General features: G+C 46.4%; 2 protein-coding genes and 2 non-coding genes across 6 annotated transcripts in view; 2 read left to right on the forward strand and 2 right to left on the reverse strand.

Moving 5' to 3' along the window:
* Positions 1–24441: 24441 nt before the first annotated feature.
* NR4A2 (nuclear receptor subfamily 4 group A member 2) lies at positions 24442–30493 on the reverse strand. Of its 2 annotated transcripts, none has more exons than XM_056350508.1 (8): positions 30363–30493; positions 29556–29678; positions 28515–29380; positions 27613–27742; positions 27437–27525; positions 26733–26935; positions 26113–26291; positions 24442–26010 (listed from the first exon to the last, which is right to left on the reverse strand). In XM_056350508.1, exons 3-8 carry the CDS (start codon positions 29376–29378, stop codon positions 25754–25756), a joined length of 1722 nt encoding a protein of 573 aa, XP_056206483.1. In that variant the 5' UTR covers positions 29379–29380; positions 29556–29678; positions 30363–30493; the 3' UTR covers positions 24442–25753. The 2 variants fall into 2 exon arrangements, with proteins under 2 accessions (XP_056206483.1, XP_056206482.1); XM_056350507.1 differs by having other exon boundaries at positions 27362–27525.
* Positions 30494–49839: 19346 nt separating this feature from the next.
* On the forward strand, positions 49840–49911 carry TRNAA-CGC (transfer RNA alanine (anticodon CGC)). The gene has a single exon. It is a non-coding gene; the product is annotated as a tRNA-Ala (tRNA).
* Positions 49912–50129: 218 nt separating this feature from the next.
* Positions 50130–50200, reverse strand: TRNAG-GCC (transfer RNA glycine (anticodon GCC)). Its single transcript has one exon. It is a non-coding gene; the product is annotated as a tRNA-Gly (tRNA).
* Positions 50201–58553: 8353 nt separating this feature from the next.
* GPD2 (glycerol-3-phosphate dehydrogenase 2) overlaps positions 58554–71037 on the forward strand; it is a 64313-nt gene continuing 51829 nt past the window's right edge. Inside the window, exon 1 of one of the 2 annotated variants that reach the window (XM_056349649.1) lies at positions 58554–58982. The gene's annotated coding sequence lies outside the window, so the exon portion shown is untranslated. Of the gene's footprint in view, positions 58983–65051; positions 65202–71037 lie in introns of those variants that run through there. The other variant, XM_056349650.1, reaches the window with a different exon arrangement.

The raw sequence follows: 71037 nt of genomic DNA on the forward strand, positions 1-71037 counted from the left end.
GATATCCACAGCTCTGCCCAGTGTCTCTAAACAAGGATGAACGCCTCCAGAACTGACTCGCTGCTGAGGGTGAGTTCTAGGTCTGAAATGGAAGAATTTCCTCTTCCTAGGATTTTTAAAACTTGGGTTGCTTGTATTCAGCAAACAAAAAATTTTGGTCAAGTAAAGGAAATCAGATTGCAAGGTAGGCATTCCCAAGAAAGTAATGGCTGGATTCCTTAAAAATAAATTCTTAAGCAACTGGGCTCTTGATTTACTGAAATTAATGTGCCTCATATCTTTCTAATTGTTCTTCTAGTACCTCCCTACTTTTAGTAGCACATATTTTTTGTTAATTGATTACAATCAAATTTCTTCAATTTGTCCCACATTCCTCAAAGTCTGCTAATCTAGAGACTAATCCTTTTGAGCTACTACCTTTCATATAAACCCCCAGGTGGATTTCAAATATGATATGATTACTAGACCCTAGATATTCACCAGTTTCCATCATATTTATCATACTTGCTTCATTTCCTAGGAGAAAGGGTCTGATTCATTAAAAATTATATGCCCCATTTAAGCAGGTTTTCTGCATACTTTACTCAGGAAAAAATGCTGAATGCATTTTTTTCCACATAAAAGTATGTCTTTTTTGTGATTTATCAACCTCTTATACCCTGTCTATAAGTGGATGCCTCTCTGTCATGTACCCTAGTGGTACATAACTCCTGAAAAGGGTTATAACAAGCATTTCCAACTTCCAGCTCAGAAACCACAACTGTTTCAGACAGAACAAATGTCACGTGGTTTTACTGTTTATGATATTTTTGTGGTTTTACTCAGGCACCATGATTCACAACTTGAATTCCCTGGAACAGTTAAATTCACACTGAGTTTCACTTCAGTTTTGAAAGACTGATATCCAAGTATTTGTGGGTCAGACGCGATTCAAATAATACTAAGGTGGGTGGGGTTTTTTGTAGAAGCACAGATTTTCGCATTACTGTAATTTATCTGTCTTTATTACTTTGGAGATTTAAGTGAGCCATGCCACAGTTAAGCACAGGAACTTTTAATAACATCTAGGATGAAATTCACTCTTGGGCCCAGAGCTCAAACAAGGTTCTCTGGTCCACCTGAAGGCTTCAAGATGGAGTTTACATAGTCAGGCACCTTTGCACAACCTCCTTATATTATGACAAATTTCATAGCTGAGGGAAAAAAGCCTTTTCAATACTTACCTCATGAAACTGTTTCTTCCTTTTATTTCCTTTTGGTTGGAGAGGGGGAGAATATGGGATGGGGAAAGGGCATTAGAAAGAGGTAAGATAGGCAGCAAGAGGCAGATAGCTCTAAGGAAGATGACAACCAAAAAAAGAAGGGTGTTCTCTATCAGCACAGTGTTGGTTTGGAAATCTTGAAGCTAATACTGAAACTAACTTCCGTATCTTTTAAATGAGAGAAGATCTGAGACAGAAAGCTTGGTTTATAATGAACACCTCTCATAAATGACTACCAGAAAGCTTGCAAAAGTCCTTATTAACATTTCTAGAGTACAAGTGAGTTCTGAACCCTCAATATACATGACAGTATAATTATTATTTAACAACACTTTGCAGCGGTCACCATTAACAAAAACACCCCAGTATTTATCAAGTCCTGCTGATATTCAACCCATAGGAAAATGAAGGTGGTATCATCAGATACCACAGGAGCACTGTCAGAACTGACAATGACTGCCTCGTAAGCAGCGGCCAAGTACTGAGCGCTTCCATAACAGAAGCCAATACTAACTCCAAAGAACCACCACTGATCTCACATATAGGAGTTACCACATCCCTTTATGGTTAGTATATCCAGGCATGAAGAAACATAGAAGTATAAAGAGACATTCTCCTGTAGTTCAAACTGAAAAAGTCTGAAACGTCCCCAGAATTCTGAAGCATGCACTGTCTACATGTTCACATAAAAGATGCCTCTAGTAAAATATCAGAAGGATAAAAATTGCAGAGACAAAGGGCAATTTCCAATATCACTGTTCACACAGATCTCAACAGATACTCCACAGACACAGCAAGAAGCTCCCACTGACCAAGTTTTGAGTTTCTTGTCAAAAAGACAGGAGTCTTGGAGCTGTGAAATTCATGGAGAGAAAAGGTTTTCCAATAGTCTCTGTGGCTGTCACGAATTTATTCACATTAGTCTTCTGCTATATTAATCAATAAGGTTCTGCAAAATCACTTTGCCTGCCATAGCAGGGAGTCTTGAAAGGCAACTTCCTAAGAGCAGTTAAGATCTGGTACAAGGTGAGACAATCCTTGGGCTTCTCCAAGCGGTGCTATACACAGTGACACAGCCTGTGAGTGCTGGTTTCCTTCCTACTCCACGGTCTTGTTGATCTCACCTTTGTACAAGTGGTTACTGATAGAAGTTGTGCTTTCCAGTCTCTTCCTTGCTGTGCCTGTATCTCATTTGGCAAAGGAGATAAGCACAAGGACTTCTGCTGCTCATAGCATTTTGACAGAGCTTCAAACCAAGGTAGCTAAAGCAAACCCTTCCTTTCAGCACTCCCCAGAGTAAGATTCTGCCTCAGACTTCTGCCTTTTTCCTTAAGGAGAGAAACTGTCTTTTTGCTGTAATCTGAAGGAATAAGATTTATCCTGAAACACGGGTAGTTCATATTTCACAAAACCAACATAGTTAATACATGCAAAAGTGTAATTCTTATATTAAACAACAAAAAGATTATGAAACTAAGTAAAGCACTGCATCATTTAATCTTGCCAATGTTTAAAATGCTAAGTGTTATGCAATTGCTTGCCATGATCCAGACCCCAGCTTAAGAAAGCAGCAGAGATTCTGTTAATGCCCTAGAACACTACCATCGTACAACACACTTCCATCAGGGAAAAACACCAAAAAAACCAAGACCTTTGCTTGCACTGCAAGGGGCATTTATTCTGTAACACACTTTCATGATGCCCTGATCTGTTATATGATATAACTAATGACTGAACCATACAGTGTCATGGATGCTTTTGCAGAAGATGGTCACTTGCTAGCCTCTGCTAAGATGTAGTAATGGTAACATCAAAGATTCTGCAGTCCCAGTCCCTGTGGACGTCATTGAGTTTTACATGCAGAATTAGATAATGCCCCACAGACAAGAAATGCACATACCAATAGGGAAATAGTCCCTTATGTAGCCATACAAAAAACTGTCACAGAAACATGCTCAGGATGTGACTGAGCTAAAATACAAGTGGTCTGTGTAAGAACAGGGTATCAAGTTGTTCTTTAACTTTCAGCTTTTGGGTTCCACTTTGAACTCAGTAATTATACAACACAAAAAGTAGGCAGTTAGCACAGAGAACAGATTTAGCTGCTGACAAAACGCTACTATTCACAAAGTTCAACCAGTCAGAACTTCAGTTATTCAGAAGTCCTCTGCTTGCAGTATTATGGGTATGTTTTCCAATAGCGTGTATTACTCAGGCTAGCAAAACCAAAACATAGCCATGACGAACTACACAAAACTTTTCCACTGTATCTAACAAAACTGCAAAAAAGGGAAATTTAGATTCTATACGGAATAAACAGAGAAAAAACAACATTGCAATCAAAGTTTATCTGTTATTTGTCTTATATTAAATCAGAACCAGCTCAAAGCTAATTTTTTTCTCCATTTTGAAAAAACTTCCTCACAACTTCATCTCAATATGCCTTTTGATACTGCTTAACATTTTCTTCTAATTATTTAGAAGAAAACTGACTCGCTCAGGTTTTGGGAAGCTTCACATCCTAACCCATACAGTCGGCCATACCACCTAATTATGCTTACAACATCAACCTGAAATCTGCAAAAGAGTTATGCCAATGATAGCACAGAAAAACACATGCTAGGCATAAACATCTTCAACATGAAAGTCCCACTATGAGCTCTCATTTCTGCTTACAAATAGCATATAGTTTTTGGGGTTTCTTTTTATGATATAGGATCCAGTCAAATTTTGTTAAAAGCACAAATGAAATTATTTTGCAGAATTTCCTACCTCTCAACTTAAAATGCCCTTTTTGTGCGTGTTTTCCATTTGGTTTATTATCCAGACCACTAATGTCCTTATAGAAATATTTTACAATTTTGTAATCATTCCCTGTGTCCCTACAATGCCATTTTATCTATTTACCAAGCATCTCATACTAGAATACATCTTTATGCAGACACCATTTCATTCAGCACCTACCTTACCAGTCATGTTTGCACTTGTTTTGTATTACTTTGCATGCACAACTTTGCATTTTTGTGCTTTGTATTAGACCCTCAAAACATTTGATTGTGTTTAAATGAAAGAGAGAAGCCACTTACATATTTGTGATAAGTTTCCCTCCCTTATGCGGAACATGAGCTTCATCCCAGCCCGATCATGGAAGCAAGATTAAATTGTCCAAAGTGTTACTGGGAGAAGTTCCTCTGATATGGAATAAAACTCTGGAAGGCACGGGTAGGAGGAGCAAGAAGAGCTTTAAAGATTAGAAGGCCTCATAGAGTTTGGAAGGGACACATTTTGAATCTATCACACTCCGACATTAGAGGTAGCTTTATGTTTTGCTTTAAGAACAGTACAGACCCCAGTGAATTATACAATGGAATATGTCTCTTCAATGTAATCAAAGTTGACCTAACAGATTTGTCTTTCTGGCTATACAATCTACTGAAAAACTTTACCGTAAGGAAATCAGAAGTTGATTCTAATGGCAAAGAGAAAAATAACCTTTTAAATATACAGCAGGCCTAAAGAAAGCAGTTCCTATCAATTATACGTACCACAATGAAAAGCACCATCAGGAAACTAGTAGCTCTTCTCTTCATGACTTCTGAGGAACATGTGCTCTACAGGACTTGGATGTGGTTTAGAGCCAGCAGAGCCAAGATTGAGGCTGGCAGGGAGAGAATACGCCATTGCCTGCAAGAGGTGATGCGCTCAGAGCTGCGGCTCCCAGACCTGAGACCGAGGCCCAAGAATTAACTAAATACCCCAGTACAGCATTTGTGTAACACACATGACTTACCCTTTAGTATCTACCTTCAGGTTTTCTGAACAGCCCATAGGAAAAGGGTGGCTCTGAACTCAGAGCATCTGAGGAACTGCAGGGAGAAACCAGATTCTTTTCACTGTCTGTGTTGCTCATGTGCTTCAAATAAGTACTTGTGATGGGGCAGACAGACAACAAAGGCAGACAACAGCAATGCTTCCGATGCTGCACTTGGAAAACCACAGCACTTAACCTAAACATTACAGGGGATGCTGAATAAGTACATCCAATTAAAAAAAAAAAAAAAAAGTATTTATTAGGCTTGGGAAAAGTACTCCTTCCTCATTAGAGGACCAAAAGGAATAGACTTCAAGCTTGCATTATAAATGTATTTCAAGGGCATATCTCCAGGTCTATGCAAAAAGATATGGTTCTAAATTTGTATAATAATAAATAGATTTCATTAAATCCCTCAATATAAAAACATGTACATGATTCTTTTCCCAAAAATGTTTTCATCATAACCTAAGTCAAGTTTACCTGTTGCTAACTAATCTCAGTTTTAGAATTGCTGTTTACTAAAGAACGTAATGCTAATATCTACAAAGTTAAGAGCAAAGAGTAAACTTCCAGAAGTAGATGCAGAAATTGAAATTTATATTGCCAAGCAACTGAGCAGTGGAACCTAAATCAAAAGGCAGAGCCACTGCTAGTCTCATGAACATGCACAATAAAGCCAGTCAGATTCCATTTGTTAAACATGTTATTCAATTAATTTTGCCGTCTTTACTGAATAATTTACTTGATGAATCAATTCTTCTGGTAAATAACCACTTCTACATCCCATTGACTTCTGTGTGGGCAAAACTGATTTTTCTTTTGGCACTAATCGTGTTTTTCAGAGCCAGTAGACAAGAAGGCAGGGTGGGTTAGCAGGTAAACTGAGGGAAAGCAATAAAGAGCATCTGGTGTCAATGAATCCATAGGTAACCAAGGCAGCACCCTCCTCTGCAGGAAAGGATTTAAGCCAAGCTCAGCAAATCAACAGGGCCACAGGATAACCCTGTTAGCTTTCAGCTGCTGGTAACCCATGTTCATTCAAACCAGCAATATGGATGATGACGCACTTGTATATTTTTCCCTAGTCTGGTTAGCTACCAAGATCCCCCTTGGCTATTAAATACAATATGGGAACTCTTAAGGACATTCTTTTATTTAGATAGTTACGTGACTAGTGGAAAACATTATAACATTTTTAAAAATGAGGTTTTCCTGTAAGCACCATCAATTTCCTTAAAATGTTTGCTGTGAAACCTTTATCTCAGAGAAAAGCTAAACATAAGGATACAGAGAAGAGATATTTCTGCATCTATTTGAAGAAATCTCATCCATAAAGAAACAAATTGCCATGGTAATTATCACTATCTTACTTGTAATTGTAAGAATAACCCTGCATGGTTTATACATATGGACCGTTCTCATTCCGTTTGCTTTAATTCTCCCTAGAAAGAAGTGATCTTTTATGGAGCAGAAGTATTAAATGTGTTCTGGCAACCAGGAGGCAGTGGTTTATTGAGGTGCTCTGCCACAAAGCAAGCCCTGTCTGCACATTTTGAAGTGTTCCTGGTTGTGCTTCAAAGGAGTATTACTGGAGACTAAAACACCAAATCTTCTAGGAACACTTACCTCAATATTCACCAGCAAACTTGAGAATTACCTGCCTGTTCACTAGGACAGTGTTGTCGAAAGAGTAACAGACTTGATCTGCATTATAGCAGTGTTAGTTTACATTAGACTCCCTCTCAAAAATAATTAGTAAAAACCAAGAAAGGGTCTGTATTATCAACATGATGAATTACTTAAATATCAAGAGGGTGAGTAGATCTACTGTGGTTTGGGTTGTAGGGTTTGGGGGGGGGGGTTGTTTTGTTTTTTTTAAACAGTGTCAGAGCACCATGTAAAACTAAAAATCACATTTGCATTATATAGCTATGCATGGATTAATATTTAGTTCCCCTAGTCATGGCAGATAATCTATTCTGAAAGGCCAAAGAGTGAGAGAACTCACATTCCTAGTCCAATTAGTCAGTGGAAATAAATAAACAAATTCTTCTAAACAATCACCAGCTACCTATCGGGAATAAAACTATCTGCCCGTTCACCCAGTCTTCAAACACAGCAGGTGATACCCACAAGCCAAGTCACAACTTTAGTGTAGTTAAGTAATGTTTGTGTATTTATTCCCCGAATGTTTGCTAAACATTTGTAGGCTGGAGCTGGTTGGATTTCCAAGAAGGAATTTCATACAATTAGTCAAACTGCAAGAGTCAGCCGCAGGCTGGCAGAGCTCTGCATGGATCTGTGAGGCTGCGGGTTCGCCCCAGCCCGAGCCTCCTCCGATGGGGAGCACAGCATGGTGACTGTCCCCCAAACAGCACTCTAGGGAGGTTCATAAATCATAGGCAAACAACATGCACTTAATTTGTGCTTGAAGCCAGGGAATTAAGGCAGCTTATGAAACTACAACCCTACAGCTACCTCTTAAGAGCTTGAATCAAGACATGATAGAGTCTTGACAAACCAATGAAAGACTATGGGTAAGTCAGTCGTTTCACTTTCTGAATATATGGCTACATATTTTAAAAGCTACTCATCCAGATTACATACAACTTTCTTGGGGGATGGTATTTCTAAATATGTGAAATTTCAGAGAGCACATTTCTATTTCCAAACAGGATTAAGCAGGAGAGCGATTACCATAGGAATGAGTAGCTAAAAATAAATCCATCCGCTCTTGATGGAGGAGAAAAGGAGAATCCAGGCCGCAGTGAGGACCACCTCCTCGCCTTGTGACCAGGGCTTGTCCAAAGGGTACAGCATATCACCTGCTAAGGGGGTCAGAATATGGGGCTAGGAAAAACAATTTCAGTATGTTCTTAGAGAAGAGCTGAGCAATGAGAAAGTGCTTGTAACAATTTGGAACTACTACGAGACTCCTCTGTGACATTCTCAAATTTCAAGCCCTGCAATAGAGAACTGGCATAAGAACAGCTTAATCTTAGTGTCTGTATGCCTAAACTGTATTTATGTGTACGCTTAAACTGTATTTATTAATCTTGAGGATTAGTAAATTAATTAAAATTATCTAATAAACTATTAATCCCTTCAAATAGAGAAAAATCAGACTCCAAAACTTCCATTTTAATTTATTCACTACTGGCACAAGATCCTACTGAAGCTAAAGGCTGCTCACTTGAGGATTAAGCATATAGTTCCAAACATAACCATATATCTTCAAATGTAACCAAAACAGTGAAATAATCTCATAGAAAAAATAAACCATAACTTTCACATTACTAGTTGCATCCCAGCTTTGCTCTCATTGATTCTGGGAAATGTTTTATTACTCATTTCAGGATGAGCGTTGGCCCATAGCTTTGAACATAATGCATTTCAGAGAAAAAACAAGTTTACCTTGCCTAAGAAAAAAATTTGCAAGTAAGCTAGAGACAAACTCGCCCTAGTCATTCATTAAGCAACTGAAAGCTTTTCACATTTCCCTTGCTGGAATGAACATTTCCATTAAATATTTTTCAAAGATGATAGGGCCATGTGTGCGATTTCTGAGCCCACAGCTGCGATACAGACAGCACGTGTATATGGGCTCACGTTATCCATGACAACACACAGAACAGCAAACAAGCTTATGTGCTCGCTGTGAGGCAGCACAAATGCAGATCGTAAGGCAGGCAGGTAAGTGATTGCACCTGAGAAGCTCGCAGTCGATTCCTGGCTATTCTGTACGTGCCAAGGGATTCCACTGCTCCTGCTGGCAGCAAGGCTCTGGGCAGAGGGCTGTCCTCGCCTGCCCTGCATGCGCCTCCGACTCTCACAGACTCTCATTTAGCTGTGTCTGCTCTTGGCCTTTAGCTTTATTAACACAAACTGAAACTGTTCCCCCTTAAGATTGATAGTTTCTGTTCTCCTCGATGAGGATTGAACTGCCCACACCCCAAGGAGCCCGTGTACACACGTACCTGCGGGTCTAAGGAGCCGCACATGCCCTTTAGCATCCGAAAGACACATTCAGCAGAGTCGCCGATTAAGTCAGCAGAATCACTCGCTGCTTTCCCAGAAGAACTAGCCCCAGTTGTCAGGATAAAGTATCATTTTTATCACAAGGCAAGTGCTACCACTGTATTAAAATCAGGTCTAACAAAACAAGGTCAAACCCAATACAGTGAGAAATATTACGGCCAGCATATAATTTCTATACCTTAACTTCCACTGCAGTGTTTTAAACAGATCGGGCATGGACCTTAGATTAAAACCCACAAAAATAACAAATAGCCTCATTTTGTAATTTATATGTTTTTCTACTGAGATAAAGGAGGTGGCCTGGCCATAAATTTACCAGTCCTAGTAGTGCAAGAGTACTTCAACTTACTGCTTCAATAGTTCTAACACTGAAAATACTGTACAAGATTCTTGCCTATGAAATCCTATACCATAGCCATGTCTGTGCAGAGAGTGTTACCTGGCTTCTCATCCCAAAAATCAAAGCACTCAGAAGTATATTTTGTAATTTCTGTTTGATTATTTTTGACTCATAGATGTTAATAGCAACTGCCCTCTAGAAACCTGGAATTAGAAAACTCTCATTAGTTAGATTTTTCTCCTTCTGCAGGGAACTGCAATTGTTACTGTAATATTATTTACAAGTAATGAAAAAAGACATGGATTTCACACTGCATCAAAACAGAAAGATTGTTGCAAGGAGTACTACAAATAGATACTGGGCTGGAGAAAAGTGTAGGGTGGTGCTGGCAGCAAGGGTGGAATTTTGGTTTACAGGAGAGCTTCCATGGGGACGCAGAGGCATGAAATGGGGTTTTCACCTGCCTGATACACGTCCCAGGGAACCTTCAATGCAGGTGCCTCGGGGTGAAGGCTCTCAAAACCAGTGCAAAACCAAATCAGGAAACAGGCAATAGGAACGCTAGCCATGCTTGCCTCCAGTAACTGCCAGCGCTCACCAGCTGCAAGAAACCTTGGCTTGTCTGCAGCTGCTGCTGCCACAGATGTCAGAGCCATCCCCCAGTGCTCCCAGTGCCACCACTACCCGTCCCAGGTTGTCCTGACCACTGCAGGCCTCCGTCTGTTAGTGATGGGGGAGTCTTGCCCTAAAGTCATACTCTTCTTGCCTTGCCCATGGGTATTGGGACCAGGAGATCTATTAGAACAACACCACAACTGTCTGATCTTACACTAAGAGCTGCTCAGCCCTGACTGCTCGCCAAGTGCAAGGAATACACAAAATTGAAATATCCTATGCTGTGCACTCATCCTGCCTTTTACTCCTGATACACATACACGTACGAGGACAACAGAAGCAAACTTTTTAAAAAGTTTTTTCTCAGATTTTTGGCCTCAAGTTGACAAAGAAAAAAAAAAAGCCCTTATTCCTATTAATAAATGCAATTAAACTTCAAGAATGTTAATTGTAGCCCTGACTTAGTCCTTCATAATCTGTTATTTTTCTCCAAAGGCAGCTACAGGACTAAGCTGTTCATGAGAATCTGTGCACAACACTTCTACGGCAGGCATGTAAGATCTAACAAATTGTATCATCCATGTCCTTTGTATCCTCACATACCATAATCATTTTGAAAGCTTCAACACATGTCTTCGAATGGTGTCACTCTCTATAATGAGACAGGCAAATCAGATTGGTGTGAGAGAGTCTTAATTGCATTACATCATCTGAGTTGCAAATGTCTGTCTAGTTACTGTCCAGGTAGGGCAAAAGAAGAGAAAAATCCATTTTCTCTGACCCCAAAACAAAACAGACTTCCATTACTCATGGGCATACTGTACTATACGCTTCTCAGGCACACTGCAACAGTGGGTAAACACCAATGGAGATGCATCACTTTTCCCCCTATTAATGCTCTAGGAACCCTGGCTTCCAATGTTTTGCAGTCCTCAAGGTATATTTCGTATATTGTTTTTAAAGCTTATTATAGACTCTGAGGAGGAAAACTTAGATCAAATACAGTTTGACAGGTAAAGGGCATTGTGAAGACTCCGTAAGCGTACCTGCTACAGGGGGAATGTGCTCACGATGTAGAAAACCCTTTCTATGCCATGCAGAAAGATGTCCCCTGCACACATGTTTCCAAACACTCCTTACTACTGATAAGGAAAAATTATGATTTTACTTATGTGAAGTACAAGCACTACTTTACTCTTTTTGTGCTTTCTTCCTCACTGTCACCTTGCCACTGCACAGATCAGCTGCAGAAACTGCAAACGAAGGAAGAGGCAAAAGCCAGTGTCACAGATATCCTCTTCATATTTGAAATAATGCACGTAAAAACAAATCCTTTTGTATAAAAATCAATACACTTCATAGCAGCTATGAGAAAGCCTCGAAACGTGGACATTTTTAAAAGTCCTTCTGTTTGTTCATCAACCCAGCCAAGATGAAAAGCTTACATTTGCAGGACTGGTGAGCATTTTTATGCATGTAACCTCAGAATATCTTAATGGTAGAGGACTCCTTATACTGAAAACCAGTTATATCTCTAACATGTCTAGATGCAGGTACCCAGAGTCTCTCTACTCACTTCTGAAAAAAATTGTCTCTGTCAACTTCTTTTAAAAGTTGCATTTTGATGTAGGTAATGTTTTTTGTACTTAACTCCCAAAAAACAGTACAAGGCTTTCTGACATAATAGTCGCAGGAAGAAAAATGCTGAAACATAGTATATTATGGACTTCTCTTTTTAGATATGTGAGATTATAAAGTACATAAACCTAGTGCTGTAATAATTTCTACAATCCCATCTAAAAATATCAAAATTTTCTGCTCAATCTTTGCAATGCTCATGTTTATGTTCCAATTTTTCCGATAGATTTAGTGACAACTGTTTTTTAACAAAACAGCCGGGCTTTCTTACTGAGATATTACACAATACATTTATTATTCAAAAAGTGGATGAAAACAGTACTGAAGATAACTCGGTGGTTAAATTTGTGTCATATATTAATTTTACATAACGAAACTCAGTTGAGTTGAAGTATGCCCCCAAAGAAATATCTAACAGGAGGAAGACAGCCACAGCTATTCCTTTGGTGTCCGTGGGCTGGGCACACGTGCTTCAGCTCTCAGCTGAGCCCCCCCCACCGACACCACACCTCTGACCCTCTGCAAGGACACAGCCACGTTCTCACACGGTGTCATAGCTACCAAGGTCTCCTTGCACACCCTGCAGCATTATCATCAGGGAAATCTGTTGCAAGGAAGATCTGAGAACAACTGACAGCAGATTTACTGTAAATCCCACAGATTCAGTACCAGACACCTTCAGAAGACTGCCCAGAAAAAGCAGCTAAAACTGGGCATAACCTAATACACCGACAAAGAGGAGCAATGTGGGTGGTTAACTTTAACTAGGTAATGGGGTTTGATCAAGAGCCCACCAATGAAGAACTTCAAGTAGAATAGACAGTTTTTCAAACCTGAAAAATCGCATCTTGTCTTTGCCTCGGAGGAAACCTACCCATCTTCTAATTGCAGCTTTCCAAGACAACAAAGCCTATCCATCTTTTAATTACAGATGGTTTAAGTAAACATACTCTTCCCACTCCAGCTCTTATCTTCCCAAATGATTCCCAAACTGTGGGATGACTTCCTCGTTACAGCTCCTTTATCCCCAGACAGGGAGACATTGCTTAAACCAGCATTAGTCCTGTTCCCGAGTTCTTCTGTTGGAAGCAGATCAGCCTCCTACGCTGTCTATTACATCAGTTCATATAAGCAACAGAAGGAAAGACATTTAATTTACCCCACTCAGACAAGGACCACTTCTTCAGACCTTCTAAAACAACGAGGAGTAGCCCAGACCTTGCTGACAGGCTGAGACGCGTTGCAGTCGAACGTTCCTCATGCAGTGAGCAGACACGTGGCGTTACTCAAACATCTCGCTGCAGGCCGAAAGAAACAGAGAAAAGATGTGGTTAGGCAAAGGGGCTGAAGGCAGACCAGTTGCATCCTGCATGTTAGTTGTGTTGGTTCTTCTGAACAGTCACATGCAAATCAAAAAATTAAAAATGGGAAACAGAAATAGGGAGTACATAATTACATAGCACTACCCGAGAAGATAACAAACGCAGGGTTACCGCTCAGCACGTAAGGTCTCTGCTCAGGCCTTAGTGGTTCTTACACTGATGACCTCTGGCTTAGCAGAAACAGGGCAAACCGCAGGTGATCTTCCCGAGATGTCCGACTTCAGCAATGCCTTACAAAGGCACTCCATGCTAAAACACCCCAGTTTCCTAGGTTCCAAACACTTTGAACACACGGTAACTAAATGGACAGTTCTCCTCTTAGTTCGTTAGCATGAGGCATGTGATCTTAAAGAGGTTAAACTGCAATACACTTAATTCACTGGAACCCGGGGCTCAAACACTGCCATGTGTCTGCTTTCCAAAGTCATCAGAACATCAGGGCTCTCGGCCAGTGTTGATGTGTATCTGCTTTGCTGTCACCCACAGCTTCATGGAGGGAAGCCTTGCCATGAACAGCCACCTGGGCTGCAGAGGGATCTAGCTGGTGCAGTGGAGAAGGGAGCACCAGTTCAGTGGGCACCCCTCCCCGGGCGGAATGGCTGCCCCCCCTCTCTGCCTGCCTGCCTGCAAGATCTCCAACACGCCGCAGCCTGGCGTGTCCCCAGCCTGCTCCCTGGACTGGGGCAAGGTGGTTGCTCTTGCAACGAACTTAACATCTCTAGAAGAAATCATTAAGGTAGGTTTGTGTAGGTTTGTCCTCTGTGGAATTTATTTTTTTTGAGTCTCCCTTAATATTTTGAGTTCACTTGTGCCCCAGTCCAGAGGCATTCAGAGTTCAGCTCAAAACCAAAGAAAAACTAGCTGGATTTCATAAAGACTTACTGCTGATGCTTATGTTGATGAGGATTTTTTTTCCCTTTTCTAGCTTTCTTTTCTCTACAAAGTTGATACTTCGCAATGCTTTAACCCAGGAAAATGTAAAGGCTTTTTTAGAGATATTTGATGGATTGTTTTTTTCCCCACACACTGCTGTCTGGTAGGAAAATGTAATCTTTCCTTCAGAAAGTATGCACATCTACAAGTAATGCAGAGAAATGCCGAATGGTAAACTTAAATCCAGATATACTCTCCCAAAACCTGATATTAAGCTATTGTTATTACACTGTTCAAGGAATCGAATGACTACTAACCATAATTTAGCTAAGATCAAGTGTAAAATCTGTTTAATAATATCAGATACATCCTCTATCTAGGAGATTATATCCTGCATTTGCAGGGCATTGACTCAATAATCTAATAGGTCTTTTCCATCTCTGACTTCTATTAGCCTATGAATTATAACAAAAGGACCATTAGGCAGACCATAATTGTGGAAACAGCCTTTGACACATGAGACTAACTACTGCCATGGTACAGGAAAAAAACCTAAAATTAAAACATGGACAGACAATTGAAAGTAAAGCTTTCCCTTTATCCAAGTGTTAACTCACTTGATTAAAATCATGAAAAAACCTCAGTAAGTCACACAGAAGGCACTTTTTCTCCCCATCTTGTTAGGTAAAACCACCTTGTTTTGACAGCACGGCAAATGCTGTTTTGTCACTGAAGGAGGGACCAGGACTGCAGGTTATGTGGGATATTTTCCTAAACTGCTGGGTCTGCCCAACCAAACTTGCCCTACAGTCCGGACCAACGCTGGCAGACTGCCTGGGTTCTGCTGAGGAAAGTCACGTGTCTTGGCTTTCAATGAGCTTTACCTGGGGAAGAAGAAGAAAAAAGAAAAAAGAAAAGAAAAAAAAGCGCACACCAAAAAAACCAAAAAAGGCACAAAGCATACAGCCAAGGCTCGCCGTCGGTGAGAGAGTTGTAAAATGCAGCCATCCTCTCACAGCTCGGTCTGTCACACATTCCTGCAAAGAAGGTCATCAGCTTTGCCAACACCTTAGAGAAAAAGATGAGTTAACAAATGGAGTCACACATTTTAATACATTTACAGGGAATGTAAACTTCACAAGAGCCCAGCAGTGGGGCCACCTGCAAAGATCATCAGCAAAAAATTCAGATTTCAGCTCCCTTCTGCAAGGGCTCATTTAGATTGCTGAATTTATCCTGCTGGCTGTATTAGCAGTGGCCAGGTACTGCTCTCCCTTGATGTTGCAGGAGCTGCCAAAACCAATGCGAGACAGAAGGGCTGCCGGCACGGACGCGTTATTTCTCCCAAGCATCTGCCCTCCCTTGACAGCACGGACGGTCCCAGGCGCTGCGCATCAGCCCCCGCCAGCACAGCTCCCCCCCCCACAGGGATCGCACCACCATCATGTCCCGTTCAAAGTGACCGAAGAAGACCCAGGATGCACACTGGAGGTGTGAACAGCTGAGTGAACTACAGATCCGTCCCTGAGCACAGCGGTAACCATGTGTCTGAGCTCCTGTGCCAAGGCCTCGATGCTCTGGGTGCACAGGCACTGCGCTTCTGGCGGGTGCGCAGATCCCCAGGTGTGTTGAGATTTAGTATCGCAGGTAAGGGAATGAACACACCATGAAGTCATGCCTGTCTGGTCCCACGCTTCCGCAGTCCACCACTGCAGGGGTGTCGCCCCTCCGCTCAGAGAAAGGTTTTAGAGGAGCACATCAGCATTTGCTATTGGCAAAGCACCACTGACACTGGAAGTGAACCATAATTAATGCACTTCTGACAAAAATCACAGCTTTCAGTTTTCCGTAAAATTTCTCAAGCTTAATTAATAAGCACTTTTTACATGAACAACTGTTCCCTTTTTTCCCCATTACCTTCTAATACAACTGTTTATGCGAAACACATTCATTAAAGACAGTTGTGCAGCAGCATCTGTTTACGCTGCTATTTGCAAATACTGCGAAGAAAAAGCAATGGCTAATATCTTACCTTTATAGATTCTACTGCTTCCAAGATGCCTAGCTGTAGGAACTGCAAACTGGAGCCAAGCCCATGCATCCATTTGTTGTACAAGCCTCCTCGCACAGCTGTGCCACTGCACCATGGAGCAGACTTACAACACATCTGCTCACCCAGTCCCAGCCCTCCGCTGCGGAGGAGCTGCCAATTGTGCCTCGCTGTGCCAAACCGTGTGGCAGAGAGGTTTTATTATTATTTATGAAACAGAGGGATATCCAGTAGGGATTAGGAGGACTCTCAAGATCACTTCTGTTTGTGACTCGAGCAGGATTGGAAAGTGGGTATTTTCAAATGGCAGGGAGTAAAATTATACATTTCTGCAACAACATGCTTAGAGCTATATTAACACTTTCATTTAAAAATCAGTTTTCCAAGGGGTTTATGAGTTGGCAGTAAATATTGTCCATGAGCTAATAGCGGCCACACCTGAATTATTTTTCTCATTAAAATCAGATCCTGAGAAATATCCATGCAAAAAGCCTGTTGACTGAACAGAATCTGTGAAAAAGCAGACGGGCAAAACCCACTCAGGTTACACAGGGAAGTTTTACTAGTTTACAGTTATGGCATGCTCGCTTTCGTCACCTGCTGTACTTTATAGCCACTGGCTTTGGCAAACAGCCACGAGCAGTACAGAAACAATCCTGCACTAGCAGGAGCAACAGTATGAGTCGAATAGAAATGTTAATACCGACTCTATCACGAATACAGCCACCATGTTTAAACAGGGTACTCAGCATTTCATTCTGCTGGACTCCTGCATTCGGAAAGAGGGGGCTGCTACATCTCCCCTTTTCACCTCAAAGCACACTTCCAATTTTAATTTTGGCCGCATGTCCCACAACAAGCTCATTAAATCCTGCTACATTTCCTTCCAGCTCCAACTTAACATCTTTTCTTTAAAGTGACTTCCTTCTCACTAATATGTTGGTCTGCATCATTTCTGCACTAGATAGCAAAGTAACAGTTAATCTGGAAAATAAAGTCATCCTGAGCCTGACCCTAATTCCTAGACCCAGCTTGTCTCAGGGAGTCAGAGCAGTTTGCATTCGCTTATCAGTTTCTGAAGGGCCCTACATACATTGGTAATCTCTAACTAACCGAATTGTTTGGAAAAAAGAAAACAAACCACCACATTAATTTCACTAAAAATATGACACACCTGCTGTTTGTCTTCCAAATCATCAGTACTGGTGCTGAAGACCCTGAGCTTAACACCAAGGGCTGTAACAGCTTCCCTGGAAGCCTTGCCCAGACCCAGCACTGCCTTGGTGCTGGGCTCCCGGTCCACCAGCTGGCTTCCAGCCACGCCACAGCGCTCGCAGCCTGGCCCTTGTTAATTAATCTTTCGAGCAAGATTCTGTGCGGTACTGCATTAAAAGTTCAAATACATTGCTATCTTCTGCATTCCCACGCACTGATTTGTAATTCCATCTAAAACAGTGGATATGATGGCACGGCTTCTCCTGCATTAAGAGGACTAACCACTCCTGTTGTAGTTTCATGTTTATCTGAATAAAGAACACCGCAGTATTAATCCCAATTAAATATTTGCTTAACTTGTAAAGGAATCGCGGACGTACAAATGAAAACAACACAGGATTTCTTTCTCACATTGCACTCTGGTGCAGAAACATCTGCAAATGTTCTCAGGGCTTGTACATCCTCTGATCACTACGGAAAATAAACCTGCTCAGAGTTTCCATGGCACAGGTATTTCTAGGATTACAAAAATCATGGTTTCTACCTACCCCTCGTTTACTGAACCTGCAACTTTCTTTCCTAAGATTTTAAGACAGGCATAGATAGCAGATGTTTGTGGTTAATTTTAGCTAACAGTCCCGCTCTGTTTTTGCTAATATCAATGTCTTTTTCCAAATAACTTTACGCTATTATTTCATATTTGTTTTGCAAATCTGCTAAAAATACGACTCTAAAACAAAAGTATTGTAGGAAATGTGTATTTCTCAGTCCTAGTGATATTGCTCACATACAAATGATTAAGGAAGTAATGTGAAAACATGAAATTTATTTGTTTTTGTTAGGAAATGCAATGAAGTAAAAATTTTACAGTTCTTTGAGTTCTATAAGCTCCATCTTCAGGAATTAGCACAAAGATTCATTTTTATAGAGGCTTTTCAGGAGAAAAGACATCAGTATATGACTTGAAATTAACTTGTAATAGGCGCAACTGTGTTTTATTGTCCTTGCTTATGCCCTCAGTTACACAGCAGATTATTCTTGCTATAAATATCATAAAGACATCATTTGGGGTTTCTATTCTTTGGGACCCTCTACCATTTACATTAATTTTTTGTATATACAGATATAATTTAAAAATGGTACGATGCTATGCTAACAAGTCCTTGGTTCAGCCGCTTATTAATGCCAGTATACTCACATGCCTAAGGTTTGTAAAACGAGACTCCCGTTGTAAAGCAAAACTCATAGCCACATACTGGAGGTTGTGTCACTACTCAAGAGTCTTATCCACATTATTTGAACACATTGTCCAGGGCAATACCCAATTTTACAGGAAACAGAAAAAAGCACCCTATAGCACCTAGTCACTTAGCTTCTCAAACAACTTAACTGCAGCTGTAGGGAAATGTTGTGTTTTGAAAATACGATAGTCCTGAACCTTCACTAGGTAACTTCAGCTACAGCACGGTTTGCAGGAGCAGCGAGTTCTGTTTCCATGGGCTCAGCAGATTCCTGCTTTTACACTTCTATGTTTTCCATTTCTTATAAAAGGAGAGTAAAGTTGTCAAAAATAAGGATTACTTAAATGGCTCTGAAACAAAAATACCCAACAACTAAAGGACTTTTAGAACTGGAGAGAAAGAGAGAGATTTAAAAAAAAAAAAAAACAGAGTTTGTGGGGATACTTGCTAAGCTGTGCTTTACAAAGCGATCCTGATGCCAGGGGCTTGCCTTCCACAGGCTGGGAGCACGGAGGCAGCGCATGTCATTGCAAAATGCTGATGGACCCCCCAGCCCAGCTCCATCCCACACCTTCCCCCAAGGTGAGCATCTCAGAGTCAGGCTGCATCCCACTCCAGGGAGAGGGCATGGAGCAGGGAGCACCCACCCCAGCAGCCTCGGAAAGCAAAGCAACCCTGGCATTGCTGCCAGGGAGAGCTGCTCACCTGCCCTCCTGCCTGGAGGCAAGGAGCTGTGCTAGCAGCTGGCAAGGAGCAAGTGGAGATAAAAACAGGAGAAATATCTGGGACAAAAAAAATGTCAGCCCATACAAACCCGGGGACAGTCTTAAAGAGCATAGTATTTAGAAGCAATCCAACAGAATTAGCTATGTCAGTGCTAAAAAAACCAAACTCTGTGTGCTAGAGGTACCAAATCACCCGTGGAACCTTCCGACAGAGCTCTGCAGAAGGGCAGCTGCTGCGCCCTCCAGAGAAGCCTGGCCCCTGCCTCTGCACACCAAGAGGATTCGCAGTTTGCACCTTTTCTTTCAAAATGCCCGTGCTTACAGTTCCCCAGGAGTGCATTTAAGTAGCCCAACAGGCTCAGGAACAACCACTGCGGAGCACCCACTGTGATACCTCGCTGTGGCTGTGGTCCATTTTGCCAACCCTGGGTGGGCTCCGGCTGCTGCTCCCTCCTCACCCATGCGAGGGCATCCACCGGGACACAGCATCCCTACCTGCCGCCTCAGCCACATTTTGCCCATCAAATGGCATGGCTGTTCCAAGCCCGGACTGAGTACAATCGAGTGGAAATTAAGACACTGCTTTCAATCTGAAAGACAGCGGTTCCACTCCCCACGCCGTGAGCTGAGCCCATCCCTTGCTCATGGTGACATTCTCTCCCCGGAATCAGAACATTTCCAGAGGGGCTGAAGCACCCACTCCCTCCTCCCGCAGCAGAGCCCCTCGTTGTTGGCCTTTCCAGTTTTGCTCCAGAGCTTGTCGCTTCACTTTATTTCTTTATGAATAAGCTGGAGGGTTTCTTGTCTGAAGGTACATACCTTAACTGTTTAAGAGAGATCTGCCACCAGCGCAGGCCTGGCGTTTTCCTTGCTATACACCGCAGTGTGCATCAGTGACATCTCACCCTGGGATCAAACACACGCAATTACCAAAGTGCCAGTTGAGCAGCTGTTCCAGTAACTAAACGCAGGCACTTTCACAGCATTTAAGGATTACAAATCCCAAACATCTTTACAAGTTTTGTCGGAGAACGGGAACAGGCAGAAAAGACTTTTTGCCGTTTATTTTACAACTGGATTACAGCTATGTTTTATTGTCTGCAGTTCTGAGTGGGTTCTTGTAGTATACCATGTAATTTACATGGAACATTAAAATGGTAGAATGATTAAAATTTTGGATTGATGTGTCTGTAGAGAACCAAGTTAGTCAAGAAAAATTATTTAAGTAATGTTATTCAGTGTTTCTTAACATGTGCAAGCCCCTCTGCCTTTAACAGGGTATACAACAAGAATTAAAAGCTACTTTCACCAGTGCTGTACAGCAGATTTGTCCTATTAAAGCCATTACTTCAATCACCAAACCCAAAGTGCTGCAGTTTAGAGCACTACCCCAGCAACCCCCACTGCCTGCCAAAAAACAGCTGTAATCACCACCACTGCAGCAAGCTGGAGGAACCAGGCTCTGGTCCAACATAGGGAGGTTACATGAAAAAGCTGTCTACATAGAAAAGTTGTTTGAGTATCATTTCTCCTAAACAGAAGCATTAGTCTGTATTAAACTCTTCCTACATTCCCAAAGCCACTCAACCATCACAGAGGGAGCTGAGGAGAAAGACGTTTAAGTGACCAAAACACCCTAGCAGCATCACAGAAGTTCTCTTGTCTTAGTGAAGGTCCCAAATTTACTAATGAGATTTGGTTGTGTACAGAACACTGTATATAGATGTGGATAAAAAACTAGAAATTATCGAACAGACGTAAGGCCTGTTCAACTCGATGTATTGTTTACATTTATCCAAAATTAGTTTTCTCATCAGTCATTCCATAGCCTGGCACGTTCTCCACCTTGCGGAAAGCATTGCATTGGAAACTCAAGCGATCACAAATCACCTTGCTGAATTAAGTAGGGCTGCCTCGCTAGTACTGTAATAAACCTAATACATTTATACTGCATCTACATTAAGTTCTAGTTACGCAGAATTCCCTTGCCTTCAGATTTTTACAAATCTGTATGCCAGACGTGCTTCTTTTGAAAGAGAACACAAATCACCTATTTTGTCAAAATGAGCTCTTCTGATCATAGTCGCACCACGTTAAAATGCAGTAATCCCTTTATTTACCTAAATGCATACTTTGAAATAAAATAACTTAAAAAAAAAAAAAGCAAAAAACAAAACAAACCAAACTAAAACAAACCACAAACCAGAAAGCTTAAGTTTTTTTGCAGATCCACCCTTCTGCCTCCAAACCAATCCAGACCACAACACCCTGATGAAGGCTACTATTTACTACTAAAATAGGGGAGCAAAGACAGGAGGAAATCAGAAAACCAGAGAAAGAGTGCACCATATAGAAAATGTCAAATATGTCAAAACATTCATGAATACCAACATCTCCCTCTGCACCACAACCAGCTGTAAAGGTTACTTAGGGCTAACGTTTCAGCAAGTGCAGATTATGCAGCAGTGGGTTTACTTATACATAAAAAAAATCAGCTACAGGTGCATCCGAAGTGCTTTTACGTATGCAGCCGGTACAGGGATTTCTACTGCTAAAGAAGTCAGAAGGGTAAAATCACATAAAACACAAATTTTCTAGCTTTGACTACCCTAGACATAGATTCCTCCTGGCTGCTCTCTGTGTATGTGACATATGCAATGAGGATAATTAGGTAAAGGACTAAGAAAGCAAGTGTTGCTGATTGCATTCCAAAACTAATAAAGCTCCTACACGGGTCTCGTGCCTGCAGTAATTCATCTTCCCGGTGCTACATTCAGGAAAGGCGGTTTCAGAATACATCGCGACACTTTCTTGTCCCTAAGTCACCGATTGTGAATTATATCAGAATTACTGCAGGCAAGCACAGCTTTATGGAACTCGAAGTGTAACATATGCAAGGCATACATTACATGATCCCAGCCCTCAGATAAATGAAGCTTAAATTAAATGTCACAAGTTGAATACGATGTACTGTATAAGCAAACACCCAACCTGAATTCACCCCCAGTTTGTTTGTCGAGTTTGTAAACCCTAGCGTATTTTGGAAAAATGTGCCTTAGTGCAATCTTCTCACCCTTCCACACCAGGAGGGAAAAGGTGTCCGGCTCCGCAGAGGAGCAATGAGACCATCCACAATGTAACTGCGACTGGAAACAGAAATGTGACTTTTAGATAAATAAAGCAAATGGATTCCGTCCTTATGCATCGGTGCATAGAAGGAGTAACTGTGTAGAAGACAGTGCAATGGTATGAGCAAAAAAGTTTGGTTATATCAGCCCAGCGGCCTGACAATGAACTACAAAAAAAAAAAAGGAAACCTGAGGGAACAAAACAGAATGGTTTTTGCCTGCCTTCTCCCACAAGCCAAGCAGAAAGAGCAGTAACAAATTTCACAATTTAGCATGGAGCTAAAATAATTAAGCCAGTTACCGATCTGAAATACTGTGAGCCTACAGAAGTAAAATCTTTTAATAAATCCTCCCATTGATAAATACCGTTTCAAAATTATCCCTTCAGCTCCGCACTCCGTGTCGAGCTTCCCCTCCCAACGTTTTTCCGAACGCCTCCGTGCAGCCCCTCGGTCCGGCTTTCCGTCCGCCCGTCCTTCCTGGGGGTCTGCGAGGCGGGGAGCGCGGCAGCGCCCGGGGGGCACCGAGGCCTCTGGCACAAGCAGCCCTTCCCCTGCCGCCTGTCCGGCCGCCCGCCGAGGGCCGCGGAGCCCCGGGGCGCCCGGCGAGCGTTACCTGCGGGGAGCCCCGACCGAGCCGCCCGGGCGGCCGGGCAGGCAGCGCTCCGCCGAGGCCCCGCCGCCCGGGCCGCAGCCGTGGCCGGAGCCCACCCGGGGGGATGCGGAGCGGGGGGAAGGGCCTGGGAACCTGCGGGAAGACGGGACCGCGTGGCGGCCGGCGGGAAAGCCCAGGCAGGTGTAAGACGGCTGCGTCGGAGGGGCAGCTGCTGCTCCCCGGGGTGAGGGGTGGGCACCTCGGGAGGGTGACCCCGAACGGCGCGGAGGGGAGCGGCCGGGAGCGGGGGGAGGCTCTGCCCAGGGTTACAGCCGCGGTGCCCTCAGCCCCCGCCCGCGGCGGCACCCGGCTCCGGGCCGCGAGCCCCTCCGCTGTGCCTAACGCGCTGCCCCCGCACCCCCGCAGTAAGTACGCCGCTTTTTATTTCTTCTTAAAACTTTTCTTTTTAAATTTTTTTATAGGAATCCCGAGCCACAAAATCCCTACCCGCGACCAGCCGAGGGGTCCGTTCCCCCCCGGCCGCAGCACCGCACAGCCGGGGCGGGCCCGCAGCCCCTGCCCCACGCCGGGCCGGCAGCCCGGGCCGGGGGCGCGTCACCCCGCCGAGGGGGCGGCTGGGCGCGGGGCCACCCGGCTCCCCGGCCGCGGGTGAGGGGCGGCCACGGGGGGCTGCGCGGTCCCTCGCCCCAGCATCGCCCCCGCCGCCCCCCTCCCCCCCGCCGTGAGCCGTCCTGTGTCGGCGCGGCGGGACGCGGGGCAGAGCGGGCTGAAGGCTGATTTCAGGGGTACCCCCCGCCCCGGCATTTCTCTTTTGTGCCCGGCCGAAGTTCCCCGTCCCAGCCGTCCCACCGCGCTGCCTTCCTCCCCCCTCCCACGCCGGACGCGCGGGCTGCGGGCCCGAGACACCCCCTCCTCGTCCGCGCCAAGCCCCTCGCCGGGGCTGGAGGGGGGCGGTGGGGGGAGGCTGTGGGGCTGCCCCCCGCACCGCCGGGACCCCGTACCGCCGGGACCTCCCGCGGTCGGTGCTGCGGGCGGCGGGTCCCGGCACAGCCGCGTTCCGAGCGACGCGCCCGCCCCGCCGGGGAGCGCCCCAGCCTTCGGCCCCCCCAGCACCCCCGCCGTGCCCACCAGGGCTGCCACCCCCCTGGCCCATCCCAGCTGCGGGGCAGCGACGAGACACCCCCGCTCCGTTCCCCCAATTCGAGGTATTTGCCGAAGCAAAGGCCGGCGCGGGAGCGGGCTGGGGATGCTGCAGAGACGGGGAAAAATCTGGGAAAGGACCGACCTGGGAGCCTCAGGGTTTCCTCCTCGTCCCCCCGCCGAGCCGGCGCGTCGGGCCGCCCGCCTTGTGAACGCAAAGCGCCCCATCCATTCTCCTCGGTGGGTTAGTCCTACCTTGTAGAGGCTATTGTCCTTATGTGCAATGGATGCTGGCGGTGGGCGCTTCTCGCTTGGACAGAAAGAAGACGAGATTCTATTCGTTTACATGTTTTATTGTTGTAAACATTAAAATTGTCTTTCTCAAAGAAAGAGTTATCAGGAGGGGGAAAAAAAAATACCAACCAAAAAACCAACAGCGTTTCTAACTGTCATACACCATAGAAAAAAAAAACCAAAACAAAACCCCAACCAAAAAGGCAGTGACTCGTGTCATGTGCCATACTGGAAATACACAAAGAAAAATACTACAGGATATGGCAATATTAAAAATATTACTCGAACATAAAATAATATATTAACCGACAATTTCAGACATAAAAAAACAGAACAAAACAAAACAAAAATTCAAAGTGCTCAGTAATTTCCAGGGAGTTATGTATATTATAAGCACTCTGGAAACAGTCAAAAGCTGCTGCATGCAAGATTTGTTTAGCTTTAGACAACAAAATAATCAAGATATAAACTTCTTTTTTAATCAACATCAACAGTACATACAACACTTACAAACAAGGAATGTCGGACGGTGTTTACAAACACTATGTGTCCCTTTGGGGAGGATTTCGGGTTTTGTAATACTTGTGCCCACCTATTTTACAATTGAGAAAATGTTTGAAGCTTAGATAACTACCAGTCTTTATAAAAGCTAACAGACTACATAGTGTCTGAAATACTATTTATAGAATATAGACATTACTGAAATAGCAAGTGCCTATAACATTGTCACCCTAGAATCGTCATGCTTTCCTGGTATGGAGAGATTTATTTTTCTTTCTCTTTATTCTCCCTTCTTTATTTTTTTCTTTCTTTTTTTTTTCTCTTTTTTTGCAAACACGTTTAGCTTTAATTTGTAGTTATTTTTTTAATTGTTTTCCATATTTCTTCATAAATAGGCACAGAATAATTTTTAAAAAGCCAAACTGCATCTGATAAATTTACAAGCCTTTGCCACCTTTAATGACATGCCACCCACGCAACATTTAGGTTTCGTATATATTACAGCTTTCTTTTACAGCAGAAAACTTTAGTCTTTAGGAGGGTGAGACTTGTGGGTCACCTTAACGCTTTGTCACCGTATGAGTCTTAGCTGCGCACCCGGCGTTGCCAGATATGTTCATCTCTTTAATCAGAAGTCCTTAATAATAAATTCATTTATAAGCTGATAATAAAAAGTTTATACCATGGTATTTGTGTTGTCCATGATCTGCATCCATGATGCCCCAGAGCCAAAATGCCCATTCGCGTTCTGCCTGCAGGAGGTTAGCAACACTGGTTTGGATGGGGAGCTGGCACCCAGAGGTGCTGCATTGGGCCCAGATGAATTCCCCTTCAGAAAGGTGAAGATTCTCTTCAGTTCAGTGGAAGTGCTCGGGAAGAGTCTTAAAAAGGTAAAGTGTCCAGAAAAAGTTTGTCGATTATTGCTGGCGGTGGCACCAAATCTTCCAGTTTCAGGTAGAAAATGCGTTGCAGCCCCTGCGTGCAAAGCGTGCGAAGTTCAGGGAGCTTCCCCAAGAGTTTGGACAAATAGTTGGGGCGATTCAGGCCCCCGTTATTAAAAGTCACATGGTCTTTGAGACAATTTACAATCTTGTTTTGAAGTTCTTCCACCCTCTTGGGTTCCTTAAGCCCATGTCTCTCTGCAAAACAGAAGGACGCAGGAGGTTACATGTCTGACAGGGAGAGGAAGGGAAAGGAGCTGCCTGGCTGGGGCTCGAGCGGGAAGGAGGGGGGACACCGACCTGTGACCATAGCTAGGGCAGCGATGCAAGAGAAGGCAGAGATATCGATGTTCATGTTTTGCAAGTTGGAGGAAAATTCAACAATGGAATCGATCCACTCCCCAAAGCCACGGACGCACTGCAACCGGTGCAGGACCACCCCGTTGCAGAAGATAAGCTTGCCCTCCACTGGATTTGACCTGGAAGGAATGTGACAACCCCAACACATACAGATGAATGAATGAATAAGGATGAAGGTAGATTAGATAGACAGAGGAAAAGAAAGAAAAGCAAAGGTGAAGAAGAGCAAAAGATGAAAAGTAAAAAAAAGATTTAAAAGATAAGGAGAAAGAGAGGAAGAAACAAACACGGGAAGAAATAAAGATACAGAGAGGAAGAAAGACAAGCAAAAAGAGAGAGAAAAAAAAGAAAAAGAGAAAGGGAAAAAGTTTTTTTAAAAAAAAAAAGAGAGAGAAGATGGGGGGTGGGGGGAGCTAAACAACTAATTACTTGAAGAGCAATAAATGAAGGATTTAAGAGGCACCTAATTACCGAGGAGTTAATAAAACGCAGATCAGTGGACCTTGAAAGGATCTGATTTCATAACTGCCCAGAAGTTCCCCCCTCGGCCGGCCACGTACCTGTATGCCAGGCGCAGCACGAACAGCTCCAGGAAGGCGGATTCGAAGAGCAGGTCCTGGTCTGTTTTAGGGAGATCAGTGAAGCCGGGAATTTTCTCTGCCCATCCTCGGATGATCTCCATGGAGCCGGTCAAGAGATCATAGAACTGCTGGATGTGCTGGGTGTCATCTCCACTCATCTGGTAGTCGGGGTTAGCCTGGAACTGGAAATTCATTTTATAAAGCACTTAATGAGGTTCTCTAAAGTATATAACCCGTGAAATTGCTAACCCCGCTTCTAGTCGGGGAGCCGAGTTTTTATAACAATTAAACCTCTCCCTGACCAGTGAGGAAATGAGATGTTCCGGGGCAATTAATTCAATTAGGAACGGCGCTACGAGGTCGCCGCTCTCCGTGCGCAGAGGGCGGTTTCCGCGGGCCCGATCCCGGGGCGGGCGGCGCGGCGGCGGAGCAGGACCCCCGGGGGGGCGGCCGGGCAGCGCCGGGCAGCACCGGGCCGGGCCGGGCGGCGGGGCCCCCGGCTCGCCTCTCCCCGCCGGCCGCCGGAGCCGCCGGAGCGGGGCCGGCTGCCCCCCCTCCCCGGGCGGGTGGGCGCAGCTAGGTCCCCCCGCGAGCTCGGTCCCGCTTACCCGGGAATAGTCCAGGCTGGTCATAGCCGGGTTGGAGTCGACATGGGCTCTCACCAGCGCACTGATCAGACTCACCGGGGGAGAGGGGGGAGAGGGCTCCTGGGGGCTCTTCGGTTTGGATGGCAAACGACCCCTCCGGCCTTTTAGGCTGTCTGTGCGCACCACTGCAAGAGAGACGGTGCTCAGCCGCCCCGGCCGGCACGGCACGGCCCGGCACGGCCCGACGGGGGGCGGCGGCCCCGCGGACTCACCCTCCTTGACCATGCCGACGGCCAGGCACTTCTGGAAGCGGCAGTACTGGCAGCGGTTGCGGCGGCGCTTGTCCACCGGGCAGTTCTTGTTGGCCAGGCAGACGTACTTGGCGTTCTTCTGCACCGTGCGCTGCCGGACGGGACGGGACGGGGCGAGCGGCGTCAGCGGCCGCTGCTGCGGGCCCCGCTCCCCACCGCCCTCTCCCCGGCCGCCTCTTTATTTCCTTTCCCCCCTTCCCCCCGCCTTCCTTTTTCTTTCCATGTTCCATTTCCCCCTTTCTCCCTTTCTTTTCCCCCTCTTCCCCTTTCTCATCCCCCTTTCTCCCTTTCTTGTCTCCCCTTTTTCTCTTTCCCCTTCCTTTTATCATTATCCCCTTCTTTTTTCTTTCCCCCTTCACAATTGCTTTTTCCCCTTTTTTCCATTTTCCCATTTTTTTGTTCCCCTTTTTTCTTTTTCCCCTTATTTTCCCCTTACTGTTTTTATTTTCCCGTCTTTTTTTTTCTTTTCCCTTTTTTCTTTTCCTTTTTTCTTTTTTTTTTTTCCCAGGGCATTTAACAGGAGAAAATTGATAGCGTTAACATTTGAGCTAACCTCACAGCTCCTAGCTGTGTTTTATATGCCAAGAGGAGGGAAAGGGATGCTCAGTAAATACAAATCCGTGGGCATTCATATTATTTACATTCCTTGGAGACCTTCTCTATTTAAAATGATAAGATTATTCAATCAGGATGGTGAAATAAAGAGATCACTTAATTTTACCACAGGGAATTCTGTTCCACATGGTTAGCTCAGACACAGTTCTCTGTCCTAACCAATTTCCATCTGAAGGGGAAAGCGGCTCTTTGCCCCGGCGGGTCCCCCCCCCCCCCGCTGCCCGTCGCCCTGCCCGCCGCCCGCTCACCTTGAAGAAGCCCTTGCAGCCCTCGCAGGTGCGGACGCCGTAGTGCTGGCAGGCAGCGTTGTCCCCACAGACGGCGCAGAGCCCCTCGTTGGAGGGGGACCCCCGCGAGGGCGGCGAGGGCACCTGGCTGTCCAGCAGCTGGGGAGCGTGGCCCAGCTGCAGGCCGGGGAAGGCCATGGAGGGCTGCTTGCGGATGGGGTTGGGGACGGCAAAGGCCTGCCCGTCCACAGCGTGGTGGGCCCCGGCCGGCTCGGGGTTCATGGGGACGTGGAGGGGCCCATCGAAGCGCATCTGGCAGCTGGAGACGGGGGTGCCAGGGGGCGACTGCTTGAAGGAGAAGAGGGAGAGGCGGGAGACGGGCGTTTTGCGCTGCTCGATCATGTGTGTGGTGGCCACATAGTTGGGGTGGAAGTTGTGCAGGGAGCTGGGGTCATCCCACATGGGGCCGTGCTGCACCTGGAAGCCGGGCGTGGAGGGGGTCGGGGGTGATGAGGGCTTGTAGTACACGGAGCCTGAGTGGGACATCATCTCCTCGGACTGGGGGGGGAGGTGGCTGTGCTGCTGGTAGCCGTGCATCTGAATGTCTTCCACCTTAATGGAGGACTGCTGTCCGGACAGGGGCATTTGGTACAAGCAAGGTGGCTTCACGTCGTAGCTTGTGTTGTAGTTGTCCATAAAGGTACTGAAGCTGGGGAGAGAAGTGGTGGCAGTGATTTCAGTGTTGGTGAGGTCCATGCTAAACTTGACAAACTCTGGAGTTAAGAAATCGGAGCTGTATTCTCCCGAAGAGTGGTAACTGTAGCTCTGGGAGGCCGGGCTGGCTCCTTGAGGCGAGGACCCATACTGAGCCTGAACACAGGGCATGGCTGGAAACGAAACACGGTCATATAGACTCGGCCCGCACAACCGCGCTGCCCCCCCCGCCCCGCCCCGCTCCGCCGGGCACCGCGCTGCCCCGGCCGGCGCCGGCAGGAGGGAGGCAGGCGGGGGGTCCCTCCCCGCCCCGGGGCCGCGGGGGGCTGCGGAGCGGAGCGCACAAACCTTCAGCCGGGTTAGAGGCGTTTTCGGAGGAGCTGAAGGCGGACAGCGTCGGAGGTCAGCGGAGAGCGAAGTTTCCGCGGTTTCAGAGCACGGAGGAGGGCTCCAGCCTGCCCAGCGCGCTGGCTGCAACACACACACACGCAGCGGCTCTTCAAGCTGTCTCGGGGCCGGCGGCAGCGGGGGGCGAGGGGCACCCCCGGCAGACCCTGCCCGACGCGCGGCCCGGGCCCCCCCTGCGGCCCCGCTCCCGGGGGAGCTGGGCACCCCCGCAGCCCCCGCCGGGCCGGCCGGGCTTGTTCGCTTTATTTATTATTGTTGCGGGTTTTTTTAAGCGGGAGGAAAACTTTCAGCGGGCGGGCTGCGATCGTTCGCATCTCGGACAGCCGGCGGGCTCGCCCCCCGCTCTGCTGTTTAGCCCGTGCGTTCCTCCGTCTCCTCTAAGGCGAGAGACGCGTCCGCGGGGGAGCCGGGCGAGGCGCGGGGCTTCCCGCCTCCCGGGGGTCTCGGCGCCCCGCGGGACCGTGAGCCGCCGCCCGGTGACAGCCCTCCCGGGCAAGCAGCCGCAGCCGTGCAGCCCGCCGATTCCGCCTGACAGCACCACGGGTGACACCACATCCACGGGCCACCCACCCCGGGCAGCGTGACAAGCCCCCCCTACCCACGGAGCCTTCCCCGAACCGGAGCCGCGGAGCCGCGCGGCGCCGCACCCCGCTCCCCACGCGTGCTCGGCGGGTGACACACACACACACGCCTCCATCCACGCACCCCCCCGCGCGTGGGAGCCCCGCGTGGGGAGGGGGCACTCACCGGGGAGCGGAGACCTGTGCATGCATCCAAGTGCCGGGCGGCGGCGGGCGGCGGGCAGGGCGCGGCGCGGCGGGAACACGTCGGGGCTGCGGCGGGGAGCGCGGCGGCAGCGCAGCGGCCGGACTGTCCCTTCCCCGCAATGTGCCTTTGTTTATGTGGGCTCCCTGTGCCACAGCCAACGTGCACCTCGAGCCCCCGCGCGTCACCGCGCGTCACCACCCCCTCCGACCAATCAGGACGCCGGAGGGGCCGGCCTTCCCCCGCCCCTTTGGCCGCGCGCTCCCTTTGGTAAATTTCCGACGGTGACATCACACCGAGGGACACGCCCTCAGGTGGGCACCGCCCCCCCTTTTCCCCTCCCCGACGGCACCTTAAAGCGCGGCGGGGCGGGGCTTCATTTGCATAGAGGGCGGTGGCGTCACCCGCCCGGCGAAAGGGAAAAAGTGAGAGTGGGGCGTGGCGCCGCGCGCCTCCCGCCCACCCCGCCACCCGCCGGCGTCACCATTGACGCAACCGCCCGGCGCGCCAAAAATAGCGCGCGCCCCGACGGGAGCTCCCGGGGCGCTGGGTCGCTCCCCCCGCGGTTGTTTCTGGGGGGACCCAGCCGCTTTGCACCGGTGATCGCGCAACTTCGGGCCGGCGCGGGCCGGAGGAGGTAGTTGCAGGGGGAGGATGCAAAGCAGAAGCGGTTCAATGTAATGAAGGGCGCTGCACTTAATAAAAATTATCAGAAATTTTAATTTTGCCGAGCTGCGATGGCGCGCGGGGCTTCCGAGGGGTCGCTGCTCCGAGGTTGGAGGGAACGCGCGGCCTCCTCCCGGACAGGCTCCGGAAGGTGGGTCTGACACTGGTCGTGGGCCCCTCAGCTGCAACCCAGCCCGCGGAAAAAAAGGAAAAGAAAAAGGCAAAAGATCACGTCTCATGGCTGCGGGGCAGCCACGCTGTCGCACACGAGGCACGGTGCGTTGGCTCGCGGGTGCTTTTTCTGAAAAGTGCAAGAGAGCAGAGCGTGTGAGGCGTAGTGAAGGCCGGGGAAAGGTGCTGCACATGGGGCAGCAGGACGACAGACAGCGGCACCCAGCGCGGTGCAACCTCCACCTCAAATGCCAACTTTTGCAAGCCCGAACCCTTGCCTTGCAGCAAAACCCTCCAAAGCGCTTACATAGGAATGGTTTGTGGGAAACCATGATCCTTCCTTCCCAACACGTTTCCCCCGCTGTAACTCAGTCATCGCTCTCACTCAGCAAACGCTTTTACCTTTCAGCTTACGCTGTAAAAACTCAAACACCCGAGACAAACGGCTTGCTGCCGTCTGGCTCCTTCACATCCAGAACGGTCGTTGCCACTCGGTGGTTATATTCTCCTGCTCCTACAGAATTACTGCTGAGGTTTATCCAACAGGAGAGGAGATGAGACAAATTAGTACAGAAATCATGCAACGCTGTAAGGTGCCTCTGATCCGCCAGGACTATATGAAATGACGGTTTCGAGTCTGGATGCGCTGCCTTGGCTTTGTCCCTGCTGTGCTCACCCCAAGGGTGCCGGAGGAGCTTGGCCGGCCGCCCTGCGCATGCCTTCAGCTGCCAGGCCTCCCGCTGCAGGGCTGCCACGGAACTGTCCACGTCGGTCTGACCCCGGGAGCTCGGCCAGGCTCTAGTTTGAACATCACCGAAGAAACTTACCGCAAAGGCCCTTATAGAGATAAGTAATACATCTAATTACCATATCCTTAGAATAGATGTAATATAAATTTCATTACTCACTTAAAAGTTCTAAAGTTAACAGCATAAACTTGAAGTTGAGTAATTAAGTAATCCTTATATAGACACTTATTAAAGTATTTATACATATTATCTTAAATCTACATCTATCATTTTGCCAATTAAAATTAGGACTTTAATTGCAATTAAGTAATTTAATTGCCAATTGAACAGCAAAATTGCTAAGTGACTAATTTTAATGCCTATTTTAATTACCAATCATGACTGGGGAGGGAGCTAATCAAGCAGTATCAGAGTAATGATGTGAAAAAAAAATGAGAACAAACATTCGAGACTACATGCTTTTAAAAAAGAACTGTAAATTAAATAAATGCAAACACAATTTTATACATGTGGTGAAATGCTGTATTTTGGTATCTAAATACATGAGCACAAAGAACACATTTAATTAAAAAAGAACCGTTGCTCTTCCCCCGAAGTACTAACGATGAAGTGCCCCTTGTCCCTTGTTGCTGCATTAGCCTCCCTGAAGGGTAACCCCAGAATGGCACGGATGGGCGCTCTGCACGCGGCAGGCTGAGCTCCCTTAGCAAAGCAATGCTTCAAAACGAAGCAGCTGCTAAATTGAAGAGGGCCTCACCCCACCCCCATCCCCAACACCAGAGACAAGGGAAGAGGGTGGCACTGCTGCGACATGAACCTGCACAGCAAGGTCCCCCGCGAAAACCTTTTGGTGGTCACTGCAACACCCCTCGCGCCCAGGTGAGACGTGCTCGCCTTGCGTACAAGCAGCGCCGGCGAGGAACAGCCAGCCGTCGTGGGGCTCACACCCACCGTGCTCGGTGGTGCTGCTCCCTCCCGTCGCGGGGCCCGCTTCACCTCCTTCCCCGAGGAAAAAGCGCAGGTGCACACATGTGCGCACACCGAGGTGTGTCGTCACTGAGCCCACGCCCTCCTGTCAGCGGTCAACAGATGCAATGGTGAGTCACAAGTGGTTTTGACCTTGGACGGCCCGTATAGGAGGACCATCCCCAAACATGCTCCAAAAAGCAAAAATCCATCTTCCTGGAAGGCTCTGCCCACGTCTAATGAGGTTTTGCAGTCTGCAGCTCATTAGAACAGCTGCCACAGGAGGACACACCACAACTGAGCCCGTAGGCCGTATTTTGGAAACCACCTGCACACAGGCTTGCTTTGGGGACTGTCACTTCAAAGAAAAGTGCAAAAATCCATGTCACTCCCATCTGCCCACACAGCAGGGTCCCAAGGAAAGTCAGTGCTTGTTTAAGATTAAGAAGCGCAGGAACTGATGTGCAGTTGTATGCCCGTTAGGAGAAAGACCGTCACTGGATCACAACGACCACGATGAAACACTTGGTGTCTCAGACACGAGGGCAGCAGCCGCACTGGCCAGGCACTGCTGCTGCGCCCAGGTATGCGATAGCCAGTGCAGGAGATGCGGCCAGCGCGGTTGGATGCAGCTAGCGCTGCAGTTAGCACCCACAGCGACTGCAACGCATCATGAGCTCCGTGAAACACCTACTTGCGCCATTCTGTTAGTGCATAAAGTCTGAACTGTGTTCTGTGTCTGGCACTCTTGGGCAGCACAGCACGGCAGGAACTCACTGTGCAAAAAGCAACCGTTTGTTTGCACATGGGCAAACCCAGCTTTGGCTTCTCGGTCAGACGGGTGTCCTGCAGCAGCATCCCGGGTTTGCTCCTTCTATTCTCCAGGCCAGCCAGCCTCGGTGGGTGCCCCTGTACAACAGGGCCACGTCCCTGCCGGATGGACGCAGAGGCTGCCACACCGGCAATGCATCCGCTGCTGCCGACCCTTCCCCGTGTGAACACGCCTCCAGTACCCGCGCCACAAGCCATGCACGTGCGCCCTGTCTAACTTGGGCAAGCATTTCAGGGCGATGTTTTGGGAGAGGGAAGCTTTGTTTCCTCTTCAGCAGAGCAAAAGACTTATAAAAAGGTGCTGGACACCAGAAGATACAATTATGTACAAGCTGCCACATCTCAGGACGCTCTACTACAGGCCAAGGCCATGTTCCCCAGCCTGGGGACAGGGGGGTGCTGGCCCCCCAGAGCTCCTGTGATCCGTTCCATGCTTTGTGAACCCACATGCTGCTGACGGATGTTTACAGCAACACATACTGGCATCTTCCCTGAGAGATCCAAAATGAGTAGCATCACTTCAGTGAGCACCTTCCAGAGGGACAGATGAGTAAAGCACCTTTTTTGTCCAATTTCACTTGAGCACACCAGGTGCTATGTCCCCAGCTGCACACCCAAACGGAGCAAGAGGCAGGCTGCACATGACCGCTGTGGCTGTGCCTGGCCCCAACACCACCAGAGATCGGCTGAAGATCAGTGTCTTCACGCAGTGGCTGCAGCGCCAGCACTGCCATCCCCTCCCGGTGCAGCTGACAGCTCCAGCCCCGGAGCAGCGCATGGGGGTACACGGAGCAGCATGTGGGGGTACACGTGCTCCCCAAGAACTGCCAGGTTTCCCCTCAGCAAGCGAGCAGCTGCGACAGAAGCTGGGATGTTGGATGCTGATGTGGAGTGGAGCCCTGGTGTGAAGCAAAAGCCGTCAGAGCGTGGGCGGGGGGATCGCTGCCAGACTGGGATGTGACCAGAGCGGCTCACGAGCACTCCCTTACCCCCCTTATGTTTTCCTAAAACTTCCGAAGGAGCATCACTCTCCCTTCTTTCCTGCTCTTAGTCCACTCCTGCAACTCCATTACACTGGCAGTATCAGATGATATCGGGTTATTTACCACAGTAATGTTTATTTCCGCTTATATTCTTGTTCACATGTGATTATTCTACGGACGACCATACAGCCGTACTTTCCCTTTATTGTCACCAGCAAGCGCGTCACGGGTGGCACGCCAGCGCTTCCTGCTTTGACGGCTGTCAGGGCCCTCAGTGCAGAGGGGTGTTTGTGGTGTTTGAAGCCTGGCTGGGTTTGGCCACTTCCTTGGCACAGCAGCAGGGCGATCCGCGCACCGTCTCGTCCTTACACAGGTCAAGGCACCGGAGCTGCACCGAGCCGTTCATCCCGCCGCGCCGAGCCATGGCGGTTTTCCCAGGATCTATGTGATTGATGTCCTTCGAGGTGAAAGGCTAAACGGACCATATGGCACGTGTTGCATTCCATCTGCGCTCTGCCCATCCGTGCTCAAGCTGCCATTAGCAACATCTGCCCTCCCCAGCGATCCAGCTGCGCGGGAACCGCTGCCGGAACCGCGCACCGCTGCAACTCCCGCTACCCCCTGGGCTGCGGGGCCGCACCCCCCCGCCGCTGCCCCGGCCCGCTCCCGCTCCCGCTGCCGCTGCGCCCGCCGCTGCCTGCCTCCGCCGCCGGTGCGGAGCGGCGCGGTGCGGAGCGCTGCTGAGCGGAGTGGCGTGGTGCGGAGCGGCGCGGTGCGGAGCGGTGCGGTGCGGAGCGGTGCGGAGCGGAGCGGGGCGGAGCGGCAGGCAGCCCGCCCGCAGCCGGGGCCCCGGGGCCGCCCCACCGCCGCCGCCGCCGCCGCCGCCGCCGCGCGTCAGCGCCCGTCAGCGCCGCGGCCCCGTGACGGCAGCGCGGAGCGGAGCGGGCGGACCCGGGGGCCGGGCCGGGGGGCCCGATCCGGGGGGGGGGGGGGGCGATCCGGGGGGCCTGGCGCGGGGGGGGCCGCTCCCTGCGGGCAGCGCTCCGCTGGCTGCGGGGGCTTTTTTCCCTTGTTTTTTCTTTTTCTTTTTTTTCCACCCCCCACCCCCACCCCCCCGCCCTGACATCCCGCTGCAGTTCAGTCTGTCCCAGGGGGAGTTCGTTGGGGTGGGGATGTGGGTTGTTTTTTGGTTTTTTGAGGTTTTTATTCTTTGATTTTTTGTTTTCTGTGGTTTTTTTTTCTTTGTCTTTAGTTTATTTTGGTTTTTCTCCGCACCCCACCCCCTCGACGTCCCGCTGCAATTCACTTCGTCTTCTTCAGCTTTTCTGGGGATTTTTACGAGGGGGGAGGATTTTTTTTCCTTTGTTTTTTTAGTCATTTTGCCTTCTTGGGCTTCTCTTTTTTTTGGAGGGACGGGACGTGTGTTCTTTGGGTTTTTTGCAGTTTATTTTGGTTTTTTCCACCCTCACCCCAACATCCCACTGTAATCAAGTTTGTCTTGTTCAGCTTCTTGGGGGATTTTTTTTTTTGGGGGGGGGTGTCTGCTTTGTTTTTTAGTTTATTTTTGTTTTTTTCACCCCCCACCCCAACATTCCACTGCAATCCAATTTGTCTTCTTGGGCTTTTGTTTTCCTGGGAGGAGGGTGTTCTTTGTTTTTTAGTTTGTGTCTTTCCCACCCCCCACTCCCTTTGACATCCCACTGCAATTCAGTTGGTCTTCTTCAGCTTTGGGGGGATTTTCGAGGGGGAGGGGGAATATCCTTTGTTTTTTAATTTAGTTTGTTTTTTTCTACACACACCCCTTGACTTCCAACTCCAATTCAGTTTGTCTTGGGCTTATTTTGTTTTGTTTTGCTTGTTGTTTGGGGGTGGTAGTGGTTCCTTTTTTTTATTTTTTTTTTTCCCCTACCTCCTCCCTGACATCCCACTTCAATTCCATTTGGGTTCGTTGGGGCTGGATGGCCCTGGAAACGTTGCTGGACTCTCTCCAGCCCCACACACCTCAATGCACCCACATCAGCGTGTCTGCTCACACCTGAGGCCCAAACGGGTCCTGCCCTGCCCGGGGCCCAGCTCCTCGCCTCGGTGACAAGGAGACATCGTCATGGTTGAGTATCCTCTGGATGGAAGCGATTCCAGAAAACAGACTATTTTAAGTACCTTGTAAAGTTTTCTTACATAAAACACACACCCCTATACTTAAACACCCCCCCACACACGCATACATACTATAACGCATATGCAGATTGGATTTTTAACTTGGCAGTGTTTTCCTAAATGGTTTGAAAATGCCAAAAGTAGTAACTACGCTGCAAAGACTATTATAGCTTCTGATTTGCTTCTCATTTCTGAATTTCTGTTATCTGACAGGGCTGCCAGCCTGGTTGGAATAACAGCAAAACAACCCCGAGATCGCCCCAGGAATGGCACCAGCCTCTTGTCTGGCACTGGGGAGGCAACGGGGAAGGGGCAGCAGCCGCCCACTGCCGCCTCATCAGCAGGTCAGGGATGGGACAGCAGACAAGCAGAGATGAACCATCCCAGCTCTTCCAGTCATTTTACTTCCAGTAGGATATATGAATGTATCTACATCTTTTTAACCCCAAATTTATGTATGCAGACCATGGAGCTGCACGTGGATCAGATGCTCCCAAGGAAGCAGCTCGCCACAGGCTGCAGGTACCTACCTGGACAGGCATGTTTGGCCACCAACACCCAGACCATGCACAAACCAGTCATCACGGCAAGACGGGCCGGCTCTTCACAGGGAGCACTATCAGATCGCCTGGAGTCCAAGCAAGCCATCCGTATTTAAAAGCACAAGAGCCCCGAGCCATGATTTTCGAGTCCTCTCGCTGCTTGCTGCCTTGTTTCGCGTGTTGCTGCCAAGGCTGTCGCCAGAAGCTCTGGCTGGTGGATGCTGCAGGAGCAGCAGACATCTGCCTCCAGTTGCCACGGCTGGCTGGCAGCGAAGCGCTGCGCACCCGAAGGGGACCTTTTCCCTCTGCCCACGTGTGTCTCCTTCGTCAAGAAGCCCCCATTAGCGCCACATGAGAAATCAGGATGGTGAAGGTGATGCGGAGTGTCCCGGAGGCTGGTGCCTGGCTGTGGTGGCAGTGGGGGTGGCCAGGGTCCCCGCTAGCCATAGCCTGGCTTGTTTGGGAATTGTCTCAGTGATTGGAGCCATGTTGTTCTGCCAGCTCTGGAAACCCCCAAAAATTGACACTTGAGTGAAGTATTTATGCCACAAGCACTCTAAAATACCATACTTACACAAATTACACATTGTTTTCCCCATATTTGAGAAATTAACTGATAAAACACACAGGAATCTGGTTTAATTAGCTACTTTCTTCAAGAGAAATCCTTTTTGTTGTTTTAAGTTAAATCCTTGCTTGTGTGTGGAGGGATTTTCTTGACATATCTGTGATCCTTCCCCCTCATGCAGTCCTCAGAAATACATTCCCTGGAAGACGCTGCTGTATTTAACTGCGGGAAAACAAAAATCCACAGGAGTTGGCAAAAGGGACAGGCTTGCAGCGCAGCCCTCACCCGCAGCCAGCCATGCTGGGAGGTGTTGCTGGCCCCATCTCCAGATGGACAACACCGTCCAGAGGTCCTTGTGCGTGGGGGGGTCGATGATGAGCTCTGTGTGCACCTCTGGGTCTGCCCAGGGCCGGTGCTGCTTGGAGTTAGAGCCAGGAAAGGCGCTTGACACACACACAAAAGTATTTTTCCTCCAATATGTTTTTCATTAATGGAGCCTCATAACAACAGCATGAGGCTGCGCAGGTCTTGGGCTTGGGAGCCCTGCCCACGGGTGCCAAAACTGCCTGTGCGAGAGAGGGAGTTTCTTGGGACATCACGGCATTGTTATCTTCCATCCTGCGTTGCGGTCGCTTGCATAAAGCCCCACAGATGTGAAACATAATGCCAGAGGAATGTCTCATTCAAGCGAGTTACCATGAGTCTATTCCTATAATCCACAACTAGAAACAATTAGCTGAAGTCCTCTCAAACAATTTGCTGCGGGATGGACCCGCTGCCAAAGGCAGGAAGTGTTTGGCGCGGTGCATTCATCGCCCCAGAGGACGCTGTGACCCCTCGCTTGCTGAGTCTGTGTAAAGCCCTCATGGCTTTAAAGCAGTGGGTGCACAGTCTGCGTGTGCAGGGGAGGTGGGCAGCGGTGCCGACGGCCTCACTGGCACTGCCACGGTGCGGGGGGCCTTGCCCGTGCTGCCACAGTGCTGGAGGATGGACGTGTGCTGCTTTGGGGCCCAATCCTTCCCCTCCACTCCAGTCTTCAGAAAATAATTTTCCATTGAGGCTGTAAGCCTCGAGGCCTCCCAAAATAGAGATATTTTGAGTATTTTACACAATATCTTTGAAAACTGTTATGCTCATGACTACTGAGTAGGCGATTCGTGCACGCAGATCTCGCAGAGCTGCAGTGGAGCATGCCAACCCTGTCGGGTGCCAGCCTCCTCCTCCATCCCGGCGTAATCTGGGCTGTGATTGCGGCACAATTGCCCCCCCAGTCACCCAGCTGTCTCCGGGCTGGCCAGCAGCTCTGCCCAGGGCACCCCGTGTCGCAAGGTGCCCATCGGAGCTGGGTCCCTCACAGCTGAGACGTGTCCCCTGGGCGAGGGGCTCTCCCCAGGGATGGCCAGTTTTCATCTCCCTGTTTCCTCAGGCGGTCCCGGGGAAGGCATCTTTTGCCACATGCACATTCAATTTCTAGAGGTGAGCAAGCTGTATTTTGCATTCATTGCACTGAACTAAGCCTGAGTTATAAAATACAGGCCCTTTTCGGCAAGAGGGCTGCTAAAGCTTTTTTTTGACTGCTGAAGGTACTGATGCTAATGGGACAGGGGGCCCAGGCTGCAGGACAGTCACCAGGAGCAGAGTTATCAGCATCGTGTGTTTGTCCAGCTGCTCCTGTGACAGTGACCTTCCCCTGTAGCTGGCTCCATGACAGGTGTCGAGCAGTTAGCAAAGTCCAGAATACAGGCTGAGAAATGGAATCTCACGAGAATTCTGGTTATCTCCTGGGTAAATGGCTCATACCATACTGCAGCCTTCAGAAAACGGTAAAATTAAGGAAAAAAACCCTCACGATAGTTACGATTTTGCAAAACTCTTCATGTATGTGACAGTTGCTGTCATTAGAGGTAAATAGCAGGGAGAATGAACCCATTAATGAAAGATGTTAATTGAAAACAGGACTCGTGTAGAAAGAATGGAGTTTGTAATTATGAGAATAGTTATTAAACTATCATTTTGCTTTTTGAAATGCCTGGCTTTAATACCAAGTATGAAGGAGTCATCTTTTTAAAAAAGTTAATTATTTCCAGTGCTTCAAAAAGGAAAGTCTAAGCTGAAAATGATTTACCAAAAATTCTTAAGACAGTATTTTAATTATCAGGTTTAAGACACCGTCATAGAATATCAGCCAAACCTTATTTTTACTTTCACTAAGAAATGTGCTTTACTCCTGGGTAGCTCCCGCTCCTTTTCAGGGCTTTCTCTGGAGCTCTGGGAATGCTGGTGGTGGTGGATCGCAGCTGCAGCCTTGGCCGTTACAGGGGCTCCCCGGTAGCATTTTGACTTGCTGCTGTGGCCTCTTGGCTGTCCCACCCACAGCAGCATTGCCACTGGTGGCTTTTCTTCATGGTCTCCCAGTCCCAGTGTGGTTTCTCAGGCACAATGCTGCGCTTGGGCTCTGGCCAGGGCCCCGAGGTGCTGGTGCAGCTCTGCAGCCAGGGGTCTTCTTCCTGCACCGCTTTTTGGAGCCCCAGGTTGATGGGGACCAGCGCTGGGCCAGGATGGCTGAGAAGGGGGCACCCACCCGCTCCTCTGGGCTTTGGGTGCTTTGCAGCCTCCTGCCACCTCTGACAGCGTGCACTGGTGAAGGACCCAGCACCACAGCCGCTCGCTGCTCACAGAGCAGCTGCAGGCATCTTGCAAGAATCAGGAGAAAACAGAGGAGCATTTTTGTGGGGAGTAAACGCTGGTTAGAGCTGGGCACATGTTGCAGAGTAACCAGCTCCTTTGGCAAAGCAGGCTGCGCAGCATCATCTGCAGCGCTGGCGTCTGCAGCGCATTGCACATGGACATCACGTTGTTAACATGAGTGCTTACGGCAGGGTTCTCGTGCATGGGGGTGAACAAGGAACGGGCTCTGTGTGGTGCACGCTGCTTGTCCCTGGAGGCATTTGCCAGCTGTAACCCCAGCAAGAGCCCGCGAGTGGTCTGCTCGCACAGCGCCCACCCATGCACGCCCAGAGGTGTGGGCATCTGCCCTGCCGGGATGGAAAGCAAAACCTCAAAAATCACCCTGGGAGGACCCATGTTTTCCATCTCTCAACAACTTATTGAGAAGGGCGTCAGAGCTTCGACCCCTCCTGCCCTCCCCAGCAAATTTTTGTTGGAATTGCGTGCAAACGTAGTGCTTACATACATCCAGTGGAACACAAAGTGTATTTGTTATATATATATTATAAAATATGTATTTTTATATATATATATATATATATCTATAATGCTTACCATATCCAGTCCATGAAATAATTACAGAGAAACCGGCAAGTAGCAACACACAATAAATAGTGCAGTCTCCTTTGCAACATTGAAACATGGCAAGTAATAAACACTAATTTGAGAAAGAGTAGTATTAAATAAAAATACCCAAAGTGTAGTTCAACCTGCATGCAGAATGGAGGGAAAACTGGGTTGTTTCTTTTTTCATTTTTAACTAAGTAGGATCTGATTCTTCAAGATGAAAAAAATAGATTAAATCTGAGGCAAAAATTGAATACCATTAATATTACCAGTAAATAAAAATATATTATTTTTTGGGTGAGAGCGTTTTAATAATAAGAGGTATCATAAAGAGAGAAATCAAACCTGGATTGTATATTCACCAGATTGTTCAATACAAAAGCCAACAAAATTAGGCTATATTGATGTGATAAGCAAGAAGACATATATTAGTTTCCAGATCACAACATTCCAGTACAAGATATCATTGGAAAACCAAGTCAATTTTTGTATCGGTCAAATCCCTATTAAATTAGCCCATACTTTTCAGCAAGCAAATCTACAGACCTGGCCCCTATTGACATATCGATAATAAGATGTAAGTATATTGCTTTCTGGTTCACAGCGATTTAGCAACCCACCGCCGCTCGCTAGCAGCGACCTCGCGCAAGCTCTGCTGCAGTCAGGCCAGGTAGGCAAATGTTGCCAGGCTCTTGGTAGCCACCACAGCCAGTACCGGCTCTGTGGCCAGGAACAGTGAGCAGAGGCAATGGTTGAACCTTTCTCTCTGCAGCTGTTGAGCTGAACACCAGTCTGACCTTTCCACCCATGCTCCAGCCAGGGCGGTAAGGACATGGTTGCGCGGGCTCCGTGCTCTAAGGGTGACCTGAGCCTGTCCCTGCTGCACTGAAGCCTGGTTTAAACAAGGGAGGGTCTAGTGCTTGGGGAACAGTTGTGCTCACGTCGGGAGGGTCGGGATAAAGCCACATTCTTCACCCACGCAGACGTGGACTGTGTCGTGCTGATGGCACCCATGTAGCCGCGGTCCCTACCGGACAGAGTGCATTGGGAGAGCACAGAATCTGTACCGTGTCGCTGAATAAAAAAATCTCCACTGTTGCAAATGGAATGAGTCTGGATTAATAACAGCAAGGAAAGGGACAACTTTCTGATCTCAAGTCTTTGGGCTGTGAAGCTTGGACACGTTTCTTTGCAGTCCATGGTAACTTCTGTGTGATGGGACAAGAATCAGTTTGGCTGAATTCCCAGTTCTGTGGGACTTCGACATTGTTTTATTAAGGTTTTTAAAGAAATAAAAAGTTGATTTTTTACAGAAATTTAAAATTTTAATCTTCCTCATTTACCTAAAAAAATGGTCATTTAATGGCTTTGTAAGAATTTATTCTTTCTGCTGTATGCAGATTGTATTTAACACACACTGTAATGGCCTCGTGTGTCTAATTATTTTTCAGCCTTACATCAAGCTACTTTGACATTGCAAGCTTACAACAACTAGACAAACATTTAAGAAAATCTAGGCCAGTGAATGACCAGGAAAGTAGCTACTTAAGTTGTAGAGCTGCATTTTTGTTCCACTGTCAAATATACCATACCTTGCAGCAGGTTAACGTGTGGGCAATCATAGAATCACAGGACGGTTTGGGTTGGGAGGGACCTTAAAGCCCACCCAGTTCCCACCCCTGCCCCGGGCAGGGACCCCCCCAGCCCAGGCTGCTCCCAGCCCCATCCAGCCTGGCCTTGAGCACAATGAGTTTGGGAAATTTATTCAGTGGGAATTAGATCAGGAATTATCTGAACGTGCTGGTATATTGAAAAATGCAAACACAACAAAACTCTTGGTCCTGCCTTACAAGGTGCTTACTGGCATGGTTAATGCCACTGCGATAAATGCAGCCAGCAGAGAAGAGCCGATTCTCAGGGTTGGTAGAACAGCAGACAGGGAAAGGCAGGAGGAATGATTATGTGGATGTGAGAGAACTTTTTTTTTTTTTTTTTTTTAAACCTTGTCAATATATTTGAGAGGTGGAATGGGCAGAAAAAGCCCTTGGTGCACCAGCCTTCCAGTACCTAGTGGAGCATACAGGACAGCTGGAAAGGGACATTTTACAGGGGCACGTGTGACAGGGCACGGGGGTGGCTTTGAGCGCAGAGAGGGCAGATGCAGGTCAGAGATCAGGAAGAACCTCTCCCCGTGAGGGCGGCGAGGCGGTGGGCCAGGCTGCCCAGAGCAGCTGTGGGTGCCCCATCCCTGGCAGTGCTCCAGGCCAGGCTGGATGGGGCTGGGAGCAGCCTGGGCTGGGGGGGGTCCCTGCCCGGGGCAGGGCTGGGAACTGGGGGGGCTTTAAGGTCCCTCCCAACCCAAACCGTCCTGTGATTCTGTGATTTTATGATTCTATGATTTAACTAGAGTTTGAATTTCAGGGGTGCAGGGTGAGACACTATGGGTCAGAATCTTGCTTTTTCAAACACTATGGTTTGTTGCTACTTTATCTAATTCAAGCTCAAAAATGAAAAATACTCTTTATTTCTTGAAGTCAAAGTCTTTTTCTTCCTTTTTAATTTTTTCTTTTTTCTTTTTTTTTTTTTTCCTGTGGGTTTTTTGTTTGTTTGTTTTCTTCTGTTGCTACTTTCTGGTTCTGAGTAATCTTTTCTTTCTCAGTCTTAGCATTATAACAACATTGAAGGATTCAAGGTCCACTGAAGGAGTTACCATGACATATACTCATTTATCTTCCATGAGACAAACTTGAGAGTCCACGCAGAATATCCCTTTACAGGAATCTGTTCACTTGAGTAATAGCAGTAAATTCCTGTCCTGAGGGTTTCTCAGTTATTTGTGTTCTTGATGTCCAGTGAGACTTTCACTTTGCTCAGTTTTTTGTTAACGGTAAATTCTTGTTGTCCTTTGGTGTATGATGCTTTTTCACGGTTATTTTTAGGTTCATTGCTATAATATGGCTGTCCAGCATTAGAACCGCAACAGGATGTGATAAATGTGTTCTAGATACTAAGAAAGTATTTGTGTTAATCTACTTGCACGAGTGCAGAGAAATAAAGCAGTTGTACTGGTATTTTTATATGATGAAAATATATACAGTAATTACTGAATTATTATTACAAATAAGTAATTATAATACTAATGAAAACAAAAAGTTTCCTATCAGCTCAAAAGTAGCCTAGTAACAAAAATTAAATCCAGCTGCATTTTTTGCAAGAGCTATTAGTAGTAGCCCTCATTTTGGTTTTCTTTCTCTATGAGCCTGGGTAAAGGAGCCCATTTTCCCATATGGATGAAGAAAGTGGGAAAAGATGGTTTTGCATGAGAATATTCATGATTTCTGAGGGGAGAGCATGCTAAGCATAGCAGGGCCCTGGTCTGCAGAGGAGGCAAAGGGAATAATGGTTCCCAAAACCTCGATAAATGCAGCCTGTTTTGGTAAAACCAGTGAAAATGCCGTGTTCTTGGACAAGATGGTTGACCCATGGTCCCCTTACTCAGTTTAAATGGTTTTGTCCATGCAGAAATCAAACTCTCAGTGATACTAGAAGACAGCATTATACATAGAAGAAATTGTTGGCTGTTGGATCTGCAAGGATGAAAAATAATTAATAAGTTGAAAAAAGCGTTTGTTAATTTAAGGCCACATCTCCAGGATCTCCAGGTCCATTTGGTTGTATACATTTTTATCCTAATCTTAAAGAGCTACACACCTCATCCTGTAATATCTCAGAAGTTATTTATTTCCAGAAGATTTACATCTTCCTTTTGTCTGAAAAAAAATATTTATGTCTTGAATTCTAGATGGAACCTGAAGAACATGAAGAACAGAGAATCAAGAGATTCCCCTGGAGATAATGGAGTGCTGGAAGCTGAAATGCTCTGTAGTAATTTGAAGTAAGAGTTAGACTTGATTTAAGACGATGAGTATGAGCCTTGCCTTCTTCTTGCATAATTTCAGGCAATCAGAAAAGTTCTTACTTAATATTTGTAATGATACTGTGGTTCAAACTAGGTTAATGAGCATGCTGTATGATACTTCTCACTAGAAGGTGATGTATTTCAATCGGGACATATGTATTTCCAAAGCTGTTCCAGGAGTAACAAAGAACATTTGTTCCAAAAGAGAGCTCATAATATCTCTTCCTAAAAAGACATGATACTTAGCAAACAAGCTGGAAAAAAAAATTATTTCTTATCTATTATGTTTCTGCATGCTGGGGACAGAGTGAGAACTGCAGACATGGAATAAGGTTCAGAGAATAAGTCAACACTTTAGGAAATAACGATAACGATAGTAGTACTAGCAATAATAATAATAATAATAATGTAAGTTTACAGGGTTGGAGTAAAATATTTCACAGAGTATTTTAATCATGCATTCTTTAAACAAACATGTAGTGCCCTGTTGAATGATCTGTCCTAATGAGACTGCCATGTTGGTTCCAAATCAGCTTCTACCTTGGCTTCATGGGTAGGTCTGTAAATTAAAGGCCTGTAGAGAAAGCAGGAGCATTCCACTGTCTGGGTGGCTTTATAATCGGTGTAAACCTGTATAATTGTGCTAGTCACTGTCTTTCTGAGCTTTACAAAAAATCTCCTATTTGCCTCGAATCCTGAAATGTTAATTTTCATCTCTGATTAAGCTGAAGACCAGTTGAGGCTCCTTTTATTAAGTCATGCAGACTCCTACCTGCTTCCTGAGGGCTAAATTTGGCTGAGAAAACCATTGTAATATTGTGTAATTAATTTGCCAGTCAAATAATTTCTGCAGAGCTATAATTTACTTATCTGTCTGCAACCCTGTTCAGTACTTTAATCCTTTTTTCTGCCTTTTTATCTCCCTTTGAAACTCTAACTTCCATAGTTCTTTACTATGGGCTGATTTGTAACCTGTATTTTTGGGATGTTCTTATGATGCTCTCACTGGGAACAACAAAAAAGAGCTACACACTTAGACTGTGTAGTATGACTTGCATGACTACGAATTAATGAAAGACTTCTTTGCTTTATTCCTCCATTTCACCACAACAAACAAGGGAGTTGATTCAATAAAAATCAAAGATGTAAAAATACATGAGAAAAAGCGATTTGTATTTGGAGGACTTAGGGTGGCAACTTCATTCAAATTCAGTCTAACATATGTGCAGAACTTTGTAATGGTTATTCTGAGCACTGTATTCCCTGATTTGTGGCAGTAGGTAAAAACTCTTTGGTAAATGTAACGTCGGCAATTTTTGTAGTTAAGTTTAACTTTGCAAATCACAACTCTGTCCTCATCTTTTTCCTAATACATTTATTATTTGAAATGGATTGATAAGTGGCATAAACAAGTGGTTAGTGTGTGGTTGGTTCATAATCTCTGAAATTTGTCATTTTATGGCTTTCCCAATCCCCAGCAGGAACATTTTTTGAAGGAGGACAAGAGTGCTAAATGAATGTAAGAGATCTGTGAATAATCTGCAGTGACTCATTTGGATACTTCAAACAAATGCACAATATGATCATATGATAGAAGAAAAATAACTTCAGCTATTCGTGAATGGCTGGTGCTATTGCCACGGGCTCTAGCGCTTGGTCAAGGCTTGTCACAGCAGCACACGGAGGGCTGCAGTGTCAAAACCAGAATGAAGATAGCACGTTTGGTGGGGTTTTTCTGCTTGTTGTTTTAAGTGGTGGAGCCAGAGGATAGTGTTCTGGGATCTGTTTCAGTACCTAAAGAGGCCTACAAGACAGCTGGAGAGGGACATTTTACAAGGGCATGTAGTGACAGGACAAGAGGGAATGGCTTTAAACTGAAAGAGGGTAAATTTAGATTTCATAATAAGGAAGAACCTCTCCCCGTGAGGGTGGCGAGGCGGTGGGCCAGGCTGCCCAGAGCAGCTGTGGGTGCCCCATCCCTGGCAGTGCTCCAGGCCAGGCTGGATGGGGCTGGGAGCAGCCTGGGCTGGGGGGGTCCCTGCCCGGGGCAGGGCTGGGAACTGGGTGGGCTTTAAGGTCCCTTCCAGCCCAAACCTGCGATATGCAGGGAGCAGAAGACCTCACTCACACAGGCCAGGCAGGTTTGTGATTTTGCAAGGTGATGAATGTGTATGGCTGAGCTGGATCAATGAAATGAATACTCTTCATGTTTGCTTTATACTGCTAAGCTTTGCTTCTATATTTTATTGAATGAGACTGTTTGTTTTAAAAAGAAATTTTGAGTGCAAACATTTAATGCTAGGAACAAGTGCAATGATAGGAAACTATATCAGAAAGAAACACAGAAATGCCTGTCTCTTCAGTTTGATTGTGATCATTCTTACGCAGTCCCAACATGGGGCAACTTTGAAACTGAACTCTTTTCAGGCTGGACTACAGAAATCCATCAGCTTGGAGAAAAATTGCTGTGAAAAAATAGAGTGAAATTAAGCGTGTATCTAATGAGAACTGACGGAATATGCAACAACTTGAGCAGATCCAGTGAAAAGCCAGTCCCCAGGGAGAAGGAAGGCCTCCCTGACAAGTGTAAGGTTCGCGAGGTACCAGGAATGAGTTAATCCCACCAAGGAATGCGGAGGAGCTGCCAGATAACAGAGTGACATTGTTTTTCCCTGATGTCAGCACAGAAACCCAAACACAAAGAGGTGAATGTAGTCCTCTGAGAGAGCTGTTGAGAAAGCTGAATGTCGAGCTTGTGCCCTGGCATCCAGCAGCATTAAAAGCTTTTCGCACAAGATGACAAAGTGTTTCCTGGAACCAGGGGCTGCCTCCAGACATCTGGACAAGACCAGCACTGTGGGCGATAGTCGGGAAGGACCATGAGATGTGCATGTGGCTGTGCTGGGAGCTGTATTGATGCTACGGCAGCAACAGGGTTCCACCTCTGCATCCTGAAGTTGTAAGAACGTGCAGTTCTGGTAGGCCTGGAGTTACACCGAGTAGCCATCTATGGGTCATTTTGTTTTACTCTACGGCTCAGTGTAAGGCATCTTATTTTCTCCCGTAGCATATGTATGTTGAGTCTTGCCTGAACCATTCAATTTATTCTGTATTTGGTAGGTGATGGTCTAGAGGATATTTAGATCTAGCTGCAATAGAAGCATTGTTCCACTTTAATATAGGCAGCACATAACCTCTGGTATTGGTTCCACAGGGGTAGTAATGAAATACTTGCTGATACACTTTGGATCTGTAGCTGCTCTTCTCAGCAGCTTGAATGTGCTCTGCCTTGATCCACCTCCCAGACGGGAAGTTTTACAATTGGACTGACTGTCCGTCACAGCTGAGAAATCCATAAAGGCATAGTAATATCTGTATTATTAATTTTCTACTATTCTGAAGTATACAGAAAGGTAAACAGAAGGAGAAAAAAACGGAGAGGAGGTTTAAATTGCTTTGTGTTTTTATTGCAGTGGCTGGTATTAACCTGCTCTGCACCCTTGGCTCAGCTTTGTTAGGAGCCACTGCTATACTGTGCTTCGCGTTAATGCACAAATCAAATAGTTCATACATTGCATTAATTATGAAAATCAAATTCAGTAACTCCTAGGAAGCTGCATCTTAAAATCTGTTTTGAAGAAAGGCAAGCTGTTAAATGCTGCTTTTGGACAGGATAGAAAAACATGAGTTGCTGAGGGTAGGAATGTCCAACTGGGGTGCACTGGAGGGACTGTGCTCCCCGGGGAGGGGTCCTGGCACACGCTCTGTCCAACAGGCACGGCTGCTGGCAGCAGCTTCTTGTAGGGGTACAAATTAAATGCACAATGGTACTATGTGCTGTAGTACAGGTGCATATTGAGGGGAGAACAGCACATATCACGGAGGCAGTGCTTAGGTTCTGAAAATAAACCGGAACGGAGAGTGGGGCCAGATAGTTCCCACAAAAGCTAATGGAAGTGGCTGGTTTTGCTGGGAAAATTCCACCGAAAGAACCTGGCCGGGATCCTTTTCTTTCAGTTATCAGGGCTCTAAACCTGGCGAGTCCATATTTTGATAGGAAGATTATCCTAGAGAAGGTGCATTTCATTGTCACGGTAAGTAACCTCTTACCTGACAACGTGGAAGCTCAGATGTGGTAGGAAAACCTGAGATTAAAGACGAGGCGGCGCCGCAGCCGGCGCTCCGGGGGGCGTCACTCGGCTCCCCCCGCTCCCCATGTGCGCTTCGCCGGCGCCGGCCGGGGATCCCGAACGGGGCTCGGGGACCCTGCAGCTCGGAGCCGCTCCGGGCCCCGCGGTGCAGAGGGGGAAGGGGCGGCAGTCTGAAAAGCCGGCGGAGCGGAGGGGAGGGGGGGGGGGGGGGGGGCGGCTTTTCCCCGTTGGTACTCCCCGCCCCGCGGAGCCCGGCGCTTGTGCCGCTCCCGGGCGGAGCGAAGCCCGGGTGCAAGCGGGCGGGGGTCGTTACTCCGCGCTCAGGGGCCAAGCGCGGTGCCTGGGCGCTGTGTGCAGCGGGAGCCCCGCTGCCCCGCCAAGGAGTGACTCGGGACGAGGGGACGCGGCGGGGAGTGGGCTGGCCCATCCTCGGATAGCGTCCGGCGCAAAAGCCTGGCAGCCGGGGATGTAGCTCAGTGGTAGAGCGCGCGCTTCGCATGTGTGAGGTCCCGGGTTCAATCCCCGGCATCTCCAGCGGCTTTTTGTCTTTTTTTTTTTTTTTCCCTTCTCGCTGCTTGGCCGCCGTTGATCGGGGTACAGGCCGCCGCCGGCTGCCCGGCAAGACCTGGCTTAGCACCCACAACACCGCTTGCTCCCGGTTGGGAACCCCGCAGGGAAAAGCAAAAGGTGGTGCAATTGCTCCGCGCTTGAAACGCAGCAGTTGTTCCGCCGAGGAAAAAATGAAGTATTGCTGCATTGGCCGGGAATCGAACCCGGGCCTCCCGCGTGGCAGGCGAGAATTCTACCACTGAACCACCAATGCGCGCTCCTGAGGTGCTGCTGCCAGCCTCTTCCTCCGCGAGCTCCCCGCGTGTAGGTCGGGGTTTTTTCATGTTTTTCTTCCTGTTTTAACTCCGTGTTCACCGCCACTAGTTCTGAGCTGCTATTTCCGGGGGGGGGGGGGGGGGGGGGAAGTTTTTTAGAAAGTTAGCAATGTCTTTATACATTTATTCCTCTAAAGGATAACAAAACCCTAGAAAATTGTATAATATACCCATAAATATACACTTAAAAGCATTCAGACCAAGTTACAAAAGGTGTATTTTTGTTCCTTTTCCATCCTGGAAGGAGTTTGCCAGAGAACGCCACCAGTTAAGGCTTAGGGACTCACAAGATAAAGGGATCACCATGGTACAATATCCAGACTTAGGTCTCTTTGTTTTGTCAATTGATGCAGTGCTGCAGATCCTGACACTTCAGTACCATGTTACTGTGTAGTGACGACATACCGACATAACGCCATTGCTTGCACTGAGAGGTAATGATGCTATGTCCCAATGTAAATTAAGTACAGTCTCAACACTTAGTTTGTGTTGGACACACTCCCAAGAATGGCCACACATGAGCCAAAGAGTTCAAGGGAAAGAAACATCAAGCGTTTTGTATCAAGGGAACATTAAGCTGTTATGTATGAGTAGAACAGCTGTGCTTAAGAACACACTCCAGACAGTACAAACACCCACCACCAACCACCTCATTAAAGGTAGCAAGCAGGTGTTTTCTTCTTCAAAGACAAGTAATTTGGCACTACAGATGTTCCAATTTCCTGTGTGAACATTTATTAACACCAAAACGTAAACTTCCCTATAGAGCATCCTCTGCTTACCAGTCCTGCAGCTATTGCCTAACTGCTCCCCATTGCATGTTCAGCTCAGTGGAAGGCAGGGGGTTCTGCATGTGTAAAAGCAAAAGCTGAACAAAACTTTTGTTCTCAGTGAATCTGGAAAGACAGTTAAGACCACAGTTTGCTCACCAGCCAGTTGTATACCAGGTGACAATTATTTCCCAGTCACCCCTGGCGCACAGGAACAATGCTAGCCAGTAACAAGGCCATCACAATTCCCTTTCCCCTAAGTTTACTTGCAACTTCTTTATTTCCATTGGCAGAAAGGAACAGTAAATACTTCAAGTAATAACTGTTATTTAGGCTATTGCCTACAGTTGCATCAATCAGCCTTGAAAAACTGTTTACCCAGACAAGCACAGGACCAGAAATCCCAAAGCAGTCAGGCAAAAAATATTCATCTCGAGAAGACTCTAATTCACTATTTTAATATATCTGAAAGTTAGCCATGTTGCAGTAAATAGCAATTGTTGACCAACCAGTTTCCCCCTCCCTACTTTTAATCTCGCACATCCTTTCATTTTTGGTGAGCTGAGGCACTGCAAAGCAGAGGGCGGCTGGCGGGGAATGGATCTGGCAATGTCTGTGCACACTAACAACCTTTGCACCGTTAGCAAGCCCCTCTTCTTCCCAGAGTAGAAATGAAACCCGTTCTTGCACTCATACTTAATAATTTAGAAATCAGTTTCCCATGTACATTAGACCACGTTTTGCATGTGCTCAGAGTATCTGTGGGTGTTGGCTGATGCACTACAGAGAACTCTGTAAATCAGGAGGAGTTGGGCAACTCATATGCCTCACTGGAGCTCAAATGTTGCTCTAGAAAATGCTCCAGAAACCCTTTTCCGAGCTGCATGACACAGGCTCATACTTGGCTTCCCTTTAAAAATGCCTGTATGTAGGACAGCGCTGAATGAAGGAGAGAATCAAGCCCTGTAATATCAGAAACTGGTGGTCCAGAGTCTCAGACCTGGTTAAAATTTCATAGGACTGGTTCAGCTGATTAAGAATCTGCATCCTATTCCAGTGAGATGAAGAGCCCTTAGGAGTTCATTGTCTCAATCATCAAAACGGGAGAACGGTCTCTGCAGAACCTCAGTGCAGGATACATTCTGTGTAAGGCTAGCAGAAAAGTACAGGATCATTCAAGTAAATTACTGTGCTAAACAAAATATAAGTACAAATGCTATAGCTGCCACCCATGAAACATATGCAATTTTAGAAGTTCAATAGATGGCTTGAATGGCATAAAGACTCCAGCTTTCAATAATAAGGTTATAGCACCTAGGGAACCTCTTTTAGTGAGATTGCTTAAAATGTGCTTTCGTATGTTTCTATCTAATATCTGATGAATGGCTGAGAGGGATTATCTTGTCAGGACTCAGGACATCATTCCCTTTGGTTCAGTTCAAAAGTCTTTCAGGCAACTAAGGAGATGCCATAGATCTTCACCAGAAACAAGGAAGACAAAACTTGTGACAGGAGGAAAGAAAAGGATTTTCTTAGGCCCTTTTATCTCACAGAAGGAAAATTTTTTTCCATTCCAGGTCACCTTTAAAGGGACTCTGGTATTGATGCTTCTGGCTAAGGCTTGACACAGCATCTTCTTATGAGGCTGCCCCTGTGTATCTATGAGGAGGGTGCTGTCACACAGGGGCACCTGTAGCCTCAAACATCCTACGCTCAGCTGGAGCAGCTGCAATAGGAAGGGACTGATAGTTAAGTAGTAGGAAAACAGCTCAAATTAAGCTTAAAACTGCAGGTGTGGATTACCTGAGGTGGGGCAAGTGGTTATCATTCATTCCCTCCTCCCTAGCTGGTACAGACATGTGTTCCCATGTCACGCGATATGACTGCAGCTGTGCAGCCACCCGCTTTAAAACTGGTGTTGCATCGATCCTTGTATTGGTATATAAAAAAGAGAAAGTGTGATGCTTCAGTGCACCAGTACTGCTTGCTCTGATTCACTTCTTTGTGTGGAGCTGCATTAAATGGAGATCTTGTTAGAAATAATGCCAAAGGAGTAATTCAGACCAACCTGAACTATAACATACCTTTTCGTAAGAACCAACTGCCTGATCACCAGTTCCTCATGTTTAACTAACACTTGATATAACCAGGGAAGTCCAGTTAAGACTTCTTACTGGCCCTCAAAATAATGAAGGATAACTGAAGGCCTTTCAAAATGGCTTCTAAAAGCCTCTTCACTAAAGGCTTCCAAAGCATGCTCTCCTCTCTGTTTCCAGAGTGCAGAAAAATTGTACCATTCCTGGCGAGTTCTCTGCTGAGTGGAGTACACTCACATCAACTTGATTTTAACAGGTCACGGAATAAGCTGGGCATTTAAAAATATCCACCTACCCAAAAGGACAAATGAATACACATTGTGGAGCCTTCAGCAAAGATTGTCAAAACAAAACAAACAAAACAATCGTGGTAATCTTTTAGGTTAAGACTTATAATGTAGAACAACTTGTCAGTGCAGGTTAAAGTTTTAAGGCCTAGCAATTTTGACAGCGTCCCTTTGAGCACAGTGAGAGCGCAGGGACGAGCAGGACAGCAAAAGGTCACTTGGTCACACGTATCTGCTGCCTCTTTTAAGTTTATCTCAAGACCCACTAGGCACGTCCCAATTAATTATTTAAATCTGCAGGGAAAAAATATTTCTGTAGATGAAAATGTATCATCTTAAATTCTGGGCAAGCTACAGAATGGTTGGTGTGGTCAAAAATAGCACTAAGAGAAAGCTGAGGTATGATATCTGATCCACAGGCTTTGGACACTGAGAGAAGTCATTTACATCCTGTAATGTTGATTTGTTTCAGATATCAGCAAAGTGGAAACTTACAGATTTTCCTATATCCCTTTGTTTTCAACTGAACAGTTCTGGATTACAAAAGGTCACTGAACCCAAATTGACAATGATATATGTGGTTATTTAAAATAACTTTTCCCAACACAACTATTGATTATGTTACTAGCAATCTGCACAAGTTCCTTGTAAACCTGTGGACACCCTGAAAACATCTGTCCCGGATACTATTCAAATGGTCACAAACAAAAGCCATGAGGCAAGCAATGCTAGTGAAATGGGCATTGGAAGTGAACAAGAGACTCAAGTCCTGTATTTATTCATGATGTACTGGAATAGTAGGCTAGGGCTTTCAAAGTGATTGCATATGGCTTTGAACAAGTTTTCTAAGATCTTCCCTAATCAATTCAATGGAGAAAATACCTGGATAAAAAGCAGATGTGTATATTCACTGGGGTTGGTTTTGGTCTGTCATTGTCTGAGAGAAAAAAATAATACAGCACAAATTCCAAAAAGCCTTTTGCACTCCACTTTCTGAATATAATCTCTCACTCTGGCACACATAAAGAGAAAATAATTTTTAATTTTTTTTTTCCATATTTCCTGCCACAACAAAGATATTTAAACAACAGAAAATAAATACTCTTGGGTAGTCCAAGCAGTCTTGCTTTCTAAAAGACACTGTCTTTCTTTTCTCTCTCTCTGCCAATGAAATTCATGTTCTCTATTAGACCTAAGTTGACTGTTTGCCCCAGAAAAACATGGATACTGCACATCGCTTCTTTCCATTGCCTGGCTCTCCCATAGTTCAGCTGCTGGTGCTATCATTGCAGGGAGAGGCCGATTAATTATTGTGTTTGTTCTGCAACAAATAATGTGACCCATGACCTTATTTTAAAACTGCAATTTTTGCATTTGTTTCTGTGACTCAGCCCTGATGTGTTCTCTTTATATAACAGCAAACAATAAGACATAATTATGATGATAACACATTAGTTTTAATAGAAAAATGAGCCACTTTCTCTTTTCAGATACACACACAGAGATACACACACAGAGTGGATGTTTTTATCGGTTGCAGTGTAGGGGGAAAATGTTTAAACACTAGCAATACAGCCTGGTTCAGCTGGTAAACCGAGTATCTGATATGAAGCAATACAGTTGTATTTCTGAATGATACTTGATACCAGCAGCCAGAGATGGGGATGCTTTAAATGTTTAATCATAGTTATGACTAAGTACTTCTATTTTCCAGTGTGAGGACCTACCATGGATCCTGCTTGATAAAATCTCGGTAAAGAAATTTTGCTTCTGTTTCTGTCACTTCGTTTCAACTCTTCTGTGATTATGAATACCCCTTGCTCCCCACAAAGCCTTTTTCCTGAAGACAGATTAGAAGAAAACATATTTGTGAACATATGAACAGATTTTCTTCTTATGATACATAACTCTGGCATGCAGTCAGGAAATGATGATAATCTTTTTCTCCATCTTCCCTTGCTAATGAAGAGAAACTGCCTCTGGGGTTAAGGACAAAAGGTGAACTCTCCCTGAACACAATTTACACCTGCTGAGCACATGATTTTGGGCATCTAAAATTCTTGTCTTGGCAGGTGTCCCAGGGACCAAGCCACACGCACGGAGACTTAGGAGGTAATATTTTCATCTAGACATTAAATAAAAAACAGACTCAAGAGGAATGAATTTTGTGATACTTTAGGGCACCTCATGTTTTTGCTTAACCTTGTAAAAATCTTTCACTATTAAAACTTATGAAAAGCAATCTTTACCAACCAGTAACGAAGATAAAAACAAAGTTGAAAAGTAACTAATAAAGAGGCAGCTGTAGTTGAAAAGAAGCCTAATCAAGGAAGGAAAGAACAGCCCATCCCTCTTTTGTTGGTAGCTTCTCCGTCAACAGGTAAGAAACCACTCCTGAAAGGGAGATGGTTAGGTAAATGTCATCCTTATAAAAGTTTTCACTCATTCTTGGACTTCCCTTTTATGAAAAGGCACTTTCATTTTCTAACCCTTTAAGATTCTACTGGTTTGGAAGAGTTCATGAAACACAGAAGTGCTGGGAGGCTGAGCCTGTTCACTTGGAAACTGGACATAGACACATTTACACTCATACGTTGCCTTGTTTTGAATCAATCAAACATAATAAACTGATACAGACAATGTAGCTGCATCTGGGTAGACAACCACCTTGAGTGGTGGGAGGATAGGATATTTTCCCAGTTCTTGCAAATTTATGATGATGTTTTGAATATTTGTTAGAGACAGGCAAAGCAATAACATGTAGTGCTACGTTAGTATACATATACAGGGTAGGTATTCACATGTAGGACTTGCATGTGTTGGATCATGCTGAAATTATTCACCACAAATTGCTTTTAAATCCTTTTTTTTTCTCCCTAGCCTGATTATTATTCTTCCTTTCTAACACTCTCTCTCAAAAAAACCCCAACCCAAAAAACATACCCCCAAAGAACCATGAGCCACTTCTGGGCCTTTTTCCTTCCATTTTCTGTTCTCTCTGTTCAGTTGAAGTATTCCCGTGGATTCTGAGGCTGAATTTCTATGGAGTATACTAATTCCAGCTGCCACCATCTTCCTTTTAAGAGCACTACCATGTCTCCTAATGTGTCTGGGATAAAAACTGCTTCCAGCATAAGTCGCCTGAATATCACTTACTTTGCAAAACTTCTGAAATCCAACCCTTGCAGTTGTTTACCAACTTCAAATGCCACCTAGAGAGCTGATAGCCATACATTATTATTGCAGCTTCCAATTTAGCTCATCTGGTTATATCTGACCCAAGAGAGAGGGATTAGGTTCCTACGGTCTCCTCAGATGGGACCTGTTGCTGACATTTAGCTGGCTGACGGGGGGACTGCAGCATGCCTGAAGGACATGGTGGGAGGTAGATGTGCCCCATCCTTCACGGCAGCAGCAGGTTGTTTTTCTGTGCCTGATAGAAAACACGTCTCATGCTGCCTGTAAAGCATGTTGACTAAGCAGTGAGCACGGAAGAACAGCAATAAAAGCAGTTTCTGGGAGACAGCCAAGGAGCACAGTTAGAGACACAGCTGATTCCTGTATGCCTGGAAAGCAGGGAACAACGGACAGTACAGTGCATGGGGTGTGCAGGAGTCCTGTGTGTGTGACACCAGTCGTGTCAGGCAACTGGTACAGGCAGTGTGTGGCCAAAGACAGATTTGTGATGGGCTTACAGGTGTCAACAGGCACAAGATCAGCTCATGTTTTGGTCCAGCATGGATAAGTAGATCCCAAACACTTGTGGAACCACAGCTGCAGTGCCCTGAAGACATAAACTTGCAGGGAAAAGTACAGCCAAAAGTTCAGCAATGAGTTCTGGAGGGGGATGAAGATCCTGGCTTATGACTCATGTGTGTCTGGCTTTCTCACTGCAAAAGAAGCAACCAGCAGGAATCTCCAGATGATTCCCCCAAAACACATAGCTATGTTTGTCAGCTGTGTCCCTTAGGAGCCAGGAGTGTGGGAACCAGGATGAGAAACAAAGAGGACCATTAAAAACTGTAACTCTTGGCAGCGGCCCTTCTGAGTCTTGTCACTTGGTATCATAGAACAGAAAGTAAGAAGAATGAGGATACACAAAGTGTCTTGAGGTGTCACCCAGTCAAAAACTCATTTACAAGCCTTCCACAGCAAGTGCCTAGGGAAGTTCAAGATTGGAAATCTGCTGTCTTTGGGAGGTAAAGAATTGGAAAGCTTTCAGTTCAGGAAGCCCTCAAAAAGAAAAGCAAGCCTGCATACCTTGTGCTGCAAACCTGAAGTGAGATTCACCCTGTCCCAGCACAGACTTTCCTCTCTGTGACTGTGTGAGTGTCACCCCGTGGTGGGCTCCATTAGCTGTGCCCCAGAGGGGCAGCTATGCAGCCTGACTGCAGGTGGAAAGTCTGGCTTCTACGAAGACCTGCATTAACCGGCTAAACTGTGCTTCTACCAAGTCTGCTAGAAATCCATGGCTCCAGTGGGGTTTCATGAGATGTTTCAGTTGTAGTAAGGGAGCTGGCAGATGCATCAAGCCACTGAGGTGTTTCTCAACTTGCTCCATGCCATGCTGTAAGCACTGCAGGACAACTGAAAAAGAGGAGGCATGAATTTCTGTACAACCATTGTGCACCATGGTTTTGGTTTTGTTGGGGTTTTTTTTGTTTGTTTGCTTGGGGCTTGTCTTTTTTTTTTTTTTTTTTTTTTTAAATAAAGGTGATCCTCAGAGATTTAGCGTTTTTCTGGTCTGGTATTTCCTCTGTGAATCATCCAGGCTATGAATATTACGGTGTTATTACAATTGGAGAGACATGTCAGAAAGGTCTTCTCTCCACTGCACTGCACTTTAACCCACTAGGCAAGCAGGGAAGGAATCTGCAGTAGATGAATGGTCAGCAATATAATGCACATTAATATATGTACACATAATAATACAGAATATATTTACAACAACTCATGTTAACATCGTGGATCTGTCCCCCATTTATTTGTAAGGCAGAATCCTCTCCGTGACCACAAAGCGAACCACCACCAGAACCCCTCAGGAGCGAAGACGATAGATTCAACCAAATGCCAGCGCCGGCTTCTAAGGCAAGAGCAAACGACCCCAAGAAACCCCAGCGGCAGCGCTTGAAGCAGCCGGCAGTGCCTGAAGCACCCGGCGCCCCCGCCGGCCGGCCGGCGGAGCCCGGGCCGGAGGAGGGGCCGGGGTGGGCCGCGACGCCCCTCGCCACAGAGCGGGGTGAGGCGGGCGCGCCGCTCCCTTCAGCGCCGGAGCGGGAAGGCGGGAACAGGCCCCGGCGCGGGGCCTAGCGCGCTTCCCTGCCTGAGGCGAGCCGGTTCGCCGCTAGGCCCAGCCGCGGCCTGCCCGGCTGGGTGAGGCGGCGGGCAGGGCGGGGAGGCGCCGCGGGGGTTAGGGCGGAGCGAGGGGGGCCCGGCTGGCCGCCGCAGGCGAAGCGAGGCGTGCCGCGGCCGGGGGAGGCGCGCAGGGAGCCGGCCGCCCCCCCACTCCTCCTCCCGCCGCCCGGTGAGCAGCCCGGAGGGGGACGCGGGCTCGCCCGGGCTCCAGCAGTAAGTGGCTTTCGGTTCTGGCGGCGGCGGGGAGCGGGCGGCTTCGAGGGCTTCGCACCTGGGCCCGGCGGCGGGGCGGGTGCCGTCTCCGGCTCGGGGGTGGGGGGCTTGGGGAGGCGGCAGCGCGCCCGGCCGCGCTGAGGGGAGGCGCGCCGGGGGTGGGCTGCCCGGACACGCGTGTTCGCGCCGCGGCTGAGTCTGGCTTGCCCCGGGTACCGACCTGCGGCCGCCTCTGCGCTCCTCCGGACCTTCACTTTCTGCGAAGTACAGCAGGAGCCTGCGCTGCCAGCGGCTACCAGCCCCCTACCCCCGTTCTCTTTAAGCTTTTGGATGGAAAAAATGACCAACAAAATCGAGTGTGTGGCAGTTCTATGGAAGTAGTATAAAGTCCTTGGCAGCTGGCCCCCTTGTCCGCGCGTTGCCACCCTGCTGGGGGCTGAGCCCCCCGAGAGTGCCCCTGCAACCCGGGGTATGGCCCTGGCTCGTGTTTGCAGGCCTGCAGGTATCTGTATTTTTGTTAAATATATCAAGTGCAGTTATCTATATCTTTAACAAATAGGGTTTGCAGAACTCTCTTAACTAGATTTTCATTCTCAGATGGAGCTGGTAGAATACAGCATCTCCTGTTACTAAAAAAGGGTGAATTATAGGCAAAGAGTAGCATAGCCACACTAGACTTGGGAAAATTAAAAGTTGCTTCTCACTTGCATTGAACATACTCATGGGACCATTTCTGGTTGAGATCATATTGGTGTAACAAGTCCTAAACTTTCTAGAGTTCTTATCTCTTCTAACCAATCCCTCCAGTAAACATTTTAAAGCCCATTACTACAGAAAAAGATATGTGTGTGTGTGTGGAGACCTGAAGTTTAAAAGAGCCAGATTTATTACCTGCTGAACTTACCCTACTGTTTGCAGTTGCAGTAGTAAAGGCGCACTGAAGGTGAGTTGCTTTCTACCGGCTGCTAGGAAGCAGGGCCTCTCTTCTCCGCGCTGAAGCCTTTGCAGTTTTCTTCCCAGCTCTTTATTAGCCTTCCCAATGTCTTTATTGCCATCAGAGGGCAACGCCGTCCAGGAGCCTCTCCAGCCTTGCCCAGGAGCCTCTCCAGCTTTGCTGGGCACAGTTGGTTCCCAGCTCTGTGCAGGACAGCTGCGGGGGCAAGGACTGCTTTCTCTTGAAGGCTGGGAGCCCTGTAGCTACGTTGCTCTGCTACCCCTACAAACCTTTGCGTTTGTCTTCTAGTGGTTCTCGGGTCATGGCTAGCCTTCTCTGTGTGTCTTACCTTCACTCTCAGTGTTTGCAGTCTGCTGCTTTGCCGAGTCGCTTTGAACCATGATCGCTGTTCTGCAGTGGGGTTTTCACCCAGAAAGTTCCCCTGTGTGAGAGGTTTGCTTGAGTGTAATTACACTGATGTTGTCCCGAAGGTTCTGGAGTCATTTTGTAAAATCATCTTCTGACCACAGATAAGCAAGCTTGGAGGCGCAGCTGTCAGGAGTGTGGCGTATTTTTAATTGACCTTTTAGCAGGTTTTCAGACCTTTTTTTTCCCCACTTATTTGTAGGTACAGTTCCTCAGGAATGTTTAGTTATCGGCAGTGACTGACAATTAGCTAGTAAAGACTCCTATCTGATATTTCAAGATATTTAAGGGTTGATAGCTAAGGCAAAATCCAATGTTGGCTCTTCTATAGTAGCAATAAGCAGAATATTATAAATTTTAATGTTAGACATTTGCCAATTTTATTTAGTCTAACTTTGGATGAAAGTTTTGAGTAGGCATGCATGTGCATGAAAAATTATACACACCTTTTACCTTTAGTGCTACTTTGGCTGTATACATATGGATATACAATTTGTTTTGCTTAATTACGTGTGTGCATATGTGCACATGCACAGGAGCATAGAAATAATAACTTTGTGAGCTAGGCCTTTATTACATAATGTAATATTTTCTCTAGAGATCCATTTCTACCTGGTAATCTGTCACTAATACAAATTTAGAAAGCTGGATGGATGTGGCAAATTGAAAGGCCGTTAATGCAAACCAGTTTTCCAAAGGAAAGCTCATACAAGTTCCTTTCTGCTACTTGATTTGTCTTCACAGAAGTCTCTGCAAGCTTTAGCAAATATTTAAAAGAAATGTGCTTTTTCCACAGTCAGTTTGCAATTGTTACTTTCTACTTTCACATGTAAATATGTCGATGGTTTCAAAAGAGGGTTTGCATTTGCAAGTAGCTCTGTTAAGCAATGGTTTACTTTTATCCTAGTGCTTGTTTACATGCTGGCAAACAGGACTTAAATAATTATTTTACCTTTTCTAAAATACACGGGCCTATGCTGCACTCTGTTCAAACCAGAAGTGTGATAGTCCAGTTGTATAAATTAGTTAACCTACTGTATATTGCTTGGCCTTCGGGTTGTAGTTTGAGCCTGCATTTTTCCGGGGATTATCTTTATCATCGTGGGTGTGCCCGGGCTGATGTGAGCTCTTGGATGTGAGCAGGACTACAGGGTCCTCCTCCAGAAGGGTGCGGATAGCTGTGCCTGCCACTGGCCTGGGCACAGGCCTGTCCCCTGCCTTGTTGGGTGCCCTCGGGAGAGCAGGAGACCACTGGAAAGCTGAGTGCTGGGTAAAAAGGGAGACTATGATGAAATAAAAATGTAGATGTAGCCTATGTCTTCCAGAAAGCATTACTTTCAAAAACAGTTCTTTTTATGTAATGAAGAAACAGTTTGTAATCAGAACTCTCCTACAGTATCACCGTATTGCTTTTAGAAACATTCCGTATCCCTAAATAACTTTGAGCAGTTCTGTCTCAAAGGGGTTTCCAAATGCCAGATGAACTTGCCCAGAGCTACAGCCCAGTAATGCCAGTGGAGCCCTGGTTGTTGTTTCTCTGCTGGCTGGGCATGAAGTCTTGGACTGTGCCTTTTTTTTTTTCCCTCTTCTTAGCTAGGGGTTTCTCAAACATAGTGTTGATTCTGATTTCAAAATGCTATTGAATGCATGCCCGTCCTCTGGGATTAGATTTGCACATACTATCAGGTCTCAATCTTTATTCCAGTACATAAAACTAGGCTACTTCCTTGACACACCTAAGTAATCACCTAATTTGTAGTTATTCTTTGAGCAGATACCTGTTTGTATATGCAGATCTGTGTCCAGTCTTGTAGTAAGTGAAACACCGTATTTTCTAATCCTTTCTCTTTAGTGTTTGACTAGAGGAGCAGAAAAAACCCCATGGATATAGTTCAGTATTAGGATTAAGCTGAACTGGTAGACTGTTTCATCAAATAGCTGCATTAACTATGAGGGGAAATGAAGAATATCAGAAAGGCTGAACAGCTATAAATTAACTATCTAACAGGAACACATCTTTCTAATTACAGTAATTGGTTTATAGTGTTGTGTGTATTGTATTGTGTGTATGGTGGGTTTTATGGCTGATATTAATCCCCACTCTAGAAAGCAAGAATGACTATTTGAACTATTTAAGCTAAAGACAACGTTGGCACAAGAACAAAAAAGTATGGGAATCATCATGTGTACATTTATTCAGGCTGGAGACTAGTTTTCCCACTCCTTGGATGGCAGATTTCGAAGTAGTCTTTGCGTAGGACAGGAGGGAATTTAAATACTTTTATCATAAAACTTGATAAATTTATTATGAAGTTGGTATGGTGAGAAAGCTCAAAATACTTGTGACCTCAGTGTTTCTTTGCATTCCTGTTCTTAGGTACAGTGCTTGGGATTACAGCCATCACTGTCTATAAGTATTGCCTCTTCTCAGAAACATACTGCTTTCCCTGGCAAGATTATTACTATCTAAAATCCCAAGAAAGATTTACAAATCAGACTTTTCCCCTCACGATCTGTAAGACTTTTTATTATTCTTTTTTTAGTGTAGGAGGGTAGTGAAATTGAAGAGAAAGAACTGGTCAGATTAAAAATAAAAATAGTGGAAAGAGAAGCCAAAAAACTTCGTTACTTGTAGGATACAGGTTAACGCAGCTGGGATATCATCTAATGCTGGGTAGGAAGATCTTGGTACCTAAGTACAGGAGGCAAATTAAGTAGTCTGAAGCAGTTGGGATCAAGAGAAGGAGTGAGAATAGTATGCCTATTTTTTGCTTTGTTTTTTCTTTATTTTTGTGCATGACAAGTGCTGCCGCTACTTTGGGCATGATAGCTGAGCTAGTTGCCTGTACTGGAGCGTGGGAAGGATTTTCCCCATATGGTAAACTGCTGCTTTTCTTCCACCTATTAGTGCAGGGTGGCCTGTTGGGTTGTTGCGTTTGAAGTTCTGTGTACAGGAACTTAGACATTTGTGGCATGGTCTGTGGCTGAAAGGCACTTGTAACCCTGTGAGCTCTCTAGATATTGAGGGTTATGTTTCTGTGCTTGGTTGGTGAGGTAGTTCTTGGATAATTGCTTTAATTAAAGTGCTGTAACTTGTATTTAAAAATCCAAAGTAACCATTGAAGGCTTTCATAGAATGGTTTGGATTGGAAGAGACTTTAAAGATCATCTTGTTCCAACCCCCTGCCATGAACAGGGACACCTTTCCACTAGACCAGGTTGCTCTAAGCAGCGTCCAGCCTGGCCTTGAGCACTGCCAGCCTCATTAGGCTTTAGGAGGGGATCTGGAGGATGGACTCTGACATGATGTGTCAGCCATGTTTCGTACCCACTGGAACTCTTTCTTGGTGTGTGGCTTCTTTACACATACGGCTTACAGCAACTACTCGTGGAAGTCACGAGGACATGAATCAGTGGCACAGACTTCTGCTGACAAGGTGATAAGGAGCTTTGGTTGCCCTTCAAAGCATGCCGCTTTGTTCTTGTTTGCTGCCGTTGTTCTTTGAGTAACAAGTGTGCAGGGCACCCTAGGAGATGAGACTCGTATCAGCTGAGGAGAGAGATGCTTGAGTCGGGAGTGCTGCAGGGGAAACATCTTCAGTTGTGCTTGGTTTAAACTTTAACCACTTGCTTTTAAGATGCTTACTTCAGTTAGCATGGTCTGACATCCTATGTAAGCTGGTGTTAACCACTTCAGTCTTTTGAAAAGCAAACGAGAGAGAGCTGGTAGATGATCTTAGGGGGAGATGCTAATAGGATTATTTTCTGATTACATTCAGTTTTTGTTGTTACCTGGCCACTTCCTGCGTTGACACACCCAACAAACTGCCAGTAAAGCTCTCAGAATAGTACAGTTTTAAATGTTTGTTACCCACAGTGGTAACTGTGGCCTGTCTTACTGCTGTTTTGTGCACCGTCACAGTGGCCACCTTTTAAGTAGTCCTGTGATCAAAAGCTGAACTAGAGGGAGCTGAGGATAACAATTTAGCTGTTTGGAGGAGCAGAGGTGCTGCAAGACTCTTGACTTGGCCTGGAGGGACATTTGGTCTGGGTCTCTCATGACCCAAAACTTACCTGAGAACCTTTTGGAAGGAATGAGAAAGATTGAATTAAACCATGCTACTGTGCCAATGGCAAATTATGCAAACAGTAGTGGTGATGATTATAAGTTTTCTATTTTTAAGTCTTCCATTGAGTGACTCACTTTATTAGATGTGTTCGTTTAAAATGGAATGTGAAGCACCCAGATTCCATGGTAATGGCCTCATAAAGCACACAGATATACAACATAACAGATTGGATTTTTTCTCTTAATTTAACAGGTTTTGCGTCTCATACACCATGTCTGATGGCAGCATACAGGGCGTCATGCACTCTTATTGCTAAGCTCTACAGTTTGTATCCATCTGTCTCTTCACTTTTGCTAAAGTAGTCATCTTTCTTTGATCTCTAACTCGCGATTCTGCATCTGAATTTTCCACCATTCCCCTTCCCTCCCTCTTCCCTCATCCCTCTCATTCTTTCCCCCAACTTTGGCGGTGCACTGCTTAGGTCCAGCCCAATATCTTAATAATTAGAAAGTACTTGAGTACAGAAATGCTGGCAATTGCAGCACTTCCTTTTCAGTCACCAGGCCTCCTCGGGTGGGAGTGGGTTACGCAACTCAAAATAAGATCCAGCCAACAGTCTTGCAGCTACCTGGGCTGGGCATTATGGGAAATAAGGAAGGCAAGTCACTCCTAGGATTTGTATCAGCCTAATTGAGAGCTGCAGGGTGGCAGATGTTTGTCGTGTGGGGCATGCTACTTGGAAGTATCTGCTGAAGATGGTGTTGAAATAACGTCTTTAAAAAACGTGATGTAAGTTGTGCTTTGTATGCTTTTTGTTTTTTTTTAAATGTGAGGCTGAAAGTGAAGCAGAAGAATCCTGTGTTTAAGAAGTATATTAATTGATGAAGCAGAGCCCTTGCCCATGATGCGGGAGGTCCAGGGTCTGTTAGCTTGTGAGAGTCACCCGGGGACCTCGCTGAGGCAGGGTCACCAGTCACCAGCCCGGTAGCTTCCTATGAAAGTGACTGTTGCATGCTTATGTACAGCAAAGTTGATGTGACTGAATTGCTGGTTAAGAATGTACTGCAAGAGGGAGCAGTGCCTGCTGTGATGACAGTTTGTATTAACTTTTTAAACTTTTGGAAATGGAAAGCATGAGCTTGTCCTGCTATGTCTTTTCTGTAGTTTCCATTTGTGTAGACTAGTTCCTTGCACCACCCCCACCCCCCACCCTCTTCCTGTTTCTTTTCAAGTTTAAAGCCTATTTCTTCTTATCAGGAGTCCTTTAATAGCTGGAAGTATGAGCTAATGTCCCTGTGAATTTTTACCTATTCGCTGAAAAATGTTCCCTGTGGGTTATTTAACTCTTTGCACAATACCCACCCCGTGCAGCATGCTACTGACTCCTTCCATGCCAGTCAAGAGCTCCTTGCTCCTGCCAGAGCTTGTTCTAGAGCCTGTTTAGGACTTCAGGCCACCCTTAGATCGAGGGCGTGGGTCCAAAGGGTATCATTTATGGCCTGTATTGAAACTAAGGATAAGGCTTAACATGCCTATTTACAGTGTCAGATGGCACTGGCAGCATTAAAGCACTGTACACTGTTTGAGCCATTTTTAAAGGTGACTCAAAGTGTTTGTGTTAAGATGACTGACTTCTGACTGTATCACTTATGCTGTTTGCTATTATGATTTTCATTAAAATTTAGGTTTCCATCACAAGCTATTGATCTTGGCTTGGAAGACAGTCAGGTTTTATTACCTACTTGAAAAAAGATGAGGGTTCTTTAAGTGTAGGCTCTTCTGTGTGTAGATCACACTCTGTAATTCTGTGGACTGCAGTCTTTCCCCTTTCATCTTCGATGCTCTGGTTTATCCTGCTTGGTGCTGACAGCAGCCTTTACCAGCAGTTTTGGGACAGAACTTGAGGAAAAAAAAACCCAAGTGTATGTTCAGAGAGCCTCTGGTTTCTCTGGTTTTGTGGACACTGAGGCAGTGTTTAAGCCATTGTCCTGCCTGGAGGAGACCTTGCTGAGTGCCATTTCCCACATGCAATACAGTTCCTTTCAGAATGAAGCTGGGGCATTTGGGCAGGGAGAAGGTGTGGTATGCCCCAGCAGAGCTCCACTGAAGAGTCCAGGGCAGAGGCTCGGCATGGCAGCCAGGCACGTATAGACTGTGTCTCCACTGGCTTTGTCTGGGGCTGTGCCTGTCTGCAGTACCTGCTGATGCCCCGAGCTCAGTTCAGCCTAATCCAAATACATCTGCTCATACCTTGCAAATATGGCTTGCGGGTTCCTAGGAAGAAATTGAGATGTTCTAGGTGTAAAAGCACTGTCTGTATGTTTGAATGCCTGTCTAGCTTTGTGTTGGAGTGGCTTATGTTAAGCCGTATTTTCCTTTCTGTCCCTGAATAAGCTTCTCTTACTGATGGTGAGCAAGATTTATGTGGCAATTTGAGCAGCTGGTCTCCTGGGAGCATTCCTTTCTCCGGAGAACTGCATATAATCTGGCTATCGGCTCCGAGTAGAGCTAATGACACACATACCCGGCTGTCGGGCGTGCGGAGGGTAGCCCCTTGCCGACCGCTGAGGGCTGAGGCTAGAAATCCCTCCTGTATAGAGGGCATGGAGCCTGCCGGTTTGTTTGTGTTATATATATAATCTTGCGTAACGAAAGTGGCAAAACTGTTCTCTGCTGCGTATCTAATTTCACTTCAGTGTGGTTAGGAGAACTGTATCCACAGTGAGACTGGTGTAAGGTCCCGCTGCAGGAGCGATCCTGGAGCCCCTTCCCTACGCGCCCGTGCCTTCGTGCCCACTGTGGTAGTGCCTCGAGCTCGTCCTTGGTGTCAGCTGAGTTGCTATAAGTAGGTCGTGTCAGTAAAAAGGCTTGTCACAGCTCTCTGTGTGTTGTTACGTGTGCAGTGAAAAAACTGTGCTCGTTTGTGGGAGGAAGCTGCGGGGCAGTCGGATCAAGTTGTAACAGTGTGTGAGCAACCATGTTTTGTATTCTAAGGTATTAAACTGGGACAACAGAGGTGAGTGAGGCGAGTGCCACTCGGCTGTCCTGTCCCATCCTCCTTCGAGGCTATTCCCTTTGCTGCTTTTGAAGCAGCTTCTGTACCGCTGGGGTTTCCAGCCTGGTATATAGGTACGTTCAGGTCTCTCTTTTTTTTCTCCCCCACCCCCTGCCCCCCCTGCCACTTGCCCCCTTATTATCAGTACGCGTTTGTGTCTGGGTTCATGTGAGGAAGCCAGCTCTGGGAGGCGGTGCAGGCGGGCCGGCGGGCAGCGGCTGTTTCAGCTCCCTGGCTCCAACTGCTGGTGCTTGAGTGTCAGCGCTTCCAGGTGCTGGTGGAGCTCTGCAGACTTCCCTGTGCTGCGTTGCTTACACTAGGTTCTATAAGGTAAAAAGTTTCACTGTTAGAAATTTGAAAGTGCAAAAGGTTAGTGTGCCAAAAGACTGTGATATAATAGACACCATTCTAAAGATTTTGTATCTCAACCTAATTTTCAAGATTTTCAAAAATTTTCAAGAAACCGATTTTGACTTGGACTTTCATTTTATTTCAATATTCATTTACCCTCTGAAGACTGACTGTCCTTTATTTATATGTAGGAAGGAGTGCAACTGCATGCAATTGGTAGTGGAGTTTGTTAGGTTCCTAGCAGAGATTTTGTATACGAAGCTTAAAAATTGTTTGCTTGCCTCTATAGTGTTGTGTTAGAGCTGGTGACAGGTGCTTCAGAGCTTTCTGGATCAAAGGAAGCATTGTGGGGGCTTTTGGTTTTGCTGTTTGTTTGTTTATAAATTAATTCTTCTATCTGGAAGAACTAGTGTTTATCCTAGTTAATAAATGAGAACCTATGGCATCCATAACAAAACATTGCCTGTCAGCATATGTGAGTACAACAGCAGGGAAGGGGTTAGGGAAGGTATGTTAGCATGGGGGGTTGCTGACACCGATGGGAAGTATAGAGGAGATGGCACCGGGAGCTCCTTTAACTGAAGTGGCTGAAAGCAGAGACCTTGGGTCTGTGCCTGCTGTTTGCTGGGGCCTGTTGGGAGCTGGAAACAGAGTAGATGTAGCTCACTGAACATGAAGAGCAGATGTAATAATAGTCATTATCTTATTTCCCAGCACTGTCCCAGTACAGCTTTTATTCAGTACTGAGCCTATTCTCTTTGAAATTTTTTAACAAAGTTACCAGAAGAATAGATACTTCAAACTACTGAAAAATAGTATAAGGCTATCAATGTAACTCAGAATTGTGGTGAGTGTTGAGTTTGTTTGTTCTGCTTACTTTCATAAGCTTGTGCAGCATTGTTGTACAAACAACTTGGAAATCTACTACACAACTTTGGGGGAATTAATGTTCTTTTTTCTTCATATTAATATTTCCAGTGTGATTCACAATGAGAGAAACTTTAGATTTAGGTTGATGCAGTAAGGGTTTTTGAACCTGTAACTAAAGATGTAAAGGTCAAAGAGGTACCTTATTTCTTCAGTTTAAAAAAGTTGGGTGGGTTTCGGTTTTGTGGGTTTTTTGTTTGTTCAGAAGTATTGATAAAATTCTTGTTAAAAAGGTCCGTAGAACATGCTGTCCTAAGATCATGATTTCTTTGTTTTAAAAAGAAAAATAAATGACTTCCAAAGCTGTGTGGAAAATGGCATTTTTAGAGTGAACTGGTATGGGTGGTGATCACTGAGCCTTTTAGTCGGTGGCTTGTATACCTTGTGCTGCTCTAGTTCAGTCCTCAGTGAAAGTGTAGTGGTTTAACTCTGGTAGGTGTGCACCTGGTCTGCCAAATGAAGTCTCTGAAAAGGTTTAAGGAGGCCAGGCGACAGGGAGCAGGGATGAGTGCTGGCTGTGCTGTCGGGTACCCTGGTCCTGCAGCCTGCCCTTCTGCAGGCTGGGTTTGGCCTGGGGTGGAGGGTGCCTTGTTGTGCAGTGGAAGGTGGGGGGGGTCAGCACATGGCTAGGACCCTCTTGGACTGTGCTTGCTGTCTGACACCAGCTGCTGAGCTGTGGCTCTCAATTAGTTTGCTCATGGTTAATGAACTTTTGGAGTTTAGCTTAACAGGGATAAGTAGGGATTTGTGCTTCAGCCATCACCTTTTCTTACTGAACATGGTAAAACACTGAAAGGATGCACTTCCATTGTTTGCTTGAAAGCCAGTATCTCTACAGACGTGTAAACCGTCTTGTTGGAAGATGCTAATTTGTTCTTTTTAAACTCCCTTGGATTCTAGAGCATATTGTGTTCCCAGAACAGGCACTTGCAAGGGTTTCATGCTCTTACTTGAAGTGACTCCTTTGCTGATGCGTAAGGTGTGTGAAACTACTTCAAGACTCCCACCAGTTTGCAGTCTGAAAGATGAGTTATTATCCTAGCAACTTGAAGAAACCTTATGTTAGAAGTGTATAGTACACAGAGTGCTTGGATAATATGTATGTATCCACCATCACCATATGCTTCGTGTGGCTATAGACAGTATGTGAACCGATGTTGATTGTCTTCGTTCTTTTATTTTGCAGGAGGTGATGAGTGTGGTGATGGCAGTGCAAGTTTTCCAGCTGCTGTTTTAATTCTTGTGCAATACTGAATTTCATATTGTGTTACAACTTCATGAGTATCCGTAGGTATTTTCAGGTCTGTAGAAATTATATTACAAAAGGTTGTCTTAACAGATTTAAGGTGGTAGTGAGCTCTGTGGCAAGAATAAGGGGAGGTGTAGGGGTGGCTGCAGCAGTGCAGCGGCCTGGCTACCTGTGATGGATAGCACCCTGGCGTGGTGCATGTCTTGTGTAGCTGTGTACTGGTGGTAGTGTGGCTGCTTGCTGTTATGGGCAGTGAGGTCCGAGATCCCTGACTCAACATTTACTCCCTGTTTTTGTGGAGGTGCTGTAGCTCCTCCATGGTAACTTCCCTTTCAGAAACTTCCCTTGCAATGGGGGTTTTGACAGTTGCCTTTCCCTTTTACTCCTCCTGTTGTGGTATAAAGGAAAGATGAAGCTGGTCGTCTGTGAGTCCAAAGTATGAAGTAAGTGGAAAATGTGATACTCTCCATACATACCAAGAAAGGTTGTTATGGTGGGAATCTTCAAAAGTGTACATGTTGCTCTTCAAAAACTTGTGGGAAGCTTCAGGTCTTGCCTTTCTGTACAATAATAATTTGCATAGTCATACAACACTTGCATATACATACATCTGTACATCAAATATTGGTGTACAGTAACTGTGTGTGGAGTCCCCCCCCAGTGTGTACTGCAAGCAAATTGCACAGGGAATGAAGTTACCATCTCTACAGTCTTAAAAATTTCTTGTTTGGCTTGTGTCTTAATACACATGCTTGGTGTATTTTTTTAAGAAAAAATTATGCTAGCTGGAAGAACTAACAGGAGAAAAAAGATGAAATGTGTACAGACATATAGTAATGTACAGTGTTTCCTGTTTAATTGTATTTATACGGCCAAAGAAGTAACTTTTCAGTTGTAGGTAGTTTGCTGCAATTCTTGGCACGAAAGCTGTGCGCTGTCAGAAGTAATGGTTTATAGCCCAGTGTGGTGTGTTTGGTGTAGGATGGGCAGCAGCTGCGGGGGGAGGGCAGTGAAGCCTCTAGATGAGCCGGTGCACAGCACAG

The sequence above is a fragment of the Falco biarmicus genome, chromosome 8 (assembly GCF_023638135.1).
Source record: "Falco biarmicus isolate bFalBia1 chromosome 8, bFalBia1.pri, whole genome shotgun sequence".
In the NCBI taxonomy this organism is placed as follows: Eukaryota; Metazoa; Chordata; class Aves; order Falconiformes; family Falconidae; genus Falco; species Falco biarmicus.

Bases quoted from the DNA above. Each gene is read 5' to 3' on its own strand.
- NR4A2 (XM_056350507.1), bottom strand. From the start codon at position 29,378: ATGCCCTGTGTTCAGGCTCAGTATGGGTCCTCGCCTCAAGGAGCCAGC. The intron at 27,743-28,514 runs GTGAGCGGGCGG...CCCGTCCGGCAG, and splicing joins GCTGCAAGGGCTTCTTCAAG to CGCACGGTGCAGAAGAACGC. The intron at 27,526-27,612 runs GTGAGTCCGCGG...TCTCTCTTGCAG, and splicing joins CGTCGGCATGGTCAAGGAGG to TGGTGCGCACAGACAGCCTA.